This window comes from Pipistrellus hanaki (assembly GCF_964339955.1).
Source record: "Pipistrellus hanaki genome assembly, chromosome: 6".
Lineage (NCBI taxonomy): Eukaryota > Metazoa > Chordata > Mammalia > Chiroptera > Vespertilionidae > Pipistrellus > Pipistrellus hanaki.
In genome coordinates this window covers 454,079-526,167 of record NC_140508.1, presented here as the reverse complement: position 1 = coordinate 526,167, position 72,089 = coordinate 454,079, and positions in this window count along the sequence as shown.

The following is a 72,089-nucleotide window of genomic DNA, read 5'->3' as shown; positions in this document are numbered from 1 at the left end:
GTTATGAACTTAGGGAGCTAGAGAACATTGTCTCTGAACTGTGTTATAGAGTGTAGTAGTATATTTCTGTGTAGTGTAAGGCTTTCCAAAGCTGCCGAACGTGTTTCTTTCTCTATTTCAATGGTATTCTGCCTTATATAATACACATTTATCACTCTAGTCTCCTTTAAGTAAGCAATATAGGATTCATACAGTGTTTCATGTGATCTTAACTCGAATTAAGGATTTCCCTTATCTTAGCTACCTTTTCTACACTAAGAACTGACTTGGAGATTCTCTTTCATCTGTTCTAAACAAGTTCTCATCTGTTTACAGTCATTTTCACTGAATTATTCATGTTTTCATGTAGTTTGCTATATTCTGCCTTCTGGCCCAAGTATAAGCTTTGCCCACTTTATCAAACAACTTCCTACACACTGTTATGAACTGAGGCAGCTCGTGAACATTGTCTCTCAACTGTGTTATAGAGTGTAGTACTACATTTCAGTGAAGTGTAAGGCTTTCCAAAGCTGCCGAACGTGTTTGTTTCTCTATTTCAATGGTATTCTCCCTTGTATAACACACATTTACCACTCTAGTCTCCTTTAAGTAATGAATATAGGATTCATACAGTGTTTGATGTTATCTTAACTCGAAGTAAGGATTTTCCTTATCTTAGCTACCTTTTCTACACTAAGAACTGACTTGGAGATTCTCTTTCAGCTGTTCTAAACAAGTTCTCATCTGTTTACAGTCATTTTCACTGAATTATTCATGTTTTCATGTAGTTTCCTATATTCTGCCTTCTGGCCCAAGTATAAGCTTTGCCTACTTTATCAAACAACTTCCTACACACTGTTATGAACTGAGGCAGCTAGGGAACATTGTCTCTCAACTGTGTTATAGACTGTAGTACTACATTTCAGTGAAGTGTAAGCCTTTCCAAAGCTGCTGAACGTGTTTCTTTCTCTATTTCAATGGTATTCTGCCTTGTATAACACACATTTACCACTCTAGTTTCCTTTAAGTAAAGAATATAGGATTCATACAGTGTTTCATGTGATCTTAACTCGAATTAAGGATTTCCCGGATCTTAGCTACATTTTCTTCTCTAAGAACTGACTTGGAGATTCTCTTTCAGCTGTTCTAAACAAGTTCTCATGTGTTTATAGTCATTTTCAATGAATTATTCATGTTTTCATGTACTTTCCTATATTCTGCCTTCTGGCCCAAGTATAAGCTTTGGCCACTTTATCAAACAACTTCCTACACACTGTTATGAACTGAGGGAGCTAGGGAACATTGTCTCTCAACTGTGTTATAGAGTGTAGTACTACATTTCAGTGAAGTGTAAGGCTTTCCAAAGCTGCCGTACTTGTTTCTTTCTCTATTTCAATGGTATTCTGCCTTGTATAACACACATTTACCTCTCTAGTCTCCTTTAAGTAATGAATATAGGACTCATACAGTGTTTGATGTTATCTTAACTAGAATTAAGGATTTCCCTTATCTTAGCTACCTTTTCTACACTAAGAACTGACTTGGAGATTCTCTTTCAGCTGTTCTAAACAAGTTCTCATCTGTTTACAGTCATTTTCAATGAATTATTCATGTTTTCATGTAGTTTCCTTTATTCTGCCTTCTGGCCCAAGTATAAGCTTTGCCCACCTTATCAAACAACTTCCTACACACTGTTATGAACTTAGGGAGCTAGAGAACATTGTCTCTGAACTGTGTTATAGAGTGTAGTAGTATATTTCTGTGTAGTGTAAGGCTTTCCAAAGCTGCCGAACGTGTTTCTTTCTCTATTTCAATGGTATTCTGCCTTATATAATACACATTTATCACTCTAGTCTCCTTTAAGTAATGAATATAGGACTCATACAGTGTTTGATGTTATCTTAACTAGAATTAAGGATTTCCCTTATCTTAGCTACCTTTTCTACACTAAGAACTGACTTGGAGATTCTCTTTCAGCTGTTCTAAACAAGTTCTCATCTGTTTACAGTCATTTTCAATGAATTATTCATGTTTTCATGTAGTTTCCTATATTCTGCCTTCTGGCCCAAGTGTAAGCTTTGCCCACCTTATCAAACAACTTCCTACACACTGTTATGAACTTAGGGAGCTAGAGAACATTGTCTCCGAACTGTGTTATAGAGTGTAGTAGTATATTTCTGTGTAGTGTAAGGCTTTCCAAAGCTGCCGAACGTGTTTCTTTCTCTATTTCAATGGTATTCTGCCTTATATAATACATATTTATCACTCTAGTCTCCTTTAAGTAAGCAATATAGGATTCATACAGTGTTTCATGTGATCTTAACTCGAATTAAGGATTTCCCTTATCTTAGCTACCTTTTCTACACTAAGAACTGACTTGGAGATTCTCTTTCATCTGTTCTAAAAAAGTTCTCATCTGTTTACAGTCATTTTCACTGAATTATTCATGTTTTCATGTAGTTTGCTATATTCTGCCTTCTGGCCCAAGTATAAGCTTTGCCCACTTTATCAAACAACTTCCTACACACTGTTATGAACTGAGGCAGCTCGTGAACATTGTCTCTCAACTGTGTTATAGAGTGTAGTACTACATTTCAGTGAAGTGTAAGGCTTTCCAAAGCTGCCGAACGTGTTTGTTTCTCTATTTCAATGGTATTCTCCCTTGTATAACACACATTTACCACTCTAGTCTCCTTTAAGTAATGAATATAGGATTCATACAGTGTTTGATGTTATCTTAACTCGAATTAAGGATTTCCCTTATCTTAGCTACCTTTTCTACACTAAGAACTGACTTGGAGATTCTCTTTCAGTTGTTCTAAACAAGTTCTCATCTGTTTACAGTCATTTTCAATGAATTATTCATGTTTTCATGTAGTTTCCTATATTCTGCCTTCTGGCCCAAGTGTAAGCTTTGCCCACCTTATCAAACAACTTCCTACACACTGTTATGAACTTAGGGAGCTAGAGAACATTGTCTCCGAACTGTGTTATAGAGTGTAGTAGTATATTTCTGTGTAGTGTAAGGCTTTCCAAAGCTGCCGAACGTGTTTCTTTCTCTATTTCAATGGTATTCTGCCTTATATAATACACATTTATCACTCTAGTCTCCTTTAAGTAAGCAATATAGGATTCATACAGTGTTTCATGTGATCTTAACTCGAATTAAGGATTTCCCTTATCTTAGCTACCTTTTCTACACTAAGAACTGACTTGGAGATTCTCTTTCAGCTGTTCTAAACAGGTTCTCATCTGTTTACAGTCATTTTCACTGAATTATTCATGTTTTCATGTAGTTTCCTATATTCTGCCTTCTGGCCCAAGTATAAGCTTTGGCCACTTTATCAAACAACTTCCTACACACTGTTATGAACTGAGGCAGCTCGTGAAGATTGTCTCTCAACTGTGTTATAGAGTGTAGTACTACATTTCAGTGAAGTGTAAGGCTTTCCAAAGCTGCCGAACTTGTTTCTTTCTCTATTTCAATGGTATTCTGCCTTGTATAACACACATTTACCTCTCTAGTCTCCTTTAAGTAATGAATATAGGACTCATACAGTGTTTGATGTTATCTTAACTAGAATTAAGGATTTCCCTTATCTTAGCTACCTTTTCTACACTAAGAACTGACTTGGAGATTCTCTTTCAGCTGTTCTAAACAAGTTCTCATCTGTTTACAGTCATTTTCAATGAATTATTCATGTTTTCATGTAGTTTCCTTTATTCTGCCTTCTGGCCCAAGTATAAGCTTTGCCCACCTTATCAAACAACTTCCTACACACTGTTATGAACTTAGGGAACTAGAGAACATTGTCTCTGAACTGTGTTATAGAGTGTAGTAGTATATTTCTGTGTAGTGTAAGGCTTTCCAAAGCTGCCGAACGTGTTTCTTTCTCTATTTCAATGGTATTCTGCCTTATATAATACACATTTATCACTCTAGTCTCCTTTAAGTAATGAATATAGGACTCATACAGTGTTTGATGTTATCTTAACTAGAATTAAGGATTTTCCTTATCTTAGCTACCTTTTCTACACAAAGAACTGACTTGGAGATTCTCTTTCAGCTGTTCTAAACAAGTTCTCATCTGTTTACAGTCATTTTCACTGAATTATTCATGTTTTCATGTAGTTTCCTATATTCTGCCTTCTGGCCCAAGTATAAGCTTTGCCTACTTTATCAAACAACTTCCTACACACTGTTATGAACTGAGGCAGCTAGGGAACATTGTCTCTCAACTGTGTTATAGACTGTAGTACTACATTTCAGTGAAGTGTAAGCCTTTCCAAAGCTGCCGAACGTGTTTCTTTCTCTATTTCAATGTTATTCTGCCTTGTATAACACACATTTACCACTCTAGTTTCCTTTAAGTAAAGAATATAGGATTCATACAGTGTTTCATGTGATCTTAACTCGAATTAAGATTTCCCGGATCTTAGCTACATTTTCTTCTCTAAGAACTGACTTGGAGATTCTCTTTCAGCTGTTCTAAACAAGTTCTCATGTGTTTATAGTCATTTTCAATGAATTATTCATGTTTTCATGTAGTTTCCTATATTCTGCCTTCTGGCCCAAGTATAAGCTTTGGCCACTTTATCAAACAACTTCCTACACACTGTTATGAACTGAGGGAGCTAGGGAACATTGTCTCTCAACTGTGTTATAGAGTGTAGTACTACATTTCAGTGAAGTGTAAGGCTTTCCAAAGCTGCCGAACTTGTTTCTTTCTCTATTTCAATGGTATTCTGCCTTGTATAACACACATTTACCACTCTAGTCTCCTTTAAGTAATGAATATAGGACTCATACAGTGTTTGATGTTATCTTAATTAGAATTAAGGATATCCCTTATCTTAGCTACCTTTTCTACACTAAGAACTGACTTGGAGATTCTCTTTCAGCTGTTCTAAACAAGTTCTCATCTGTTTACAGTCATTTTCAATGAATTATTCATGTTTTCATGTAGTTTCCTATATTCTGCCTTCTGGCCCAAGTATAAGCTTTGCCCACCTTATCAAACAACTTCCTACACACTGTTATGAACTTAGGGAGCTAGAGAACATTGTCTCTGAACTGTGTTATAGAGTGTAGTAGTATATTTCTGTGTAGTGTAAGGCTTTCCTAAGCTGCCGAACGTGTTTCTTTCTCTATTTCAATGGTATTCTGCCTTATATAATACACATTTATCACTCTAGTCTCCTTTAAGTAAGCAATATAGGATTCATACAGTGTTTCATGTGATCTTAACTCGAATTAAGGATTTCCCTTATCTTAGCTACCTTTTCTACACTAAGAACTGACTTGGAGATTCTCTTTCATCTGTTCTAAACAGGTTCTCATCTGTTTACAGTCATTTTCACTGAATTATTCATGTTTTCATGTAGTTTCCTATATTCTGCCTTCTGGCCCAAGTATAAGCTTTGGCCACTTTATCAAACAACTTCCTACACACTGTTATGAACTGAGGCAGCTCGTGAACATTGTCTCTCAACTGTGTTATAGAGTGTAGTACTACATTTCAGTGAAGTGTAAGGCTTTCCAAAGCTGCCGAACTTGTTTCTTTCTCTATTTCAATGGTATTCTGCCTTGTATAACACACATTTACCTCTCTAGTCTCCTTTAAGTAATGAATATAGGACTCATACAGTGTTTGATGTTATCTTAACTAGAATTAAGGATTTCCCTTATCTTAGCTACCTTTTCTACACTAAGAACTGACTTGCAGATTCTCTTTCATCTGTTCTAAACAAGTTCTCATCTGTTTACAGTCATTTTCAATGAATTATTCATGTTTTCATGTAGTTTCCTTTATTCTGCCTTCTGGCCCAAGTATAAGCTTTGCCCACCTTATCAAACAACTTCCTACACACTGTTATGAACTTAGGGAGCTAGAGAACATTGTCTCTGAACTGTGTTATAGAGTGTAGTAGTATATTTCTGTGTAGTGTAAGGCTTTCCAAAGCTGCCGAACGTGTTTCTTTCTCTATTTCAATGGTATTCTGCCTTATATAATACACATTTATCACTCTAGTCTCCTTTAAGTAATGAATATAGGACTCATACAGTGTTTGATGTTATCTTAACTAGAATTAAGGATTTCCCTTATGTTAGCTACCTTTTCTACACTAAGAACTGACTTGGAGATTCTCTTTCAGCTGTTCTAAACAAGTTCTCATCTGTTTACAGTCATTTTCAATGAATTATTCATGTTTTCATGTAGTTTCCTATATTCTGCCTTCTGGCCCAAGTATAAGCTTTGCCCACCTTATCAAACAACTTCCTACACACTGTTATGAACTTAGGGAGCTAGAGAACATTGTCTCTGAACTGTGTTATAGAGTGTAGTAGTATATTTCTGTGTAGTGTAAGGCTTTCCAAAGCTGCCGAACGTGTTTCTTTCTCTATTTCAATGGTATTCTGCCTTATATAACACACATTTACCACTCTAGTCTCCTTTAAGTAATGAATATAGGACTCATACAGTGTTTGATGTTATCTTAACTAGAATTAAGGATTTCCCTTATCTTAGCTACCTTTTCTACACTAAGAACTGACTTGGACATTCTCTTTCAGCTGTTCTAAACAAGTTCTCATGTGTTTACAGTCATTTTCAATGAATTATTCATGTTTTCATGTAGTTTCCTATATTCTGCCTTCTGGCCCAAGTATAAGCTTTGCCCAACTTATCAAACAACTTCCTACACACTGTTATGAACTTAGGGAGCTAGAGATCATTGTCTCTGAACTGTGTTATAGAGTGTAGTAGTATATTTCTGTGTAGTGTAAGGCTTTCCAAAGCTGCCGAACGTGTTTCTTTCTCTATTTCAATGGTATTCTGCCTTATATAATACACATTTATCACTCTAGTCTCCTTTAAGTAAGCAATATAGGATTCATACAGTGTTTAATGTGATCTTAACTCGAATTAAGGATATCCCTTATCTTAGCTACCTTTTCTACACTAAGAACTGACTTGGAGATTCTCTTTCATCTGTTCTAAACAAGTTCTCATCTGTTTACAGTCATTTTCACTGAATTATTCATGTTTTCATGTAGTTTCCTATATTCTGCCTTCTTGCCCAAGTATAAGCTTTGCCCACTTTATCAAACAACTTCCTACACACTGTTATGAACTGAGGGAGCTAGGGAACATTGTCTCTCAACTGTGTTATAGAGTGTAGTACTACATTTCAGTGTAGTGTAAGGCTTTCCAAAGCTGCCGAACGTGTTTCTTTCTCTATTTCAATGGTATTCTGCCTTGTATAACACACATTTACCACTCTAGTCTCCTTTAAGTAAATAATATAGGATTCATACAGTGTTTCATGTGATCTTAACTGGAATTAAGGATTTCCCTTATCTTAGCTACCTTTTCTACACTAAGAACTGACTTGGAGATTCTCTTTCAGCTGTTCTAAACAAGTTCTCATCTGTTTACAGTCATTTTCACTGAATTATTCATGTTTTCATGTAGTTTCCTATATTCTACATTCTGGCCCAAGTATAAGCTTTGGCCACTTTATCAAACAACTTCCTACACACTGTAATGAACTGAGGGAGCTAGGGAACATTGTCTCTCAACTGTGTTATAGAGTGTAGTACTACATTTCAGTGAAGTGTAAGGCTTTCCAAAGCTGCCGAACGTGTTTGTTTCTCTATTTCAATGGTATTCTCCCTTGTATAACACACATTTACCACTCTAGTCTCCTTTAAGTAATGAATATAGGACTCATACAGTGTTTGATGTTATCTTAACTAGAATTAAGGATTTCCCTTATCTTAGCTACCTTTTCTACACTAAGAACTGACTTGGAGATTCTCTTTCAGCTGTTCTAAACAAGTTCTCATCTGTTTACAGTCATTTTCACTGAATTATTCATGTTTTCATGTAGTTTCCTATATTCTGCCTTCTGGCCCAAGTATAAGCTTTGCCTACTTTATCAAACAACTTCCTACACACTGTTATGAACTGAGGGAGCTAGGGAACATTGTCTCTCAACTGTGTTATAGAGTGTAGTACTACATTTCAGTGAAGTGTAAGGCTTTCCAAAGCTGCCGAACTTGTTTCTTTCTCTATTTCAATGGTATTCTGCCTTGTATAACACACATTTACCACTCTAGTCTCCTTTAAGTAAAGAATATAGGATTCATACAGTGTTTCATGTGATCTTAACTGGAATTAAGGATTTCCCTTATCTTAGCTACCTTTTCTACACTAAGAACTGACTTGGAGATTCTCTTTCAGCTGTTCTAAACAAGTTCTCATGTGTTTACAGTCATTTTCACTGAATTATTCATGTTTTCATGTAGTTTCCTATATTCTGCCTTCTGGCCCAAGTATAAGCTTTGGCCACTTTATCAAACAACTTCCTACACACTGTTATGAACTAAGGGAGCTAGGGAACATTGTCTCTCAACTGTGTTATAGAGTGTAGTACTACATTTCAGTGAAGTGTAAGGCTTTCCAAAGCTGCCAAACTTGTTTCTTTCTCTATTTCAATGGTATTCTGCCTTGTATAACACACATTTACCACTCTAGTCTCCTTTAAGTAATGAATATAGGATTCATACAGTGTTTGATGTTATCTTAACTCAAATTAAGGATTTTCCTTATCTTAGCTACCTTTTCTACACTAAGAACTGACTTGGAGATTCTCTTTCAGCTGTTCTAAACAAGTTCTCATCTGTTTACAGTCATTTTCACTGAATTATTCATGTTTTCATGTAGTTTCCTATATTCTGCCTTCTGGCCCAAGTATAAGCTTTGCCTACTTTATCAAACAACTTCCTACACACTGTTATGAACTGAGGCAGCTAGGGAACATTGTCTCTCAACTGTGTTATAGACTGTAGTACTACATTTCAGTGAAGTGTAAGCCTTTCCAAAGCTGCCGAACGTGTTTCTTTCTCTATTTCAATGGTATTCTGCCTTGTATAACACACATTTACCACTCTAGTTTCCTTTAAGTAAAGAATATAGGATTCATACAGTGTTTCATGTGATCTTAACTCGAATTAAGGATTTCCCGGATCTTAGCTATCTTTTCTACTCTAAGAACTGACTTGGAGATTCTCTTTCAGCTGTTCTAAACAAGTTCTCATGTGTTTACAGTCATTTTCAATGAATTATTCATGTTTTCATGTAGTTTCCTATATTCTGCCTTCTGGCCCAAGTATTAGCCTTGCCCACTTTATCAAACAACTTCCTACACACTGTTATGAACTGAGGCAGCTCGGGAACATTGTCTCTCAACTGTGTTATTGAGTGTAGTACTAAATTTCAGTGAAGTGTAAGGCTTTCCAAAGCTGCCGAACGTGTTTTTTTCTCTATTTCAATGGTATTCTGCCTTGTATAAAACACATTTACCACTCTAGTCTCCTTTAAGTAAAGAATATAGGATTCATACAGTGTTTCATGTGATCTTAACTGGAATTAAGGATTTCCCTTATCTTAGCTACCTTTTGTACACTAAGAACTGACTTGGAGATTCTCTTTCAGCTGTTCTAAACAAGTTCTCATCTGTTTACAGTCATTTTCACTGAATTATTCATGTTTTCATGTAGTTTCCTATATTCTGCCTTCTGGCCCAAGTATAAGCTTTGGCCACTTTATCAAACAACTTCCTACACACTGTTATGAACTGAGGAGCTAGGGAACATTGTCTCTCAACTGTGTTATAGAGTGTAGTACTACATTTCAGTGAAGTGTAAGGCTTTCCAAAGCTGCCGAACTTGTTTCTTTCTCTATTTCAATGGTATTCTGCCTTGTATAACACACATTTACCTCTCTAGTCTCCTTTAAGTAATGAATATAGGACTCATACAGTGTTTGATGTTATCTTAACTAGAATTAAGGATTTCCCTTATCTTAGCTACCTTTTCTACACTAAGAACTGACTTGGAGATTCTCTTTCAGCTGTTCTAAACAAGTTCTCATCTGTTTACAGTCATTTTCAATGAATTATTCATGTTTTCATGTAGTTTCCTATATTCTGCCTTCTGGCCCAAGTATAAGCTTTGCCCACCTTATCAAACAACTTCCTACACACTGTTATGAACTTAGGGAGCTAGAGAACATTGTCTCTGAACTGTGTTATAGAGTGTAGTAGTATATTTCTGTGTAGTGTAAGGCTTTCCAAAGCTGCCGAACGTGTTTCTTTCTCTATTTCAATGGTATTCTGCCTTATATAATACACATTTATCACTCTAGTCTCCTTTAAGTAAGCAATGTAGGATTCATACAGTGTTTCATGTGATCTTAACTCGAATTAAGGATTTCCCTTATCTTAGCTACCTTTTCTACACTAAGAACTGACTTGGAGATTCTCTTTCATCTGTTCTAAACAAGTTCTCATCGGTTTACAGTCATTTTCACTGAATTATTCATGTTTTCATGTAGTTTCCTATATTCTGCCTTCTGGCCCAAGTATAAGCTTTGCCCACTTTATCAAACAACTTCCTACACACTGTTATGAACTGACGCAGCTCGTGAACATTGTCTCTCAACTGTGTTATAGAGTGTAGTACTACATTTCAGTGAAGTGTAAGGCTTTCCAAAGCTGCCGAACGTGTTTGTTTCTCTATTTCAATGGGATTCTCCCTTGTATAACACACATTTACCACTCTAGTCTCCTTTAAGTAATGAATATAGGATTCATACAGTGTTTGATGTTATCTTAACTCGAATTAAGGATTTTCCTTATCTTAGCTACCTTTTCTACACTAAGAACTGACTTGGAGATTCTCTTTCAGCTGTTCTAAACAAGTTCTCATCTGTTTACAGTCATTTTCACTGAATTATTCATGTTTTCATGTAGTTTCCTATATTCTGCCTTCTGGCCCAAGTATAAGCTTTGCCTACTTTATCAAACAACTTCCTACACACTGTTATGAACTGAGGCAGCTAGGGAACATTGTCTCTCAACTGTGTTATAGACTGTAGTACTACATTTCAGTGAAGTATAAGCCTTTCCAAAGCTGCCGAACTTGTTTCTTTCTCTATTTCAATGGTATTCTGCCTTGTATAACACACATTTACCACTCTAGTCTCCTTTAAGTAATGAATATAGGACTCATACAGTGTTTGATGTTATCTTAACTAGAATTAAGGATATCCCTTATCTTAGCTACCTTTTCTACACTAAGAACTGACTTGGAGATTCTCTTTCAGCTGTTCTAAACAAGTTCTCATGTGTTTACAGTCATTTTCAATGAATTATTCATGTTTTCATGTAGTTTCCTATATTCTGCCTTCTGGCCCAAGTATAAGCTTTGGCCACTTTATCAAACAACTTCCTACACACTGTTATGAACTGAGGGAGCTAGGGAACATTGTCTCTCAACTGTGTTATAGAGTGTAGTACTACATTTCAGTGAAGTGTAACGCTTTCCAAAGCTGCCGAACTTGTTTCTTTCTCTATTTCAATGGTATTCTGCCTTGTATAACACACATTTACCACTCTAGTCTCCTTTAAGTAATGAATATAGGACTCATACAGTGTTTGATGTTATCTTAACTAGAATTAAGGATATCCCTTATCTAAGCTACCTTTTCTACACTAAGAACTGACTTGGAGATTCTCTTTCAGCTGTTCTAAACAAGTTCTCATCTGTTTACAGTCATTTTCAATGAATTATTCATGTTTTCATGTAGTTTCCTATATTCTGCCTTCTGGCCCAAGTATAAGCTTTGGCCACTTTATCAAACAACTTCCTACACACTGTTATGAACTGAGGCAGCTCGTGAACATTGTCTCTCAACTGTGTTATAGAGTGTAGTACTACATTTCAGTGAAGTGTAAGGCTTTCCAAAGCTGCCGAACGTGTTTGTTTCTCTATTTCAATGGTATTCTCCCTTGTATAACACACATTTACCACTCTAGTCTCCTTTAAGTAATGAATATAGGATTCATACAGTGTTTGATGTTATCTTAACTCTAATTAAGGATTTCCCTTATCTTAGCTACCTTTTCTACACTAAGAACTGACTTGGAGATTCTCTTTCAGCTGTTCTAAACAAGTTCTCATCTGTTTACAGTCATTTTCAATGAATTATTCATGTTTTCATGTAGTTTCCTATATTCTGCCTTCTGGCCCAAGTATAAGCTTTGCCCACCTTATCAAACAACTTCCTACACACTGTTATGAACTTAGGGAGCTAGAGAACATTGTCTCTGAACTGTGTTATAGAGTGTAGTAGTATATTTCTGTGTAGTGTAAGGCTTTCCAAAGCTGCCGAACGTGTTTCTTTCTCTATTTCAATGGTATTCTGCCTTGTATAACACACATTTACCACTCTAGTCTCCTTTAAGTAAAGAATATAGGATTCATACAGTGTTTCATGTGATCTTAACTGGAATTAAGGATTTCCCTTATCTTAGCTACCTTTTCTACACTAAGAACTGACTTGGAGATTCTCTTTCAGCTGTTCTAAACAAGTTCTCATCTGTTTACAGTCATTTTCACTGAATTATTCATGTTCTCATGTAGTTTCCTATATTCTGCCTTCTGGCCCAAGTATAAGCTTTGGCCACTTTATCAAACAACTTCCTACACACTGTTATGAACTGAGGCAGCTAGGGAACATTGTCTCTCAACTGTGTTATAGAGTGTAGTACTACATTTCAGTGAAGTGTAAGGCTTTCCAAAGCTGCCGAACGTGTTTCTTTCTCTATTTCAATGGTATTCTGCCTTGTATAACACACATTTACCTCTCTAGTCTCCTTTAAGTAATGAATATAGGACTCATACAGTGTTTGATGTTATCTTAACTAGAATTAAGGATTTCCCTTATCTTAGCTACCTTTTCTACACTAAGAACTGACTTGGAGATTCTCTTTCAGCTGTTCTAAACAAGTTCTCATCTGTTTACAGTCATTTTCAATGAATTATTCATGTTTTCATGTAGTTTCCTATATTCTGCCTTCTGGCCCAAGTATAAGCTTTGCCCACCTTATCAAACAACTTCCTACACACTGTTATGAACTTAGGGAGCTAGAGAACATTGTCTCTGAACTGTGTTATAGAGTGTAGTAGTATATTTCTGTGTAGTGTAAGGCTTTCCAAAGCTGCCGAACGTGTTTCTTTCTCTATTTCAATGGTATTCTGCCTTATATAATACACATTTATCACTCTAGTCTCCTTTAAGTAATGAATATAGGACTCATACAGTGTTTGATGTTATCTTAACTAGAATTAAGGATTTCCCTTATGTTAGCTACCTTTTCTACACTAAGAACTGACTTGGAGATTCTCTTTCAGCTGTTCTAAACAAGTTCTCATCTGTTTACAGTCATTTTCAATGAATTATTCATGTTTTCATGTAGTTTCCTATATTCTGCCTTCTGGCCCAAGTATAAGCTTTGCCCACCTTATCAAACAACTTCCTACACACTGTTATGAACTTAGGGAGCTAGAGAACATTGTCTCTGAACTGTGTTATAGAGTGTAGTAGTATATTTCTGTGTAGTGTAAGGCTTTCCAAAGCTGCCGAACGTGTTTCTTTCTCTATTTCAATGGTATTCTGCCTTATATAATACACATTTATCACTCTAGTCTCCTTTAAGTAAGCAATATAGGATTCATACAGTGTTTCATGTGATCTTAACTCGAATTAAGGATTTCCCTTATCTTAGCTACCTTTTCTACACTAAGAACTGACTTGGAGATTCTCTTTCATCTGTTCTAAACAAGTTCTCATCTGTTTACAGTCATTTTCACTGAATTATTCATGTTTTCATGTAGTTTCCTATATTCTGCCTTCTGGCCAAAGTATAAGCTTTGCCCACTTTATCAAACAACTTCCTACACACTGTTATGAACTGAGGCAGCTCGTGAACATTGTCTCTCAACTGTGTTATAGAGTGTAGTACTACATTTCAGTGAAGTGTAAGGCTTTCCAAAGCTGCCGAACGTGTTTGTTTCTCTATTTCAATGGTATTCTCCCTTGTATAACACACATTTACCACTCTAGTCTCCTTTAAGTAATGAATATAGGATTCATACAGTGTTTGATGTTATCTTAACTCTAATTAAGGATTTCCCTTATCTTAGCTACCTTTTCTACACTAAGAACTGACTTGGAGATTCTCTTTCAGCTGTTCTAAACAAGTTCTCATCTGTTTACAGTCATTTTCAATGAATTATTCATGTTTTCATGTAGTTTCCTATATTCTGCCTTCTGGCCCAAGTATAAGCTTTGCCCACCTTATCAAACAACTTCCTACACACTGTTATGAACTTAGGGAGCTAGAGAACATTGTCTCTGAACTGTGTTATAGAGTGTCGTAGTATATTTCTGTGTAGTGTAAGGCTTTCCAAAGCTGCCGAACGTGTTTCTTTCTCTATTTCAATGGTATTCTGCCTTGTATAACACACATTTACCACTCTAGTCTCCTTTAAGTAAAGAATATAGGATTCATACAGTGTTTCATGTGATCTTAACTGGAATTAAGGATTTCCCTTATCTTAGCTACCTTTTCTACACTAAGAACTGACTTGGAGATTCTCTTTCAGCTGTTCTAAACAAGTTCTCATCTGTTTACAGTCATTTTCACTGAATTATTCATGTTCTCATGTAGTTTCCTATATTCTGCCTTCTGGCCCAAGTATAAGCTTTGGCCACTTTATCAAACAACTTCCTACACACTGTTATGAACTGAGGCAGCTAGGGAACATTGTCTCTCAACTGTGTTATAGAGTGTAGTACTACATTTCAGTGAAGTGTAAGGCTTTCCAAAGCTGCCGAACGTGTTTCTTTCTCTATTTCAATGGTATTCTGCCTTGTATAACACACATTTACCTCTCTAGTCTCCTTTAAGTAATGAATATAGGACTCATACAGTGTTTGATGTTATCTTAACTAGAATTAAGGATTTCCCTTATCTTAGCTACCTTTTCTACACTAAGAACTGACTTGGAGATTCTCTTTCAGCTGTTCTAAACAAGTTCTCATCTGTTTACAGTCATTTTCAATGAATTATTCATGTTTTCATGTAGTTTCCTATATTCTGCCTTCTGGCCCAAGTATAAGCTTTGCCCACCTTATCAAACAACTTCCTACACACTGTTATGAACTTAGGGAGCTAGAGAACATTGTCTCTGAACTGTGTTATAGAGTGTAGTAGTATATTTCTGTGTAGTGTAAGGCTTTCCAAAGCTGCCGAACGTGTTTCTTTCTCTATTTCAATGGTATTCTGCCTTATATAATACACATTTATCACTCTAGTCTCCTTTAAGTAATGAATATAGGACTCATACAGTGTTTGATGTTATCTTAACTAGAATTAAGGATTTCCCTTATGTTAGCTACCTTTTCTACACTAAGAACTGACTTGGAGATTCTCTTTCAGCTGTTCTAAACAAGTTCTCATCTGTTTACAGTCATTTTCAATGAATTATTCATGTTTTCATGTAGTTTCCTATATTCTGCCTTCTGGCCCAAGTATAAGCTTTGCCCACCTTATCAAACAACTTCCTACACACTGTTATGAAGTTAGGGAGCTAGAGAACATTGTCTCTGAACTGTGTTATAGAGTGTAGTAGTATATTTCTGTGTAGTGTAAGGCTTTCCAAAGCTGCCGAACGTGTTTCTTTCTCTATTTCAATGGTATTCTGCCTTATATAATACACATTTATCACTCTAGTCTCCTTTAAGTAAGCAATATAGGATTCATACAGTGTTTCATGTGATCTTAACTCGAATTAAGGATTTCCCTTATCTTAGCTACCTTTTCTACACTAAGAACTGACTTGGAGATTCTCTTTCATCTGTTCTAAACAAGTTCTCATCTTTTTACAGTCATTTTCACTGAATTATTCATGTTTTCATGTAGTTTCCTATATTCTGCCTTCTGGCCAAAGTATAAGCTTTGCCCACTTTATCAAACAACTTCCTACACACTGTTATGAACTGAGGCAGCTCGTGAACATTGTCTCTCAACTGTGTTATAGAGTGTAGTACTACATTTCAGTGAAGTGTAAGGCTTTCCAAAGCTGCCGAACGTGTTTGTTTCTCTATTTCAATGGTATTCTCCCTTGTATAACACACATTTACCACTCTAGTCTCCTTTAAGTAATGAATATAGGATTCATACAGTGTTTGATGTTATCTTAACTCTAATTAAGGATTTCCCTTATCTTAGCTACCTTTTCTACACTAAGAACTGACTTGGAGATTCTTTTTCAGCTGTTCTAAACAAGTTCTCATCTGTTTACAGTCATTTTCAATGAATTATTCATGTTTTCATGTAGTTTCCTATATTCTGCCTTCTGGCCCAAGTATAAGCTTTGCCCACTTCATCAAACAACTTCCTACACACTGTTATGAACTGAGGGAGCTAGGGAACATTGTCTCTCAACTGTGTTATAGAGTGTAGTACTACATTTCTTTGAAGTGTAAGGCTTTCCAAAGCTGCCGAACGTGTTTCTTTCTCTATTTCAATGGTATTCTGCCTTGTATAACACACATTTACCACTCTAGTCTCATTTAAGTAATGAATATAGGATTCATACAGTGTTTGATGTTATCTTAACTCGAATTAAGGATTTCCCTTATCTTAGCTACCTTTTCTACACTAAGAACTGACTTGGAGATTCTCTTTCAGCTGTTCTAAACAAGTTCTCATCTGTTTACAGTCATTTTCAATGAATTATTCATGTTTTCATGTAGTTTCCTATATTCTGCCTTCTGGCCCAAGTATAAGCTTTGCCCACCTTATCAAACAACTTCCTACACACTGTTATGAACTTAGGGAGCTAGAGAACATTGTCTCTGAACTGTGTTATAGAGTGTAGTAGTATATTTCTGTGTAGTGTAAGGCTTTCCAAAGCTGCCGAACGTGTTTCTTCCTCTATTTCAATGGTATTCTGCCTTATATAATACACATTTATCACTCTAGTCTCCTTTAAGTAATGAATATAGGACTCATACAGTGTTTGATGTTATCTTAACTAGAATTAAGGATTTCCCTTATCTTAGCTACCTTTTCTACACTAAGAACTGACTTGGAGATTCTCTTTCAGCTGTTCTAAACAAGTTCTCATCTGTTTACAGTCATTTTCAATGAATTATTCATGTTTTCATGTAGTTTCCTATATTCTGCCTTCTGGCCCAAGTATAAGCTTTGCCCACCTTATCAAACAACTTCCTACACACTGTTATGAACTTAGGGAGCTAGAGAACATTGTCTCTGAACTGTGTTATAGAGTGTAGTAGTATATTTCTGTGTAGTGTAAGGCTTTCCAAAGCTGCCGAACGTGTTTCTTTCTCTATTTCAATGGTATTCTCCCTTGTATAACACACATTTACCACTCTAGTCTCCTTTCAGTAAAGAATATAGGATTCATACAGTGTTTCATGTGATCTTAACTGGAATTAAGGATTTCCCTTATCTTAGCTACCTTTTCTACACTAAGAACTGACTTGGAGATTCTCTTTCAGCTGTTCTAAACAAGTTCTCATCTGTTTACAGTCATTTTCAATGAATTATTCGTGTTTTCATGTAGTTTCCTATATTCTGCCTTCTGGCCCAAGAATAAGCTTTGGCCACTTTATCAAACAACTTCCTACACACTGTTATGAACTGAGGGAGCTAGGGAACATTGTCTCTCAACTGTGTTATAGAGTGTAGTACTACATTTCAGTGAAGTGTAAGGCTTTCCAAAGCTGCCGAACTTGTTTCTTTCTCTATTTCAATGGTATTCTGCCTTGTATAACACACATTTACCACTCTAGTCTCCTTTAAGTAATGAATATAGGACTCATACAGTGTTTGATGTTATCTTAACTAGAATTAAGGATATCCCTTATCTTAGCTACCTTTTCTACACTAAGAACTGACTTGGAGATTCTCTTTCAGCTGTTCTAAACAAGTTCTCATCTGTTTACAGTCATTTTCAAGGAATTATTCATGTTTTCATGTAGTTTCCTATATTCTGCCTTCTGGCCCAAGTATAAGCTTTGCCCACCTTATCAAACAACTTCCTACACACTGTTATGAACTGAGGGAGCTAGGGAACATTGTCTCTCAACTGTGTTATAGAGTGTAGAACTACATTTCAGTGAAGTGTAAGGCTTTCCAAAGCTGCCGAACTTGTTTCTTTCTCTCTTTCAATGGTATTCTGCCTTGTATAACACACATTTACCACTCTAGTCTCCTTTAAGTAAAGAATATAGGATTCATACAGTGTTTCATGTGATCTTAACTGGAATTAAGGATTTCCCTTATCTTAGCTACCTTTTCTACACTAAGAACTGACTTGGAGATTCTCTTTCAGCTGTTCTAAACAAGTTCTCATCTGTTTACAGTCATTTTCAATGAATTATTCATGTTTTCATGTAGTTTCCTATATTCTGCCTTCTGGCCCAAGTATAAGCTTTGGCCACTTTATCAAACAACTTCCTACACACTGTTATGAACTGAGGGAGCTAGGGAACATTGTCTCTCAACTGTGTTATAGAGTGTAGTACTACATTTCAGTGAAGTGTAAGGCTTTCCAAAGCTGCCGAACTTGTTTCTTTCTCTATTTCAATGGTATTCTGCCTTGTATAACACACATTTACCACTCTAGTCTCCTTTAAGTAATGAATATAGGACTCATACAGTGTTTGATGTTATCTTAACTAGAATTAAGGATTTCCCTTATCTTAGCTACCTTTTCTACACTAAGAACTGACTTGGAGATTCTCTTTCAGCTGTTCTAAACAAGTTCTCATCTGTTTACAGTCATTTTCACTGAATTATTCATGTTTTCATGTAGTTTCCTATATTCTGCCTTCTGGCCCAAGTATAAGCTTTGCCTACTTTATCGAACAACTTCCTACACACTGTTATGAACTGAGGGAGCTAGGGAACATTGTCTCTCAACTGTGTTATAGAGTGTAGTACTACATTTCAGTGAAGTGTAAGGCTTTCCAAAGCTGCCGAACTTGTTTCTTTCTCTATTTCAATGGTATTCTGCCTTGTATAACACACATTTACCACTCTAGTCTCCTTTAAGTAAAGAATATAGGATTCATACAGTGTTTCATGTGATCTTAACTGGAATTAAGGATTTCCCTTATCTTAGCTACCTTTTCTACACTAAGAACTGACTTGGAGATTCTCTTTCATCTGTTCTAAACAAGTTCTCATCTGTTTACAGTCATTTTCACTGAATTATTCATGTTTTCATGTAGTTTCCTATATTCTGCCTTCTGGCCCAAGTATAAGCTTTGGCCACTTTATCAAACAACTTCCTACACACTGTTATGAACTGAGGGAGCTAGGGAACATTGTCTCTCAACTGTGTTATAGAGTGTAGTACTACATTTCAGTGAAGTGTAAGGCTTTCCAAAGCTGCCGAACTTGTTTCTTTCTCTATTTCAATGGTACTCTGCCTTGTATAACACACATTTACCACTCTAGTCTCCTTTAAGTAATGAATATAGGACTCATACAGTGTTTGATGTTATCTTAACTAGAATTAAGGATTTCCCTTATCTTAGCTACCTTTTCTACACTAAGAACTGACTTGGAGATTCTCTTTCAGCTGTTCTAAACAAGTTCTCATCTGTTTACAGTCATTTTCACTGAATTATTCATGTTTTCATGTAGTTTCCTATATTCTGCCTTCTGGCCCAAGTATAAGCTTTGCCTACTTTATCAAACAACTTCCTACACACTGTTATGAACTGAGGGAGCTAGGGAACATTGTCTCTCAACTGTGTTATAGAGTGTAGTACTACATTTCAGTGAAGTGTAAGGCTTTCCAAAGCTGCCGAACTTGTTTCTTTCTCTATTTCAATGGTATTCTGCCTTGTATAACACACATTTACCACTCTAGTCTCCTTTAAGTAAAGAATATAGGATTCATACAGTGTTTCATGTGATCTTAACTGGAATTAAGGATTTCCCTTATCTTAGCTACCTTTTCTACACTAAGAACTGACGTGGAGATTCTCTTTCAGCTGTTCTAAACAAGTTCTCATCTGTTTACAGTCATTTTCAATGAATTATTCATGTTTTCATGTAGTTTCTTATATTCTGCCTTCTGGCCCAAGTATAAGCTTTGGCCACTTTATCAAACAACTTCCTACACACTGTTATGAACTGAGGGAGCTAGGGAACATTGTCTCTCAACTGTGTTATAGAGTGTAGTACTACATTTCAGTGAAGTGTAAGGCTTTCCAAAGCTGCCGAACTTGTTTCTTTCTCTATTTCAATGGTATTCTGCCTTGTATAACACACATTTACCACTCTAGTCTCCTTTAAGTAATGAATATAGGACTCATACAGTGTTTGATGTTATCTTAACTAGAATTAAGGATTTCCCTTATCTTAGCTACCTTTTCTACACTAAGAACTGACTTGGAGATTCTCTTTCAGCTGTTCTAAACAAGTTCTCATCTGTTTACAGTCATTTTCACTGAATTATTCATGTTTTCATGTAGTTTCCTATATTCTGCCTTCTGGCCCAAGTATAAGCTTTGCCCACCTTATCAAACAACTTCCTACACACTGTTATGAACTTAGGGAGCTAGAGAACATTGTCTCTGAACTGTGTTATAGAGTGTAGTAGTATATTTCTGTGCAGTGTAAGGCTTTCCAAAGCTGCCGAACGTGTTTCTTTCTCTATTTCAATGGTATTCTGCCTTATATAATACACATTTATCACTCTAGTCTCCTTTAAGTAAGCAATATAGGATTCATACAGTGTTTAATGTGATCTTAACTCGAATTAAGGATTTCCCTTATCTTAGCTACCTTTTCTACACTAAGAACTGACTTGGAGATTCTCTTTCATCTGTTCTAAACAAGTTCTCATCTGTTTACAGACATTTTCACTGAATTATTCATGTTTTCATGTAGTTTCGTATATTCTGCCTTCTGGCAAAAGTATAAGCTTTGCCCACTTTATCAAACAACTTCCTACACACTGTTATGAACTGAGGCAGCTCGTGAACATTGTCTCTCAACTGTGTTATAGAGTGTAGTACTACATTTCAGTGAAGTGTAAGGCTTTCCAAAGCTGCCGAACGTGTTTGTTTCTCTATTTCAATGGTATTCTCCCTTGTATAACACACATTTACCACTCTAGTCTCCTTTAAGTAAAGAATATAGGATTCATACAGTGTTTCATGTGATCTTAACTGGAATTAAGGATTTCCCTTATCTTAGCTACCTTTTCTACACTAAGAACTGACTTGGAGATTCTCTTTCAGCTGTTCTAAACAAGTTCTCATCTGTTTACAGTCATTTTCAATGAATTATTCATGTTTTCATGTAGTTTCCTATATTCTGCCTTCTGGCCCAAGTATAAGCTTTGCCCACTTTATCAAACAACTTCCTACACACTGTTATGAACTGAGGGAGCTAGGGAACATTGTCTCTCAACTGTGTTATAGAGTGTAGTACTACATTTCAGTGAAGTGTAAGGCTTTCCAAAGCTGCCGAACTTGTTTCTTTCTCTATTTCAATGGTATTCTGCCTTGTATAACACACATTTACCACTCTAGTCTCCTTTCAGTAATGAATATAGGACTCATACAGTGTTTGATGTTATCTTAACTAGAATTAAGGATTTCCCTTATCTTAGCTACCTTTTCTACACTAAGAACTGACTTGGAGATTCTCTTTCAGCTGTTCTAAACAAGTTCTCATCTGTTTACAGTCATTTTCACTGAATTATTCATGTTTTCATGTAGTTTCCTATATTCTGCCTTCTGGCCCAAGTATAAGCTTTGGCCACTTTATCAAACAACTTCCTACACACTGTTATGAACTGAGGGAGCTAGGGAACATTGTCTCTCAACTGTGTTATAGAGTGTAGTACTACATTTCAGTGAAGTGTAAGGCTTTCCAAAGCTGTCGAACTTGTTTCTTTCTCTATTTCAATGGTATTCTGCCTTGTATAACACACATTTACCACTCTAGTCTCCTTTAAGTAATGAATATAGGACTCATACAGTGTTTGATGTTATCTTAACTGGAATTAAGGATTTCCCTTATCTTAGCTACCTTTTCTACACTACGAACTGACTTGGAGATTCTCTTTCAGCTGTTCTAAACAAGTTCTCATCTGTTTACAGTCACTTTCACTGAATTATTCATGTTTTCATGTAGTTTCCTATATTCTGCCTTCTGGCCCAAGTATAAGCTTTGTCCACTTTATCAAACAACTTCCTACACACTGTTATGAACTGAGGGAGCTAGGAACATTGTCTCTCATCTGTGTTATAGAGTGTAGTACTACATTTCAGTGAAGTGTAAGGCTTTCCAAAGCTGCCAAACGTGTTTCTTTCTCCATTTCAATGGTATTCTGCCTTATATAACACACATTTACCACTCTAGTCTCCTTTAAGTAATGACTATAGGATTCATACAGTGTTTGATGTTATCTTAACTCGAATTAAGGATTTTCCTTATCTTAGCTACCTTTTCTACACTAAGAACTGACTTGGAGAATCTCTTTCATCTCTTCTAAACAAGTTCTCATCTGTTTACAGTCATTTTCACTGAATTATTCATGTTTTCATGTAGTTTCCTATACTCTGCCTTCTGGCCCAAGTATAAGCTTTGCCCACTTTATCAAACACCTTCCTACACTCTGTTATGAACTGAGGCAGCTAGGGAACATTGTCTCTCAACTGTGTTATAGAGTGTAGTACTACATTTCAGTGAAGTGTAAGCCTTTCCAAAGCTGCCGAAAGTGTTTCTTTCTCTATTTTAATGGTATTCTGCCTTGTATAACACACATTTACCACTCTAGTTTCCTTTAAGTAAAGAATATAGGATTCATACAATTTTTCATGGGATCTTAACTGGTATTAAGGATTTCCCTTATCTTAGCTACCTTTTCTACACTAAGAACTGACTTGGAGTTTCTCTTTCAGCTGTTCTAAACAAGTTCTCATCTGTTTACAGTCATTTTCACTGAATTATTCATATTTTCATGTAGTTTCCTATATTCTGCCTTCTGGCCCAAGTATAAGCTTTGCCCACTTTATCAAACAACTTCCTACACACTGTTATGAACTTAGGGAGCTAGAGAACATTGTCTCTGAACTGTGTTATAGAGTGTAGTAGTATATTTCTGTGTAGTGTAAGGCTTTCCAAAGCTGCCGAACGTGTTTCTTTCTCTATTTCAATGGTATTCTGCCTTATATAATACACATTTATCACTCTAGTCTCCTTTAAGTAAGCAATATAGGATTCATACAGTGTTTCATGTGATCTTAACTCGAATTAAGGATTTCCCTTATCTTAGCTACCTTTTCTACACTAAGAACTGACTTGGAGATTCTCTTTCATCTGTTCTAAACAGGTTCTCATCTGTTTACAGTCATTTTCACTGAATTATTCATGTTTTCATGTAGTTTCCTATATTCTGCCTTCTGGCCCAAGTATAAGCTTTGCCCACTTTATCAAACAACTTCCTACACTCTGTTATGAACTGAGGCAGCTAGGGAACATTGTCTCTCAACTGTGTTATAGAGTGTAGTACTACATTTCAGTGAAGTGTAAGGCTTTCCAAAGCTGCCGAACGTGTTTGTTTCTCTATTTCAATGGTATTCTCCCTTGTATAACACACATTTACCACTCTAGTCTCCTTTCAGTAAAGAATATAGGATTCATACAGTGTTTCATGTGATCTTAACTGGAATTAAGGATTTCCCTTATCTTAGCTACCTTTTCTACACTAAGAACTGACTTGGAGATTCTCTTTCAGCTGTTCTAAACAAGTTCTCATCTGTTTACAGTCATTTTCAATGAATTATTCATGTTTTCATGCAGTTTCCTATATTCTGCCTTCTGGCCCAAGTATAAGCTTTGGCCACTTTATCAAACAACTTCCTACACACTGTTATGAACTGAGGGAGCTAGGGAACATTGTCTCTCAACTGTGTTATAGAGTGTAGTACTACATTTCAGTGAAGTGTAAGGCTTTCCAAAGCTGCCGAACTTGTTTCTTTCTCTATTTCAATGGTATTCTGCCTTGTATAACACACATTTACCACTCTAGTCTCCTTTAAGTAATGAATATAGGACTCATACAGTGTTTGATGTTATCTTAACTAGAATTAAGGATTTCCCTTATCTTAGCTACCTTTTCTACACTAAGAACTGACTTGGAGATTCTCTTTCAGCTGTTCTAAACAAGTTCTCATCTGTTTACAGTCATTTTCACTGAATTATTCATGTTTTCATGTAGTTTCCTATATTCTGCCTTCTGGCCCAAGTATAAGCTTTGCCTACTTTATCAAACAACTTCCTACACACTGTTATGAACTGAGGGAGCTAGGGAACATTGTCTCTCAACTGTGTTATAGAGTGTAGTACTACATTTCAGTGAAGTGTAAGGCTTTCCAAAGCTGCCGAACTTGTTTCTTTCTCTATTTCAATGGTATTCTGCCTTGTATAACACACATTTACCACTCTAGTCTCCTTTAAGTAAAGAATATAGGATTCATACAGTGTTTCATGTGATCTTAACTGGAATTAAGGATTTCCCTTATCTTAGCTACCTTTTCTACACTAAGAACTGACTTGGAGATTCTTTTTCAGCTGTTCTAAACAAGTTCTCATCTGTTTACAGTCACTTTCACTGAATTATTCATGTTTTCATGTAGTTTCCTATATTCTGCCTTCTGGCCCAAGTATAAGCTTTGTCCACTTTATCAAACAACTTCCTACACACTGTTATGAACTGAGGGAGCTAGGAACATTGTCTCTCATCTGTGTTATAGAGTGTAGTACTACATTTCAGTGAAGTGTAAGGCTTTCCAAAGCTGCCAAACGTGTTTCTTTCTCCATTTCAATGGTATTCTGCCTTATATAACACACATTTACCACTCTAGTCTCCTTTAAGTAATGAATATAGGATTCATACAGTGTTTGATGTTATCTTAACTCGAATTAAGGATTTTCCTTATCTTAGCTACCTTTTCTACACTAAGAACTGACTTGGAGAATCTCTTTCATCTCTTCTAAACAAGTTCTCATCTGTTTACAGTCATTTTCACTGAATTATTCATGTTTTCATGTAGTTTCCTATATTCTGCCTTCTGGCCCAAGTATAAGCTTTGCCCACTTTATCAAACACCTTCCTACACTCTGTTATGAACTGAGGCAGCTAGGGAACATTGTCTCTCAACTGTGTTATAGAGTGTAGTACTACATTTCAGTGAAGTGTAAGCCTTTCCAAAGCTGCCGAAAGTGTTTCTTTCTCTATTTTAATGGTATTCTGCCTTGTATAACACACATTTACCACTCTAGTTTCCTTTAAGTAAAGAATATAGGATTCATACAATTTTTCATGGGATCTTAACTGGTATTAAGGATTTCCCTTATCTTAGCTACCTTTTCTACACTAAGAACTGACTTGGAGTTTCTCTTTCAGCTGTTCTAAACAAGTTCTCATCTGTTTACAGTCACTTTCACTGAATTATTCATGTTTTCATGTAGTTTCCTATATTCTGCCTTCTGGCCCAAGTATAAGCTTTGTCCACTTTATCAAACAACTTCCTACACACTGTTATGAACTGAGGGAGCTAGGAACATTGTCTCTCATCTGTGTTATAGAGTGTAGTACTACATTTCAGTGAAGTGTAAGGCTTTCCAAAGCTGCCAAACGTGTTTCTTTCTCCATTTCAATGGTATTCTGCCTTATATAACACACATTTACCACTCTAGTCTCCTTTAAGTAATGAATATAGGATTCATACAGTGTTTGATGTTATCTTAACTCGAATTAAGGATTTTCCTTATCTTAGCTACCTTTTCTACACTAAGAACTGACTTGGAGAATCTCTTTCATCTCTTCTAAACAAGTTCTCATCTGTTTACAGTCATTTTCACTGAATTATTCATGTTTTCATGTAGTTTCCTATATTCTGCCTTCTGGCCCAAGTATAAGCTTTGCCCACTTTATCAAACACCTTCCTACACTCTGTTATGAACTGAGGCAGCTAGGGAACATTGTCTCTCAACTGTGTTATAGAGTGTAGTACTACATTTCAGTGAAGTGTAAGCCTTTCCAAAGCTGCCGAAAGTGTTTCTTTCTCTATTTTAATGGTATTCTGCCTTGTATAACACACATTTACCACTCTAGTTTCCTTTAAGTAAAGAATATAGGATTCATACAATTTTTCATGGGATCTTAACTGGTATTAAGGATTTCCCTTATCTTAGCTACCTTTTCTACACTAAGAACTGACTTGGAGTTTCTCTTTCAGCTGTTCTAAACAAGTTCTCATCTGTTTACAGTCATTTTCACTGAATTATTCATGTTTTCATGTAGTTTCCTATATTCTGCCTTCTGGCCCAAGTATAAGCTTTGCCCACTTTATCAAACAACTTCCTACACACTGTTATGAACTTAGGGAGCTAGAGAACATTGTCTCTGAACTGTGTTATAGAGTGTAGTAGTATATTTCTGTGTAGTGTAAGGCTTTCCAAAGCTGCCGAACGTGTTTCTTTCTCTATTTCAATGGTATTCTGCCTTATATAATACACATTTATCACTCTAGTCTCCTTTAAGTAAGCAATATAGGATTCATACAGTGTTTCATGTGATCTTAACTCGAATTAAGGATTTCCCTTATCTTAGCTACCTTTTCTACACTAAGAACTGACTTGGAGATTCTCTTTCATCTGTTCTAAACAGGTTCTCATCTGTTTACAGTCATTTTCACTGAATTATTCATGTTTTCATGTAGTTTCCTATATTCTGCCTTCTGGCCCAAGTATAAGCTTTGCCCACTTTATCAAACAACTTCCTACACTCTGTTATGAACTGAGGCAGCTAGGGAACATTGTCTCTCAACTGTGTTATAGAGTGTAGTACTACATTTCAGTGAAGTGTAAGGCTTTCCAAAGCTGCCGAACGTGTTTGTTTCTCTATTTCAATGGTATTCTCCCTTGTATAACACACATTTACCACTCTAGTCTCCTTTCAGTAAAGAATATAGGATTCATACAGTGTTTCATGTGATCTTAACTGGAATTAAGGATTTCCCTTATCTTAGCTACCTTTTCTACACTAAGAACTGACTTGGAGATTCTCTTTCAGCTGTTCTAAACAAGTTCTCATCTGTTTACAGTCATTTTCAATGAATTATTCATGTTTTCATGTAGTTTCCTATATTCTGCCTTCTGGCCCAAGTATAAGCTTTGCCCACTTTATCAAACAACTTCCTACACACTGTTATGAACTGAGGGAGCTAGGGAACATTGTCTCTCAACTGTGTTATAGAGTGTAGTACTACATTTCAGTGTAGTGTAAGGCTTTCCAAAGCTGCCGAACGTGTTTCTTTCTCTATTTCAATGGTATTCTGCCTTGTATAACACACATTTACCACTCTAGTCTCCTTTAAGTAAAGAATATAGGATTCATACAGTGTTTCATGTGATCTTAACTGGAATTAAGGTTTTCCCTTATCTTAGCTACCTTTTCTACACTAAGAACTGACTTGGAGATTCTCTTTCAGCTGTTCTAAACAAGTTCTCATCTGTTTACAGTCATTTTCACTGAATTATTCATGTTTTCATGTAGTTTCCTACATTCTGCCTTCTGGCCCAAGTATAAGCTTTGCCTACTTTATCAAACAACTTCCTACACACTGTTATGAACTGAGGGAGCTAGGGAACATTGTCTCTCAACTGTGTTATAGAGTGTAGTACTACATTTCAGTGAAGTGTAAGGCTTTCCAAAGCTGCCGAACTTGTTTCTTTCTCTATTTCAATGGTATTCTGCCTTGTATAACACACATTTACCACTCTAGTTTCCTTTAAGTAAAGAATATAGGATTCATACAGTGTTTCATGTGATCTTAACTCGAATTAAGGATTTCCTGGATCTTAGCTACCTTTTCTACACTAAGAACTGACTTGGAGATTCTCTTTCAGCTGTTCTAAACAAGTTCTCATGTGTTTACAGTCATTTTCAATGAATTATTCATGTTTTCATGTAGTTTCCTATATTCTGCCTTCTGGCCCAAGTATAAGCTTTCCCACTTTATCAATCAACTTCCTACACACTGTTATGAACTGAGGGAGCTAGGAACATTGTCTCTCAACTGTGTTATAGAGTGTAGTACTACATTTCAGTGAAGTGTAAGGCTTTCCAAAGCTGCTGAACGTGTTTGTTTCTCTATTTCAATGGTATTCTACCTTGTATAACACACATTTACCACTCTAGTCTCCTTTAAGTAAAGAATATAGGATTCATAGAGTGTTTCATGTGATCTTAACTGGAATTAAGGATTTCCCTTATCTTAGCTACCTTTTCTACGCTAAGAACTGACTGGAGAATCTCTTTGAGCTGTTCTAAACAAGTTCTCATCTGTTTCCAGTCATTTTCTCTGAATTATCCATGTTTTCATGTAGTTTCCTATATTCTACCTTCTGGACCAAGTATAAGCTTTGCCCACTTTATCAAACAACTTCCTACACACTGTTATGAACTGAGGCAGCTCGGGAACATTGTCTCTCAACTGTGTTACAGAGTGTAGTACTATATTTCAGTGAAGTGTAAGGCTTTCCAAAGCTGCCAAAAGTGTTTTTTTCTCTATTTCAATGGTATTCTGCCCTGTAAAACACACATTTACCGCTCCAGTCTCCTTTAAGTAAAGAATATAGGATTCATACAGTGTTTCATGTGATTTTAACTCGAATTAATGATTTCCCGGATCTTAGCTACATTTACTATGCTAAGAACTGACTGGAGAATCTCTTTGAGCTGTTCTAAACAAGTTCTCATCTGTTTACAGTCATTTTCACTGAATTATTCATGTTTTCATGTAGTTTCCTACATTCTGCCTTCTGGCCCAAGTATAAGCTTTGCCTACTTTATCAAACAACTTCCTACACACTGTTATGAACTGAGGGAGCTAGGGAACATTGTCTCTCAACTGTGTTATAGAGTGTAGTACTACATTTCAGTGAAGTGTAAGGCTTTCCAAAGCTGCCGAACTTGTTTCTTTCTCTATTTCAATGGTATTCTGCCTTGTATAACACACATTTACCACTCTAGTTTCCTTTAAGTAAAGAATATAGGATTCATACAGTGTTTCATGTGATCTTAACTCGAATTAAGGATTTCCTGGATCTTAGCTACCTTTTCTACACTAAGAACTGACTTGGAGATTCTCTTTCAGCTGTTCTAAACAAGTTCTCATGTGTTTACAGTCATTTTCAATGAATTATTCATGTTTTCATGTAGTTTCCTATATTCTGCCTTCTGGCCCAAGTATAAGCTTTCCCACTTTATCAATCAACTTCCTACACACTGTTATGAACTGAGGGAGCTAGGAACATTGTCTCTCAACTGTGTTATAGAGTGTAGTACTACATTTCAGTGAAGTGTAAGGCTTTCCAAAGCTGCCAAACGTGTTTCTTTCTCTATTTCAATGGTATTCTGCCTTATATAACACACATTTACCACTCTAGTCTCCTTTAAGTAAACAATATAGGATTCATACAGTGTTTGATGTTATCTTAACTCAAATTAAGGATTTCCCGGATTTAGCTACCTTTTCTACACTAAGAACTGACTTGGAGAATCTCTTTCATCTGTTCTAAACAAGTTCTCATCTGTTTACAGTCATTTTCACTGAATTATTCATGTTTTCATGTAGTTTCCGATATTCTGCCTTCTGGCCCAAGTATAAGCTTTGCCCACTTTATCAAACAACTTCCTACACACTGTTATGAACTGAGGCAGCTCGGGAACATTGTCTCTCAACTGTGTTATAGAGTGTAGTACTACATTTCAGTGAAGTGTAAGGCTTTCCAAAGCTGCTGAACGTGTTTGTTTCTCTATTTCAATGGTATTCTACCTTGTATAACACACATTTACCACTCTAGTCTCCTTTAAGTAAAGAATATAGGATTCATAGAGTGTTTCATGTGATCTTAACTGGAATTAAGGATTTCCCTTATCTTAGCTACCTTTTCTACGCTAAGAACTGACTGGAGAATCTCTTTGAGCTGTTCTAAACAAGTTCTCATCTGTTTCCAGTCATTTTCTCTGAATTATCCATGTTTTCATGTAGTTTCCTATATTCTACCTTCTGGACCAAGTATAAGCTTTGCCCACTTTATCAAACAACTTCCTACACACTGTTATGAACTGAGGCAGCTCGGGAACATTGTCTCTCAACTGTGTTACAGAGTGTAGTACTATATTTCAGTGAAGTGTAAGGCTTTCCAAAGCTGCCAAAAGTGTTTTTTTCTCTATTTCAATGGTATTCTGCCCTGTAAAACACACATTTACCGCTCCAGTCTCCTTTAAGTAAAGAATATAGGATTCATACAGTGTTTCATGTGATTTTAACTCGAATTAATGATTTCCCGGATCTTAGCTACATTTACTATGCTAAGAACTGACTGGAGAATCTCTTTGAGCTGTTCTAAACAAGTTATCATATGTTTCCAGTCATTTTCTCTGAATTATCCATGTTTTCATGTAGTTTCCTATATTCTGCCTTCTGGTCCAAGTATAAGCTTTGCCCACTTTATCAAACAACTTCCTACACACTGTTATGAACTGAGGCAGCTCGGGAACATTGTCTCTCAACTGTGTTATAGAGTGTAGTACTACATTTCAGTGAAGTGTAAGGCTTTCCAAAGCTGCCGAACGTGTTTCTTTCTCTATTTCAATGGTATTCTGCCTTGTATAACACACATTTACCACTCTAGTCTCCTTTAAGTAAAGAATATAGGATTCATACAGTGTTTCATGTCATCTTAACTCGAATTAAGGATTTCCCGGATCTTAGCTACGTTTACTACACTAAGAAGTGACTGGAATATCTCTTTTAGCTGTTCTAAACAAGTTCTCATCAGTTTACAGACATTTTCTCCGAATTATCCATGTTTTCATGTAGTTTCCTATATTCTGCCTTCTGGTCCAAGTATAAGCTTTGCCCACTTTATCAAACAATTTCCTACACACTGTTATCAACTGAGGCAGCTCGGGAACATTGTCTCTCAACTGTGTTATAGAGTGTAGTACTACATTTCAGTGAAGTCTAAGGATTTCCAAAGCTTCCAAACGTGTTTCTTTCTCTATTTCAACGGTATTCTGCCTTATATAACACACATTTACCACTCTAGTCTCCTTTAAGTAAAGAATATGGGATTCATACAGTGTTTCATGTGATCTTAACTGGAATTAAGGATTTCCCTTATCTTAGCTACCTTTTCTACACTAAGAACTGACTTGGAGTTTCTCTTTCAGCTGTTCTAAACAAGTTCTCATCTGTTTACAGTCATTTTCACTGAATTATTCATGTTTTCATGTAGTTTCCTATATTCTGCCTTCTGGCCCAAGTATAAGCTTTGCCTACTTTATCAAACACCTTCCTACACTCTGTTATGAACTTAGGCAGCTAGGGAACATTGTCTCTCAACTGAGTTATAGAGTGTAGTACTACATTTCAGTGAAGTGTAAGCCTTTCCAAAGCTGCCGAACGTGTTTCTTTCTCTATTTCAATGGTATTCTGCCTTGGATAACACACATTTACCACTCTAGTCTCCTTTAAGTAATGAATATAGGACTCATACAGTGTTTGATGTTATCTTAACTAGAATTAAGGATTTCCCTTATCTTAGCTACCTTTTCTACACTAAGAACTGACTTGGAGATTCTCTTTCAGCTGTTCTAAACAAGTTCTCATCTGTTTACAGTCATTTTCACTGAATTATTCATGTTTTCATGTAGTTTCCTATATTCTGCCTTCTGGCCCAAGTATAAGCTTTGCCCACCTTATCAAACAACTTCCTACACACTGTTATGAACTTAGGGAGCTAGAGAACATTGTCTCTGAACTGTGTTATAGAGTGTAGTAGTATATTTCTGTGTAGTGTAAGGCTTTCCAAAGCTGCCGAACGTGTTTCTTTCTCTATTTCAATGGTATTCTGCCTTATATAATACACATTTATCACTCTAGTCTCCTTTAAGTAAGCAATATAGGATTCATACAGTGTTTAATGTGATCTTAACTCGAATTAAGGATTTCCCTTATCTTAGCTACATTTTCTACACTAAGAACTGACTTGGAGATTCTCTTTCATCTGTTCTAAACAAGTTCTCATCTGTTTACAGTCATTTTCACTGAATTATTCATGTTTTCATGTAGTTTCCTATATTCTGCCTTCTGGCAAAAGTATAAGCTTTGCCCACTTTATCAAACAACTTCCTACACACTGTTATGAACTGAGGCAGCTCGTGAACATTGTCTCTCAACTGTGTTATAGAGTGTAGTACTACATTTCAGTGAAGTGTAAGGCTTTCCAAAGCTGCCGAACGTGTTTGTTTCTCTATTTCAATGGTATTCTCCCTTGTATAACACACATTTACCACTCTAGTCTCCTTTAAGTAAAGAATATAGGATTCATACAGTGTTTCATGTGATCTTAACTGGAATTAAGGATTTCCCTTATCTTAGCTACCTTTTCTACACTAAGAACTGACTTGGAGATTCTCTTTCAGCTGTTCTAAACAAGTTCTCATCTGTTTACAGTCATTTTCAATGAATTATTCATGTTTTCATGTAGTTTCCTATATTCTGCCTTCTGGCCCAAGTATAAGCTTTGCCCACTTTATCAAACAACTTCCTACACACTGTTATGAACTGAGGGAGCTAGGGAACATTGTCTCTCAACTGTGTTATAGAGTGTAGTACTACATTTCAGTGTAGTGTAAGGCTTTCCAAAGCTGCCGAACGTGTTTCTTTCTCTATTTCAATGGTATTCTGCCTTGTATAACACACATTTACCACTCTAGTCTCCTTTAAGTAAAGAATATAGGATTCATACAGTGTTTCATGTGATCTTAACTGGAATTAAGGATTTCCCTTATCTTAGCTACCTTTTCTACACTAAGAACTGACTTGGAGATTCTCTTTCAGCTGTTCTAAACAAGTTCTCATCTGTTTACAGTCATTTTCACTGAATTATTCATGTTTTCATGTAGTTTCCTACATTCTGCCTTCTGGCCCAAGTATAAGCTTTGCCTACTTTATCAAACAACTTCCTACACACTGTTATGAACTGAGGGAGCTAGGGAACATTGTCTCTCAACTGTGTTATAGAGTGTAGTACTACATTTCAGTGAAGTGTAAGGCTTTCCAAAGCTGCCGAACTTGTTTCTTTCTCTATTTCAATGGTATTCTGCCTTGTATAACACACATTTCCCACTCTAGTCTCCTTTAAGTAATGAATATAGGACTCATACAGTGTTTGATGTTATCTTAACTAGAATTAAGGATTTCCCTTATCTTAGCTACCTTTTCTACACTAAGAACTGACTTGGAGATTCTCTTTCATCTGTTCTAAACAAGTTCTCATCTGTTTACAGTCATTTTCACTGAATTATTCATGTTTTCATGTAGTTTCCTATATTCTGCCTTCTGGCCCAAGTATAAGCTTTGCCTACTTTATCAAACAACTTCCTACACACTGTTATGAACTGAGGGAGCTAGGGAACATTGTCTCTCAACGGTGTTATAGAGTGTAGTACTACATTTAAGTGAAGTGTAAGGCTTTCCAAAGCTGCCGAACGTGTTTGTTTCTCTATTTCAATGGTATTCTCCCTTGTATAACACACATTTACCACTCTAGTCTCCTTTAAGTAAAGAATATAGGATTCATACAGTGTTTCATGTGATCTTAACTGGAATTAAGGATTTCCCTTATCTTAGCTACCTTTTCTACACTAAGAACTGACTTGGAGATTCTCTTTCAGCTGTTCTAAACAAGTTCTCATCTGTTTACAGTCATTTTCAATGAATTATTCATGTTTTCATGTAGTTTCCTATATTCTGCCTTCTGGCCCAAGTATAAGCTTTGCCCACTTTATCAAACAACTTCCTACACACTGTTATGAACTGAGGGAGCTAGGGAACATTGTCTCTCAACTGTGTTATAGAGTGTAGTACTACATTTCAGTGTAGTGTAAGGCTTTCCAAAGCTGCCGAACGTGTTTCTTTCTCTATTTCAATGGTATTCTGCCTTGTATAACACACATTTACCACTCTAGTCTCCTTTAAGTAAAGAATATAGGATTCATACAGTGTTTCATGTGATCTTAACTGGAATTAAGGATTTCCCTTATCTTTGCTACCTTTTCTACACTAAGAACTGACTTGGAGATTCTCTTTCAGCTGTTCTAAACAAGTTCTCATCTGTTTACAGTCATTTTCACTGAATTATTCATGTTTTCATGTAGTTTCCTACATTCTGCCTTCTGGCCCAAGTATAAGCTTTGCCTACTTTATCAAACAACTTCCTACACACTGTTATGAACTGAGGGAGCTAGGGAACATTGTCTCTCAACTGTGTTATAGAGTGTAGTACTACATTTCAGTGAAGTGTAAGGCTTTCCAAAGCTGCCGAACTTGTTTCTTTCTCTATTTCAATGGTATTCTGCCTTGTATAACACACATTTACCACTCTAGTTTCCTTTAAGTAAAGAATATAGGATTCATACAGTGTTTCATGTGATCTTAACTCGAATTAAGGATTTCCTGGATCTTAGCTACCTTTTCTACACTAAGAACTGACTTGGAGATTCTCTTTCAGCTGTTCTAAACAAGTTCTCATGTGTTTACAGTCATTTTCAATGAATTATTCATGTTTTCATGTAGTTTCCTATATTCTGCCTTCTGGCCCAAGTATAAGCTTTGCCTACTTTATCAAACACCTTCCTACACTCTGTTATGAACTGCGGCAGCTAGGGAACATTGTCTCTCAACTGTGTTATAGAGTGTAGTACTACATTTCAGTGAAGTGTAAGCCTTTCCAAAGCTGCCGAACGTGTTTCTTTCTCTATTTCAATGGTATTCTGCCTTGTATAACACACATTTACCACACTAGTTTCCTTTAAGTAAAGAATATAGGATTCCTACAGTGTTTCATGTGATCTTAACTCGAATTAAGGATTTCCCGGATCTTAGCTACCTTTTCTACACTAAGAACTGACTTGGAGATTCTCTTTCAGCTGTTCTAAACAAGTTCTCATGTGTTTACAGTCATTTTCAATGAATTATTCATGTTTTCATGTAGTTTCCTATATTCTGCCTTCTGGCCCAAGTATAAGCTTTGCCCACTTTATCAAACAACTTCCTACACACTGTTATGAACTGAGGGAGCTAGGAACATTGTCTCTCAACTGTGTTATAGAGTGTAGTACTACATTTCAGTGAAGTCTAAGGATTTCCAAAGCTTCCAAACGTGTTTCTTTCTCTATTTCAATGGTATTCTGCCTTATATAACACACATTTACCACTCTAGTCTCCTTTAAGTAAACAATATAGGATTCATACAGTGTTTGATGTTATCTTAACTCGAATTAAGGATTTCCCGGATTTAGCTACCTTTTCTACACTAAGAACTGACTTGGAGATTCTCTTTCAGCTGTTCTAAACAAGTTCTCATCTGTTTACAGTCATTTTAAATGAATTATTCATGTTTTCATGTAGTTTCCTATATTCTGCCTTCTGGCCCAAGTATAAGCTTTGCCCACCTTAACAAACAACTTCCTACACACTGTTATGAACTGAGGAAGCTAGGGAACATTGTCTCTCAACTGTGTTATAGAGTGTAGTACTACATTTCAGTGAAGTGTAAGGCTTTCCAAAGCTGCCGAACGTGTTTGTTTCTCTATTTCAATGGTATTCTGCCTTGTATAACACACATTTACCACTCTAGTCTCCTTTAAGTAAAGAATATAGGATTTATAGAGTGTTTCATGTGATCTTAACTGGAATTAAGGATTTTCCTTATCTTAGCTACCTTTTCTACACTAAGAACTGACTTGGAGATTCTCTTTCAGCTGTTCTAAAGAAGTTCTCATCTGTTTACAGTCATTTTCACTGAATTATTCATGTTTTCATGTAGTTTCCTATATTCTGCCTTCTGGCCCAAGTATAAGCTTTGGCCACTTTATCAAACAACTTCCTACACACTGTAATGAACTGAGGGAGCTAGGGAACATTGTCTCTCAACTGTGTTATAGAGTGTAGTACTACATTTCAGTGAAGTGTAAGGCTTTCCAAAGCTGCCGAACTTGTTTCTTTCTCTATTTCAATGGTATTCTGCCTTGTATAACACACATTTACCACTCTAGTCTCCTTTAAGTAATGAATATAGGACTCATACAGTGTTTGATGTTATCTTAACTAGAATTAAGGATTTCCCTTATCTTAGCTACCTTTTCTACACTAAGAACTGACTTGGAGATTCTCTTTCAGCTGTTCTAAACAAGTTCTCATCTGTTTACAGTCATTTTCACTGAATTATTCATGTTTTCATGTAGTTTCCTATATTCTGCCTTCTGGCCCAAGTATAAGCTTTGGCCACTTTATCAAACAACTTCCTACACACTGTTATGAACTGAGGGAGCTAGGGAACATTGTCTCTCAACTGTGTTATAGAGTGTAGTACTACATTTCAGTGAAGTGTAAGGCTTTCCAAAGCTGTCGAACTTGTTTCTTTCTCTATTTCAATGGTATTCTGCCTTGTATAACACATTTACCACTCTAGTCTCCTTTAAGTAATGAATATAGGACTCATACAGTGTTTGATGTTATCTTAACTAGAATTAAGGATTTCCCTTATCTTAGCTACCTTTTCTACACTACGAACTGACTTGGAGATTCTCTTTCAGCTGTTCTAAACAAGTTCTCATCTGTTTACAGTCACTTTCACTGAATTATTCATGTTTTCATGTAGTTTCCTATATTCTGCCTTCTGGCCCAAGTATAAGCTTTGTCCACTTTATCAAACAACTTCCTACACACTGTTATGAACTGAGGGAGCTAGGAACATTGTCTCTCATCTGTGTTATCGAGTGTAGTACTACATTTCAGTGAAGTGTAAGTCTTTCCAAAGCTGCCAAACGTGTTTTTTTCTCCATTTCAATGGTATTCTGCCTTATATAACACACATTTACCACTCTAGTCTCCTTTAAGTAATGAATATAGGATTCATACAGTGTTTGATGTTATCTTAACTCGAATTAAGGATTTTCCTTATCTTAGCTACCTTTTCTACACTAAGAACTGACTTGGAGAATCTCTTTCATCTGTTCTAAACAAGTTCTCATCTGTTTACAGTCATTTTCACTGAATTATTCATGTTTTCATGTAGTTTCCTATATTCTGCCTTCTGGCCCAAGTATAAGCTTTGCCCACTTTATCAAACACCTTCCTACACTCTGTTATGAACTGAGGCAGCTAGGGAACATTGTCTCTCAACTGTGTTATAGAGTGTAGTACTACATTTCAGTGAAGTGTAAGCCTTTCCAAAGCTGCCGAAAGTGTTTCTTTCTCTATTTTAATGGTATTCTGCCTTGTATAACACACATTTACCACTCTAGTTTCCTTTAAGTAAAGAATATAGGATTCATACAATTTTTCATGGGATCTTAACTGGTATTAAGGATTTCCCTTATCTTAGCTACCTTTTCTACACTAAGAACTGACTTGGAGTTTCTCTTTCAGCTGTTCTAAACAAGTTCTCATCTGTTTACAGTCATTTTCACTGAATTATTCATGTTTTCATGTAGTTTCCTATATTCTGCCTTCTGGCCCAAGTATAAGCTTTGCCTACTTTATCAAACACCTTCCTACACTCTGTTATGAACTTAGGCAATTAGGGAACATTGTCTCTCAACTGAGTTATAGAGTGTAGTACTACATTTCAGTGAAGTGTAAGGCTTTCCAAAGCTGCCGAACGTGTTTCTTTCTCTATTTCAATGGTATTCTGCCTTGTATAACACACATTTACCACTCTAGTTTCCTTTAAGTAAAGAATATAGGATTCATACAGTGTTTCATGTGATCTTAACTCGAATTAAGGATTTCCTGGATCTTAGCTACCTTTTCTACACTAAGAACTGAGTTGGAGATTCTCTTTCAGCTGTTCTAAACAAGTTCTCATGTGTTTACAGTCATTTTCAATGAATTATTCATGTTTTCATGTAGTTTCCTATATTCTGCCTTCTGGCCCAAGTATAAGCTTTGCCCACTTTATCAAACAACTTCCTACACACTGTTATGAACTGAGGCAGCTCGGGAACATTGTCTCTCAACTGTGTTATAGAGTGTAGTACTACATTTCAGTGAAGTGTAAGGCTTTCCAAAGCTGCCGAACGTGTTTGTTTCTCTATTTCAATGGTATTCTGCCTTGTATAACACACATTTACCACTCTAGTCTCCTTTAAGTAAAGAATATAGGATTCATAGAGTGTTTCATGTGATCTTAACTGGAATTAAGGATTTCCCTTATCTTAGCTACCTTTTCTACACTAAGAACTGACTTGGAGATTCTCTTTCAGCTGTTCTCAACAAGTTCTCATCTGTTTACAGTCATTTTCAATGAATTATTCATGTTTTCATGTAGTTTCCTATATTCTGCCTTCTGGCCCAAGTATAAGCTTTGCCCACTTTATCAAACACCTTCCTACACTCTGTTATGAACTGAGGCAGCTAGGGAACATTGTCTCTCAACTGTGTTATAGAGTGTAGTACTACATTTCAGTGAAGTGTAAGCCTTTCCAAAGCTGCCGAAAGTGTTTCTTTCTCTATTTCAATGGTATTCTGCCTTGTATAACACACATTTACCACTCTAGTTTCCTTTAAGTAAAGATTATAGGATTCATACAATGTTTCATGGGATCTTAACTGGTATTAAGGATTTCCCTTATCTTAGCTACCTTTTCTACACTAAGAACTGACTTGGAGTTTCTCTTTCAGCTGTTCTAAAGAAGTTCTCATGTGTTTACAGTCATTTTCAATGAATTATTCATGTTTTCATGTAGTTTCCTATATTCTGCCTTCTGGCCCAAGTATAAGCTTTGCCCACTTTATCAAACAACTTCCTACACACTGTTATGAACTGAGGGAGCTAGGAACATTGTCTCTCAACTGTGTTATAGAGTGTAGTACTACATTTCAGTGAAGTGTAAGGCTTTCCAAAGCTGCCAAACATGTTTCTTTCTCTATTTCAATGGTATTCTGCCTTATATAACACACATTTACGACTCTAGTCTCCTTTAAGTAAACAATATAGGATTCATACAGTGTTCGATGTTATCTTAACTCGAATTAAGGATTTTCCGGATTTAGCTACCTTTTCTACACTAAGAACTGACTTGGAGAATCTCTTTCATCTGTTCTAAACAAGTTCTCATCTGTTTACAGTCATTTTCACTGAATTATTCATGTTTTCATGTAGTTTCATATATTCTGCCTTCTGGCCCAAGTATAAGCTTTGCCCACTTTATCAAACAACTTGCTACACACTGTTATGAACTGAGGCAGCTCAGGAACATTGTCTCTCAACTATGTTATAGAGTGTAGTACTACATTTCAGTGAAGTGTAAGGCTTTCCAAAGCTGCCGAACGTGTTTGTTTCTCTATTTCAATAGTATTCTGCCTTGTATAACACACATTTACCACTCTAGTCTCCTTTAAGTAAAGAATATAGGATTCATAGAGTGTTTCATGTGATCTTAACTGGAATTAAGGATTTACCTTATCTTAGCTACCTTTTCTACACTAAGAACTGACTTGCAGATTCTCTTTCAGCTGTTCTAAAGAAGTTCTCATCTGTTTACAGTCATTTTCAATGAATTATTCGTGTTTTCATGTAGTTTCCTATATTCTGCCTTCTGGCCCAAGTATAAGGTTTGCCCACCTTATCAAACAACTTCCTACACACTGTTATGAACTGAGGGAGCTAGGGAACATTGTCTCTGAACTGTGTTATAGAGTGTAGTACTACATTTCAGTGTAGTGTAAGGCTTTCCAAAGCTGCCGAACGTGTTTCTTTCTCTATTTCAATGGTATTCTGCCTTGTATAACACACATTTACCACTCTAGTCTCCTTTAAGTAATGAATATAGGATTCATACAGTTTTTGATGTTATCTTAACTCGAATTAAGGATTTTCCTTATCTTAGCTACCTTTTCTACACTAAGAACTGACTTGGAGATTTTCTTTCAGCTGTTCTAAACAAGTTCTCATCTGTTTACAGTCATTTTCACTGAATTATTCATGTTTTCATGTAGTTTCCTATATTCTGCCTTATGGCCCAAGTATAAGCTTTGCCTACTTTATCAAACACCTTCCTACACTCTTTCATGAACTGAGGCAGCTAGGGAACATTGTCTCTCAACTGTGTTATAGAGTGTAGTACTACATTTCAGTGAAGTGTAAGCCTTTCCAAAGCTGCCGAACGTGTTTCTTTCTCTATTTCAATGGTATTCTGCCTTGTATAACACACATTTACCACTCTAGTTTCCTTTAAGTAAAGAATATAGGATTCATACAGTGTTTCATGTGATCTTAACTCGAATTAAGGATTTCCAGGATCTTAGCTACCTTTTCTACACTAAGAAATGACTTGGAGATTCTCTTTCAGCTGTTCTAAACAAGTTCTCATGTGTTTACAGTCATTTTCAATGAATTATTCATGTTTTCATGTAGTTTCCTATATTCTGCCTTCTGGCCCAAGTATAAGCTTTGCCCACTTTATCAAACAACTTCCTACACACTGTTATGAACTGAGGGAGCTAGGAACATTGTCTCTCAACTGTGTTATAGAGTGTAGTACTACATTTCAGTGAAGTGTAAGGCTTTCCAAAGCTGCCAAACGTGTTTCTTTCTCTATTTCAATGGTATTCTGCCTTATATAACACATATTTACGACTCTAGTCTCCTTTAAGTAAACAATATAGGATTCATACAGTGTTTGATGTTATCTTAACTCGAATTAAGGATTTTCCGGATTTAGCTACCTTTTCTACACTAAGAACTGACTTGGAGAATCTCTTTCATCTGTTCTAAACAAGTTCTCATCTGTTTACAGTCATTTTCACTGAATTATTCATGTTTTCATGTAGTTTCATATATTCTGCCTTCTGGCCCAAGTATAAGCTTTGCCCACTTTATCAAACAACTTCCTACACACTGTTATGAACTGAGGCAGCTCGGGAACATTGTCTCTCAACTGTGTTATAGAGTGTAGTACTACATTTCAGTGAAGTGTAAGGCTTTCCAAAGCTGCCGAACGTGTTTGTTTCTCTATTTCAATGGTATTCTGCCTTGTATAACACACATTTACCACTCTAGTCTCCTTTAAGTAAAGAATATAGGATTCATAGAGTGTTTCATGTGATCTTAACTGGAATTAAGGATTTCCCTTATCTTAGCTACCTTTTCTACACTAAGAACTGACTTGGAGATTCTCTTTCAGCTGTTCTAAAGAAGTTCTCATCTGTTTACAGTCATTTTCAATGAATTATTCATGTTTTCATGTAGTTTCCTATATTCTGCCTTCTGGCCCAAGTATAAGGTTTGCCCACCTTATCAAACAACTTCCTACACACTGTTATGAACTGAGGGAGCTAGGGAACATTGTCTCTGAACTGTGTTATAGAGTGTAGTACTACATTTCAGTGTAGTGTAAGGCTTTCCAAAGCTGCCGAACGTGTTTCTTTCTCTATTTCAATGGTATTCTGCCTTGTATAACACACATTTACCACTCTAGTCTCCTTTAAGTAATGAATATAGGATTCATACAGTGTTTGATGTTATCTTAACTCGAATTAAGGATTTTCCTTATCTTAGCTACCTTTTCTACACTAAGAACTGACTTGGAGATTCTCTTTCAGCTGTTCTAAACAAGTTCTCATCTGTTTACAGTCATTTTCACTGAATTATTCATGTTTTCATGTAGTTTCCTATATTCTGCCTTCTGGCCCAAGTATAACCTTTGCCCACTTTATCAAACACCTTCCTACACTCTTTCATGAACTGAGGCAGCTAGGGAACATTGTCTCTCAACTGTGTTATAGAGTGTAGTACTACATTTCAGTGAAGTGTAATCCTTTCCAAAGCTGCCGAAAGTGTTTCTTTCTCTATTTCAATGGTATTCTGCCTTGTATAACACACATTTACCACTCTAGTTTCCTTTAAGTAAAGAATATAGGATTCCTACAGTGTTTCATGTGATCTTAACTCGAATTAAGGATTTCCCGGATCTTAGCTACCTTTTCTACACTAAGAACTGACTTGGAGATTCTCTTTCAGCTGTTCTAAACAAGTTCTCATGTGTTTACAGTCATTTTCAATGAATTATTCATGTTTTCATGTAGTTTCCTATATTCTGCCTTCTGGCCCAAGTATAAGCTTTGCCCACTTTATCAAACAACTTCCTACACACTGTTATGAACTGAGGGAGCTAGGAACATTGTCTCTCAACTGTGTTATAGAGTGTAGTACTACATTTCAGTGAAGTCTAAGGATTTCCAAAGCTTCCAAACGTGTTTCTTTCTCTATTTCAATGGTATTCTGCCTTATATAACACACATTTACCACTCTAGTCTCCTTTAAGTAAACAATATAGGATTCATACAGTGTTTGATGTTATCTTAACTCGAATTAAGGATTTCCCGGATTTAGCTACCTTTTCTACACTAAGAACTGACTTGGAGATTCTCTTTCAGCTGTTCTAAACAAGTTCTCATCTGTTTACAGTCATTTTAAATGAATTATTCATGTTTTCATGTAGTTTCCTATATTCTGCCTTCTGGCCCAAGTATAAGCTTTGCCCACCTTAACAAACAACTTCCTACACACTGTTATGAACTGAGGAAGCTAGGGAACATTGTCTCTCAACTGTGTTATAGAGTGTAGTACTACATTTCAGTGAAGTGTAAGGCTTTCCAAAGCTGCCGAACGTGTTTGTTTCTCTATTTCAATGGTATTCTGCCTTGTATAACACACATTTACCACTCTAGTCTCCTTTAAGTAAAGAATATAGGATTTATAGAGTGTTTCATGTGATCTTAACTGGAATTAAGGATTTTCCTTATCTTAGCTACCTTTTCTACACTAAGAACTGACTTGGAGATTCTCTTTCAGCTGTTCTAAAGAAGTTCTCATCTGTTTACAGTCATTTTCACTGAATTATTCATGTTTTCATGTAGTTTCCTATATTCTGCCTTCTGGCCCAAGTATAAGCTTTGGCCACTTTATCAAACAACTTCCTACACACTGTAATGAACTGAGGGAGCTAGGGAACATTGTCTCTCAACTGTGTTATAGAGTGTAGTACTACATTTCAGTGAAGTGTAAGGCTTTCCAAAGCTGCCGAACTTGTTTCTTTCTCTATTTCAATGGTATTCTGCCTTGTATAACACACATTTACCACTCTAGTCTCCTTTAAGTAATGAATATAGGACTCATACAGTGTTTGATGTTATCTTAACTAGAATTAAGGATTTCCCTTATCTTAGCTACCTTTTCTACACTAAGAACTGACTTGGAGATTCTCTTTCAGCTGTTCTAAACAAGTTCTCATCTGTTTACAGTCATTTTCACTGAATTATTCATGTTTTCATGTAGTTTCCTATATTCTGCCTTCTGGCCCAAGTATAAGCTTTGGCCACTTTATCAAACAACTTCCTACACACTGTTATGAACTGAGGGAGCTAGGGAACATTGTCTCTCAACTGTGTTATAGAGTGTAGTACTACATTTCAGTGAAGTGTAAGGCTTTCCAAAGCTGTCGAACTTGTTTCTTTCTCTATTTCAATGGTATTCTGCCTTGTATAACACATTTACCACTCTAGTCTCCTTTAAGTAATGAATATAGGACTCATACAGTGTTTGATGTTATCTTAACTAGAATTAAGGATTTCCCTTATCTTAGCTACCTTTTCTACACTACGAACTGACTTGGAGATTCTCTTTCAGCTGTTCTAAACAAGTTCTCATCTGTTTACAGTCACTTTCACTGAATTATTCATGTTTTCATGTAGTTTCCTATATTCTGCCTTCTGGCCCAAGTATAAGCTTTGTCCACTTTATCAAACAACTTCCTACACACTGTTATGAACTGAGGGAGCTAGGAACATTGTCTCTCATCTGTGTTATCGAGTGTAGTACTACATTTCAGTGAAGTGTAAGTCTTTCCAAAGCTGCCAAACGTGTTTTTTTCTCCATTTCAATGGTATTCTGCCTTATATAACACACATTTACCACTCTAGTCTCCTTTAAGTAATGAATATAGGATTCATACAGTGTTTGATGTTATCTTAACTCGAATTAAGGATTTTCCTTATCTTAGCTACCTTTTCTACACTAAGAACTGACTTGGAGAATCTCTTTCATCTGTTCTAAACAAGTTCTCATCTGTTTACAGTCATTTTCACTGAATTATTCATGTTTTCATGTAGTTTCCTATATTCTGCCTTCTGGCCCAAGTATAAGCTTTGCCCACTTTATCAAACACCTTCCTACACTCTGTTATGAACTGAGGCAGCTAGGGAACATTGTCTCTCAACTGTGTTATAGAGTGTAGTACTACATTTCAGTGAAGTGTAAGCCTTTCCAAAGCTGCCGAAAGTGTTTCTTTCTCTATTTTAATGGTATTCTGCCTTGTATAACACACATTTACCACTCTAGTTTCCTTTAAGTAAAGAATATAGGATTCATACAATTTTTCATGGGATCTTAACTGGTATTAAGGATTTCCCTTATCTTAGCTACCTTTTCTACACTAAGAACTGACTTGGAGTTTCTCTTTCAGCTGTTCTAAACAAGTTCTCATCTGTTTACAGTCATTTTCACTGAATTATTCATGTTTTCATGTAGTTTCCTATATTCTGCCTTCTGGCCCAAGTATAAGCTTTGCCTACTTTATCAAACACCTTCCTACACTCTGTTATGAACTTAGGCAATTAGGGAACATTGTCTCTCAACTGAGTTATAGAGTGTAGTACTACATTTCAGTGAAGTGTAAGGCTTTCCAAAGCTGCCGAACGTGTTTCTTTCTCTATTTCAATGGTATTCTGCCTTGTATAACACACATTTACCACTCTAGTTTCCTTTAAGTAAAGAATATAGGATTCATACAGTGTTTCATGTGATCTTAACTCGAATTAAGGATTTCCTGGATCTTAGCTACCTTTTCTACACTAAGAACTGAGTTGGAGATTCTCTTTCAGCTGTTCTAAACAAGTTCTCATGTGTTTACAGTCATTTTCAATGAATTATTCATGTTTTCATGTAGTTTCCTATATTCTGCCTTCTGGCCCAAGTATAAGCTTTGCCCACTTTATCAAACAACTTCCTACACACTGTTATGAACTGAGGCAGCTCGGGAACATTGTCTCTCAACTGTGTTATAGAGTGTAGTACTACATTTCAGTGAAGTGTAAGGCTTTCCAAAGCTGCCGAACGTGTTTGTTTCTCTATTTCAATGGTATTCTGCCTTGTATAACACACATTTACCACTCTAGTCTCCTTTAAGTAAAGAATATAGGATTCATAGAGTGTTTCATGTGATCTTAACTGGAATTAAGGATTTCCCTTATCTTAGCTACCTTTTCTACACTAAGAACTGACTTGGAGATTCTCTTTCAGCTGTTCTCAACAAGTTCTCATCTGTTTACAGTCATTTTCAATGAATTATTCATGTTTTCATGTAGTTTCCTATATTCTGCCTTCTGGCCCAAGTATAAGCTTTGCCCACTTTATCAAACACCTTCCTACACTCTGTTATGAACTGAGGCAGCTAGGGAACATTGTCTCTCAACTGTGTTATAGAGTGTAGTACTACATTTCAGTGAAGTGTAAGCCTTTCCAAAGCTGCCGAAAGTGTTTCTTTCTCTATTTCAATGGTATTCTGCCTTGTATAACACACATTTACCACTCTAGTTTCCTTTAAGTAAAGATTATAGGATTCATACAATGTTTCATGGGATCTTAACTGGTATTAAGGATTTCCCTTATCTTAGCTACCTTTTCTACACTAAGAACTGACTTGGAGTTTCTCTTTCAGCTGTTCTAAAGAAGTTCTCATGTGTTTACAGTCATTTTCAATGAATTATTCATGTTTTCATGTAGTTTCCTATATTCTGCCTTCTGGCCCAAGTATAAGCTTTGCCCACTTTATCAAACAACTTCCTACACACTGTTATGAACTGAGGGAGCTAGGAACATTGTCTCTCAACTGTGTTATAGAGTGTAGTACTACATTTCAGTGAAGTGTAAGGCTTTCCAAAGCTGCCAAACGTGTTTCTTTCTCTATTTCAATGGTATTCTGCCTTATATAACACACATTTACGACTCTAGTCTCCTTTAAGTAAACAATATAGGATTCATACAGTGTTCGATGTTATCTTAACTCGAATTAAGGATTTTCCGGATTTAGCTACCTTTTCTACACTAAGAACTGACTTGGAGAATCTCTTTCATCTGTTCTAAACAAGTTCTCATCTGTTTACAGTCATTTTCACTGAATTATTCATGTTTTCATGTAGTTTCATATATTCTGCCTTCTGGCCCAAGTATAAGCTTTGCCCACTTTATCAAACAACTTGCTACACACTGTTATGAACTGAGGCAGCTCAGGAACATTGTCTCTCAACTATGTTATAGAGTGTAGTACTACATTTCAGTGAAGTGTAAGGCTTTCCAAAGCTGCCGAACGTGTTTGTTTCTCTATTTCAATAGTATTCTGCCTTGTATAACACACATTTACCACTCTAGTCTCCTTTAAGTAAAGAATATAGGATTCATAGAGTGTTTCATGTGATCTTAACTGGAATTAAGGATTTACCTTATCTTAGCTACCTTTTCTACACTAAGAACTGACTTGCAGATTCTCTTTCAGCTGTTCTAAAGAAGTTCTCATCTGTTTACAGTCATTTTCAATGAATTATTCGTGTTTTCATGTAGTTTCCTATATTCTGCCTTCTGGCCCAAGTATAAGGTTTGCCCACCTTATCAAACAACTTCCTACACACTGTTATGAACTGAGGGAGCTAGGGAACATTGTCTCTGAACTGTGTTATAGAGTGTAGTACTACATTTCAGTGTAGTGTAAGGCTTTCCAAAGCTGCCGAACGTGTTTCTTTCTCTATTTCAATGGTATTCTGCCTTGTATAACACACATTTACCACTCTAGTCTCCTTTAAGTAATGAATATAGGATTCATACAGTTTTTGATGTTATCTTAACTCGAATTAAGGATTTTCCTTATCTTAGCTACCTTTTCTACACTAAGAACTGACTTGGAGATTTTCTTTCAGCTGTTCTAAACAAGTTCTCATCTGTTTACAGTCATTTTCACTGAATTATTCATGTTTTCATGTAGTTTCCTATATTCTGCCTTATGGCCCAAGTATAAGCTTTGCCTACTTTATCAAACACCTTCCTACACTCTTTCATGAACTGAGGCAGCTAGGGAACATTGTCTCTCAACTGTGTTATAGAGTGTAGTACTACATTTCAGTGAAGTGTAAGCCTTTCCAAAGCTGCCGAACGTGTTTCTTTCTCTATTTCAATGGTATTCTGCCTTGTATAACACACATTTACCACTCTAGTTTCCTTTAAGTAAAGAATATAGGATTCATACAGTGTTTCATGTGATCTTAACTCGAATTAAGGATTTCCAGGATCTTAGCTACCTTTTCTACACTAAGAAATGACTTGGAGATTCTCTTTCAGCTGTTCTAAACAAGTTCTCATGTGTTTACAGTCATTTTCAATGAATTATTCATGTTTTCATGTAGTTTCCTATATTCTGCCTTCTGGCCCAAGTATAAGCTTTGCCCACTTTATCAAACAACTTCCTACACACTGTTATGAACTGAGGGAGCTAGGAACATTGTCTCTCAACTGTGTTATAGAGTGTAGTACTACATTTCAGTGAAGTGTAAGGCTTTCCAAAGCTGCCAAACGTGTTTCTTTCTCTATTTCAATGGTATTCTGCCTTATATAACACACATTTACGACTCTAGTCTCCTTTAAGTAAACAATATAGGATTCATACAGTGTTTGATGTTATCTTAACTCGAATTAAGGATTTTCCGGATTTAGCTACCTTTTCTACACTACGAACTGACTTGGAGAATCTCTTTCATCTGTTCTAAACAAGTTCTCATCTGTTTACAGTCATTTTCACTGAATTATTCATGTTTTCATGTAGTTTCATATATTCTGCCTTCTGGCCCAAGTATAAGCTTTGCCCACTTTATCAAACAACTTCCTACACACTGTTATGAACTGAGGCAGCTCGGGAACATTGTCTCTCAACTGTGTTATAGAGTGTAGTACTACATTTCAGTGAAGTGTAAGGCTTTCCAAAGCTGCCGAACGTGTTTGTTTCTCTATTTCAATGGTATTCTGCCTTGTATAACACACATTTACCACTCTAGTCTCCTTTAAGTAAAGAATATAGGATTCATAGAGTGTTTCATGTGATCTTAACTGGAATTAAGGATTTCCCTTATCTTAGCTACCTTTTCTACACTAAGAACTGACTTGGAGATTCTCTTTCAGCTGTTCTAAAGAAGTTCTCATCTGTTTACAGTCATTTTCAATGAATTATTCATGTTTTCATGTAGTTTCCTATATTCTGCCTTCTGGCCCAAGTATAAGGTTTGCCCACCTTATCAAACAACTTCCTACACACTGTTATGAACTGAGGGAGCTAGGGAACATTGTCTCTGAACTGTGTTATAGAGTGTAGTACTACATTTCAGTGTAGTGTAAGGCTTTCCAAAGCTGCCGAACGTGTTTCTTTCTCTATTTCAATGGTATTCTGCCTTGTATAACACACATTTACCACTCTAGTCTCCTTTAAGTAATGAATATAGGATTCATACAGTGTTTGATGTTATCTTAACTCGAATTAAGGATTTTCCTTATCTTAGCTACCTTTTCTACACTAAGAACTGACTTGGAGATTCTCTTTCAGCTGTTCTAAACAAGTTCTCATCTGTTTACAGTCATTTTCACTGAATTATTCATGTTTTCATGTAGTTTCCTATATTCTGCCTTCTGGCCCAAGTATAACCTTTGCCCACTTTATCAAACACCTTCCTACACTCTTTCATGAACTGAGGAAGCTAGGGAACATTGTCTCTCAACTGTGTTATAGAGTGTAGTACTACATTTCAGTGAAGTGTAATCCTTTCCAAAGCTGCCGAAAGTGTTTCTTTCTCTATTTCAATGGTATTCTGCCTTGTATAACACACATTTACCACTCTAGTTTCCTTTAAGTAAAGAATATAGGATTCATACAGTGTTTCATGTGATCGTAACTCGAATTAAGGATTTCCTGGATCTTAGCTACCTTTTCTACACTAAGAACTGACTTGGAGATTCTCTTTCAGCTGTTCTAAACAAGTTCTCATGTGTTTACAGTCATTTTCAATGAATTATTCATGTTTTCATGTAGTTTCCTATATTCTGCCTTCTGGCCCAAGTATAAGCTTTCCCACTTTATCAAACAACTTCCTACACACTGTTATGAACTGAGGGAGCTAGGAACATTGTCTCTCAACTGTGTTATAGAGTGTAGTACTACATTTCAGTGAAGTGTAAGGCTTTCCAAAGCTGCCAAACGTGTTTCTTTCTCTATTTCAATGGTATTCTGCCTTATATAACACACATTTACCACTCTAGTCTCCTTTAAGTAAACAATATAGGATTCATACAGTGTTTGATGTTATCTTAACTCGAATTAAGGATTTCCCGGATTTAGCTACCTTTTCTACACTAAGAACTGACTTGGAGAATCTCTTTCATCTGTTCTAAACAAGTTCTCATCTGTTTACAGTCATTTTCACTGAATTATTCATGTTTTCATGTAGTTTCCGATATTCTGCCTTCTGGCCCAAGTATAAGCTTTGCCCACTTTATCAAACAACTTCCTACACACTGTTATGAACTGAGGGAGCTAGGGAACATTGCCTCTGAACTGTGTTATAGAGTGTAGTACTACATTTCAGTGTAGTGTAAGGCTTTCCAAAGCTGCCGAACGTGTTTCTTTCTCTATTTCAATGGTATTCTGCCTTGTATAACACACATTTACCACTCTAGTCTCCTTTAAGTAATGAATATAGGATTCATACACTGTTTGATGTTATCTTAACTCGAATTAAGGATTTTCCTTATCTTAGCTACCTTTTATACACTAAGAACTGACTTGCAGATTCTCTTTCAGCTGTTCTAAACAATTTCTCATCTGTTTACAGTCATTTTCACTGAATTATTCATGTTTTCATGTAGTTTCCTATATTCTGCCTTCTGGCCCAAGTATAAGCTTTGCCCACTTTATCAAACACCTTCCTACACTCTGTTATGAACTGAGGCAGCTAGGGAACATTGTCTCTCAACTGTGTTATAGAGTGTAGTACTACATTTCAGTGAAGTGTAAGCCTTTCCAAAGCTGCCGAAAGTGTTTCTTTCTCTATTTCAAGGTATTCTGCATTGTATAACACACATTTACCACTCTAGTTTCCTTTAAGTAAAGAATATAGGATTCATACAATGTTTCATGGGATCTTAACTGGTATTAAGGATTTCCCTTATCTTAGCTACCTTTTCTACACTAAGAAATGACTTGGAGTTTCTCTTTCAGCTGTTCTAAACAAGTTCTCATCTGTTTACAGTCATTTTCACTGAATTATTCATGTTTTCATGTAGTTTCCTATATTCTGCCTTCTGGCCCAAGTATAAGCTTTGCCTACTTTATCAAACACCTTCCTACACTCTGTTATGAACTGAGTCAGCTAGGGAACATTGTCTCTCAACTGTGTTATAGAGTGTAGTACTACATTTCAGTGAAGTGTAAGCCTTTCCAAAGCTGCCGAACTTGTTTCTTTCTCTATTTCAATGGTATTCTGCCTTGTATAACACACATTTACCACACTAGTTTCCTTTAAGTAAAGAATATAGGATTCCTACAGTGTTTCATGTGATCTTAACTCGAATTAAGGATTTCCCGGATCTTAGCTACCTTTTCTACACTAAGAACTGACTTGGAGATTCTCTTTCAGCTGTTCTAAACAAGTTCTCATGTGTTTACAGTCATTTTCAATGAATTATTCATGTTTTCATGTAGTTTCCTATATTCTGCCTTCTGGCCCAAGTATAAGCTTTGCCCACTTTATCAAACAACTTCCTACACACTGTTATGAACTGAGGGAGCTAGGAACATTGTCTCTCAACTGTGTTATAGAGTGTAGTACTACATTTCAGTGTAGTGTAAGGCTTTCCAAAGCTGCCGAACGTGTTTCTTTCTCTATTTCAATGGTATTCTGCCTTGTATAACACACATTTACCACTCTAGTCTCCTTTAAGTAATGAATATAGGATTCATACAGTTTTTGATGTTATCTTAACTCGAATTAAGGATTTTCCTTATCTTAGCTACCTTTTCTACACTAAGAACTGACTTGGAGATTTTCTTTCAGCTGTTCTAAACAAGTTCTCATCTGTTTACAGTCATTTTCACTGAATTATTCATGTTTTCATGTAGTTTCCTATATTCTGCCTTATGGCCCAAGTATAAGCTTTGCCTACTTTATCAAACACCTTCCTACACTCTTTCATGAACTGAGGCAGCTAGGGAACATTGTCTCTCAACTGTGTTATAGAGTGCAGTACTACATTTCAGTGAAGTGTAAGCCTTTCCAAAGCTGCCGAACGTGTTTCTTTCTCTATTTCAATGGTATTCTGCCTTGTATAACACACATTTACCACTCTAGTTTCCTTTAAGTAAAGAATATAGGATTCATACAGTGTTTCATGTGATCTTAACTCGAATTAAGGATTTCCAGGATCTTAGCTACCTTTTCTAAACTAAGAAATGACTTGGAGATTCTCTTTCAGCTGTTCTAAACAAGTTCTCATGTGTTTACAGTCATTTTCAATGAATTATTCATGTTTTCATGTAGTTTCCTATATTCTGCCTTCTGGCCCAAGTATAAGCTTTGCCCACTTTATCAAACAACTTCCTACACACTGTTATGAACTGAGGGAGCTAGGAACATTGTCTCTCAACTGTGTTATAGAGTGTAGTACTACATTTCAGTGAAGTGTAAGGCTTTCCAAAGCTGCCAAACGTGTTTCTTTCTCTATTTCAATGGTATTCTGCCTTATATAACACACATTTACGACTCTAGTCTCCTTTAAGTAAACAATATAGGATTCATACAGTGTTTGATGTTATCTTAACTCGAATTAAGGATTTTCCGGATTTAGCTACCTTTTCTACACTAAGAACTGACTTGGAGAATCTCTTTCATCTGTTCTAAACAAGTTCTCATCTGTTTACAGTCATTTTCACTGAATTATTCATGTTTTCATGTAGTTTCATATATTCTGCCTTCTGGCCCAAGTATAAGCTTTGCCCACTTTATCAAACAACTTCCTACACACTGTTATGAACTGAGGCAGCTCGGGAACATTGTCTCTCAACTGTGTTATAGAGTGTAGTACTACATTTCAGTGAAGTGTAAGGCTTTCCAAAGCTGCCGAACGTGTTTGTTTCTCTATTTCAATGGTATTCTGCCTTGTATAACACACATTTACCACTCTAGTCTCCTTTAAGTAAAGAATATAGGATTCATAGAGTGTTTCATGTGATCTTAACTGGAATTAAGGATTTCCCTTATCTTAGCTACCTTTTCTACACTAAGAACTGACTTGGAGATTCTCTTTCAGCTGTTCTAAAGAAGTTCTCATCTGTTTACAGTCATTTTCAATGAATTATTCATGTTTTCATGTAGTTTCCTATATTCTGCCTTCTGGCCCAAGTATAAGGTTTGCCCACCTTATCAAACAACTTCCTACACACTGTTATGAACTGAGGGAGCTAGGGAACATTGTCTCTGAACTGTGTTATAGAGTGTAGTACTACATTTCAGTGTAGTGTAAGGCTTTCCAAAGCTGCCGAACGTGTTTCTTTCTCTATTTCAATGGTATTCTGCCTTGTATAACACACATTTACCACTCTAGTCTCCTTTAAGTAATGAATATAGGATTCATACAGTTTTTGATGTTATCTTAACTCGAATTAAGGATTTTCCTTATCTTAGCTACCTTTTCTACACTAAGAACTGACTTGGAGATTCTCTTTCAGCTGTTCTAAACAAGTTCTCATCTGTTTACAGTCATTTTCACTGAATTATTCATGTTTTCATGTAGTTTCCTATATTCTGCCTTCTGGCCCAAGTATAAGCTTTGCCCACTTTATCAAACACCTTCCTACACTCTTTCATGAACTGAGGCAGCTAGGGAACATTGTCTCTCAACTGTGTTATAGAGTGTAGTACTACATTTCAGTGAAGTGTAATCCTTTCCAAAGCTGCCGAAAGTGTTTCTTTCTCTATTTCAATGGTATTCTGCCTTGTATAACACACATTTACCACTCTAGTTTCCTTTAAGTAAAGAATATAGGATTCATACAGTGTTTCATGTGATCGTAACTCGAATTAAGGATTTCCTGGATCTTAGCTACCTTTTCTACACTAAGAACTGACTTGGAGATTCTCTTTCAGCTGTTCTAAACAAGTTCTCATGTGTTTACAGTCATTTTCAATGAATTATTCATGTTTTCATGTAGTTTCCTATATTCTGCCTTCTGGCCCAAGTATAAGCTTTCCCACTTTATCAAACAACTTCCTACACACTGTTATGAACTGAGGGAGCTAGGAACATTGTCTCTCAACTGTGTTATAGAGTGTAGTACTACATTTCAGTGAAGTGTAAGGCTTTCCAAAGCTGCCAAACGTGTTTCTTTCTCTATTTCAATGGTATTCTGCCTTATATAACACACATTTACCACTCTAGTCTCCTTTAAGTAAACAATATAGGATTCATACAGTGTTTGATGTTATCTTAACTCGAATTAAGGATTTCCCGGATTTAGCTACCTTTTCTACACTAAGAACTGACTTGGAGAATCTCTTTCATCTGTTCTAAACAAGTTCTCATCTGTTTACAGTCATTTTCACTGAATTATTCATGTTTTCATGTAGTTTCCGATATTCTGCCTTCTGGCCCAAGTATAAGCTTTGCCCACTTTATCAAACAACTTCCTACACACTGTTATGAACTGAGGGAGCTAGGGAACATTGCCTCTGAACTGTGTTATAGAGTGTAGTACTACATTTCAGTGTAGTGTAAGGCTTTCCAAAGCTGCCGAACGTGTTTCTTTCTCTATTTCAATGGTATTCTGCCTTGTATAACACACATTTACCACTCTAGTCTCCTTTAAGTAATGAATATAGGATTCATACACTGTTTGATGTTATCTTAACTCGAATTAAGGATTTTCCTTATCTTAGCTACCTTTTATACACTAAGAACTGACTTGCAGATTCTCTTTCAGCTGTTCTAAACAATTTCTCATCTGTTTACAGTCATTTTCACTGAATTATTCATGTTTTCATGTAGTTTCCTATATTCTGCCTTCTGGCCCAAGTATAAGCTTTGCCCACTTTATCAAACACCTTCCTACACTCTGTTATGAACTGAGGCAGCTAGGGAACATTGTCTCTCAACTGTGTTATAGAGTGTAGTACTACATTTCAGTGAAGTGTAAGCCTTTCCAAAGCTGCCGAAAGTGTTTCTTTCTCTATTTCAAGGTATTCTGCATTGTATGACACACATTTACCACTCTAGTTTCCTTTAAGTAAAGAATATAGGATTCATACAATGTTTCATGGGATCTTAACTGGTATTAAGGATTTCCCTTATCTTAGCTACCTTTTCTACACTAAGAAATGACTTGGAGTTTCTCTTTCAGCTGTTCTAAACAAGTTCTCATCTGTTTACAGTCATTTTCACTGAATTATTCATGTTTTCATGTAGTTTCCTATATTCTGCCTTCTGGCCCAAGTATAAGCTTTGCCTACTTTATCAAACACCTTCCTACACTCTGTTATGAACTGAGTCAGCTAGGGAACATTGTCTCTCAACTGTGTTATAGAGTGTAGTACTACATTTCAGTGAAGTGTAAGCCTTTCCAAAGCTGCCGAACTTGTTTCTTTCTCTATTTCAATGGTATTCTGCCTTGTATAACACACATTTACCACACTAGTTTCCTTTAAGTAAAGAATATAGGATTCCTACAGTGTTTCATGTGATCTTAACTCGAATTAAGGATTTCCCGGATCTTAGCTACCTTTTCTACACTAAGAACTGACTTGGAGATTCTCTTTCAGCTGTTCTAAACAAGTTCTCATGTGTTTACAGTCATTTTCAATGAATTATTCATGTTTTCATGTAGTTTCCTATATTCTGCCTTCTGGCCCAAGTATAAGCTTTGCCCACTTTATCAAACAACTTCCTACACACTGTTATGAACTGAGGGAGCTAGGAACATTGTCTCTCAACTGTGTTATAGAGTGTAGTACTACATTTCAGTGAAGTGTAAGGCTTTCCAAAGCTGCCAAACGTGTTTCTTTCTCTATTTCAATGGTATTCTGCCTTATATAACACACATTTACGACTCTAGTCTCCTTTAAGTAAACAATATAGGATTCATACAGTGTTTGATGTTATCTTAACTCGAATTAAGGATTTTCCGGATTTAGCTACCTTTTCTACACTAAGAACTGACTTGGAGAATCTCTTTCATCTGTTCTAAACAAGTTCTCATCTGTTTACAGTCATTTTCACTCAATTATTCATGTTTTCATGTAGTTTCCTATATTCTGCCTTCTGGCCCAAGTATAAGCTTTGGCCACTTTATCAAACAACTTCCTACACACTGTAATGAACTGAGGGAGCTAGGGAATATTGTCTCTCAACTGTGTTATAGAGTGTAGTACTACATTTCAGTGAAGTGTAAGGCTTTCCAAAGCTGCCGAACTTGTTTCTTTCTCTATTTCAATGGTATTCTGCCTTGTATAACACACATTTACCACTCTAGTCTCCTTTAAGTAATGAATATAGGACTCATACAGTGTTTGATGTTATCTTAACTAGAATTAAGGATTTCCCTTATCTTAGGTACCTTTTCTACACTAAGAACTGACTTGGAGATTCTCTTTCAGCTGTTCTAAACAAGTTCTCATCTGTTTACAGTCATTTTCACTGAATTATTCATGTTTTCATGTAGTTTCCTATATTCTGCCTTCTGGCCCAAGTATAAGCTTTGGCCACTTTATCAAACAACTTCCTACACACTGTTATGAACTGAGGAAGCTAGGGAACATTGTCTCTCAACTGTGTTATAGAGTGTAGTACTACATTTCAGTGAAGTGTAAGGCTTTCCAAAGCTGTCGAACTTGTTTCTTTCTCTATTTCAATGGTATTCTGCCTTGTATAACACACATTTACCACTCTAGTCTCCTTTAAGTAATGAATATAGGACTCATACAGTGTTTGATGTTATCTTAACTAGAATTAAGGATTTCCCTTATCTTAGCTACCTTTTCTACACTAAGAACTGACTTGGAGAATCTCTTTCATCTGTTCTAAACAAGTTCTCATCTGTTTACAGTCATTTGCACTGAATTATTCATTTTTTCATGTAGTTTCCTATATTCTGCCTTCTGGCACAAGTATAAGCTTTGCCCACTTTATCAAACACCTTCCTACACTCTGTTATGAACTGAGGCAGCTAGGGAACATTGTCTCTCAACTGTGTTATAGAGTGTAGTACTACATTTCAGTGAAGTGTAAGGCTTTCCAAAGCTGCCGAACGTGTTTGTTTCTCTATTTCAATGGTATTCTGCCTTGTATAACACACATTTACCACTCTAGTCTCCTTTAAGTAAAGAATATAGGATTCATAGAGTGTTTCATGTGATCTTAACTGGAATTAAGGATTTTCCTTATCTTAGCTACCTTTTCTACACTAAGAACTGACTTGGAGATTCTCTTTCAGCTGTTCTAAAGAAGTTCTCATCTGTTTACAGTCATTTTCACTGAATTATTCATGTTTTCATGTAGTTTCCTATATTCTGCCTTCTGGCCCAAGTATAAGCTTTGGCCACTTTATCAAACAACTTCCTACACACTGTAATGAACTGAGGGAGCTAGGGAACATTGTCTCTCAACTGTGTTATAGAGTGTAGTACTACATTTCAGTGAAGTGTAAGGCTTTCCAAAGCTGCCGAACTTGTTTCTTTCTCTATTTCAATGGTATTCTGCCTTGTATAACACACATTTACCACTCTAGTCTCCTTTAAGTAATGAATATAGGACTCATACAGTGTTTGATGTTATCTTAACTAGAATTAAGGATTTCCCTTATCTTAGCTACCTTTTCTACACTAAGAACTGACTTGGAGATTCTCTTTCAGCTGTTCTAAACAAGTTCTCATCTGTTTACAGTCATTTTCACTGAATTATTCATGTTTTCATGTAGTTTCCTATATTCTGCCTTCTGGCCCAAGTATAAGCTTTGGCCACTTTATCAAACAACTTCCTACACACTGTTATGAACTGAGGGAGCTAGGGAACATTGTCTCTCAACTGTGTTATAGAGTGTAGTACTACATTTCAGTGAAGTGTAAGGCTTTCCAAAGCTGTCGAACTTGTTTCTTTCTCTATTTCAATGGTATTCTGCCTTGTATAACACACATTTACCACTCTAGTCTCCTTTAAGTAATGAATATAGGACTCATACAGTGTTTGATGTTATCTTAATTAGAATTAAGGATTTCCCTTATCTTAGCTACCTTTTCTACACTACGAACTGACTTGGAGATTCTCTTTCAGCTGTTCTAAAGAAGTTCTCATCTGTTTACAGTCACTTTCACTGAATTATTCATGTTTTCATGTAGTTTCCTATATTCTGCCTTCTGGCCCAAGTATAAGCTTTGTCCACTTTATCAAACAACTTCCTACACACTGTTATGAACTGAGGGAGCTAGGAAAATTGTCTCTCATCTGTGTTATAGAGTGTAGTACTACATTTCAGTGAAGTGTAAGTCTTTCCAAAGCTGCCAAACGTGTTTCTTTCTCCATTTCAATGGTATTCTGCCTTATATAACACACATTTACCACTCTAGTCTCCTTTAAGTAATGAATATAGGATTCATACAGTGTTTGATGTTATCTTAACTCGAATTAAGGATTTTCCTTATCTTAGCTACCTTTTCTACACTAAGAACTGACTTGGAGAATCTCTTTCATCTGTTCTAAACAAGTTCTCATCTGTTTACAGTCATTTGCACTGAATTATTCATGTTTTCATGTAGTTTCCTATATTCTGCCTTCTGGCACAAGTATAAGCTTTGCCCACTTTATCAAACACCTTCCTACACTCTGTTATGAACTGAGGCAGCTAGGGAACATTGTCTCTCAACTGTGTTATAGAGTGTAGTACGACATTTCAGTGAAGTGTAAGGCTTTCCAAAGCTGCCGAACGTGTTTGTTTCTCTATTTCAATGGTATTCTGCCTTGTATAACACACATTTACCACTCTAGTCTCCTTTAAGTAAAGAATATAGGATTCATAGAGTGTTTCATGTGATCTTAACTGGAATTAAGGATTTTCCTTATCTTAGCTACCTTTTCTACACTAAGAACTGACTTGGAGATTCTCTTTCAGCTGTTCTAAAGAAGTTCTCATCTGTTTACAGTCATTTTCACTGAATTATTCATGTTTTCATGTAGTTTCCTATATTCTGCCTTCTGGCCCAAGTATAAGCTTTGTCCACTTTATCAAACAACTTCCTACACACTGTTATGAACTGAGGGAGCTAGGAACATTGTCTCTCATCTGTGTTATAGAGTGTAGTACTACATTTCAGTGAAGTGTAAGTCTTTCCAAAGCTGCCAAACGTGTTTCTTTCTCCATTTCAATGGTATTCTGCCTTATATAACACACATTTACCACTCTAGTCTCCTTTAAGTAATGAATATAGGATTCATACAGTGTTTGATGTTATCTTAACTCGAATTAAGGATTTTCCGGATATAGCTAACTTTTCTACACTAAGAACTGACTTGCAGAATCTCTTTCATCTGTTCTAAACAAGTTCTCATCTGTTTACAGTCATTTTCACTGAATTATTCATGTTTTCATGTAGTTTCATATATTCTGCCTTCTGGCCCAAGTATAAGCTTTGCCCACTTTATCAAACAACTTCCTACACACTGTTATGAACTGAGGCAGCTCGGGAACATTGTCTCTCAACTGTGTTATAGAGTGTAGTACTACATTTCAGTGAAGTGTAAGGCTTTCCAAAGCTGCCGAACGTGTTTGTTTCTCTATTTCAATGGTATTCTGCCTTGTATAACACACATTTACCACTCTAGTCTCCTTTAAGTAAAGAATATAGGATTCATAGAGTGTTTCATGTGATCTTAACTGGAATTAAGGATTTCCCTTATCTTAGCTACCTTTTCTACACTAAGAACTGACTTGGAGATTCTCTTTCAGCTGTTCTAAAGAAGTTCTCATCTGTTTACAGTCATTTTCAATGAATTATTCATGTTTTCATGTAGTTTCCTATATTCTGCCTTCTGGCCCAAGTATAAGGTTTGCCCACCTTATCAAACAACTTCCTACACACTGTTATGAACTGAGGGAGCTAGGGAACATTGTCTCTGAACTGTGTTATAGAGTGTAGTACTACATTTCAGTGTAGTGTAAGGCTTTCCAAAGCTGCCGAACGTGTTTCTTTCTCTATTTCAATGGTATTCTGCCTTGTATAACACACATTTACCACTCTAGTCTCCTTTAAGTACTGAATATAGGATTCATACAGTTTTTGATGTTATCTTAACTCGAATTAAGGATTTTCCTTATCTTAGCTACCTTTTGTACACTAAGAACTGACTTAGAGATTCTCTTTCAGCTGTTCTAAACAAGTTCTCATCTGTTTACAGTCATTTTCACTGAATTATTCATGTTTTCATGTAGTTTCCTATATTCTGCCTTCTGGCCCAAGTATAAGCTTTGCCCACTTTATCAAACACCTTCCTACACTCTGTTATGAACTGAGGCAGCTAGGGAACATTGTCTCTCAACTGTGTTATAGAGTGTAGTACTACATTTCAGTGAAGTGTAAGCCTTTCCAAAGCTGCCGAAAGTGTTTCTTTCTCTATTTCAATGGTATTCTGCCTTGTATAACACACATTTACCACTCTAGTTTCCTTTAAGTAAAGATTATAGGATTCATACAATGTTTCATGGGATCTTAACTGGTATTAAGGATTTCCCTTATCTTAGCTACCTTTTCTACACTAAGAACTGACTTGGAGTTTCTCTTTCAGCTGTTCTAAACAAGTTCTCATCTGTTTACAGTCATTTTCACTGAATTATTCATGTTTTCATGTAGTTTCCTATATTCTGCCTTCTGGCCCAAGTATAAGCTTTGCCTACTTTATCAAACACCTTCCTACACTCTTTCATGAACTGAGGCAGCTAGGGAACATTGTCTCTCAACTGTGTTATAGAGTGTAGTACTACATTTCAGTGAAGTGTAAGCCTTTCCAAAGCTGCCGAACGTGTTTCTTTCTCTATTTCAATGGTATTCTGCCTTGTATAACACACATTTACCACTCTAGTTTCCTTTAAGTAAAGAATATAGGATTCATACAGTGTTTCATGTGATCTTAACTCGAATTAAGGATTTCCAGGATCTTAGCTACCTTTTCTACACTAAGAAATGACTTGGAGATTCTCTTTCAGCTGTTCTAAACAAGTTCTCATGTGTTTACAGTCATTTTCAATGAATTATTCATGTTTTCATGTAGTTTCCTATATTCTGCCTTCTGGCCCAAGTATAAGCTTTGCCCACTTTATCAAACAACTTCCTACACACTGTTATGAACTGAGGGAGCTAGGAACATTGTCTCTCAACTGTGTTATAGAGTGTAGTACTACATTTCAGTGAAGTGTAAAGCTTTCCAAAGCTGCCAAACGTGTTTCTTTCTCTATTTCAATGGTATTCTGCCTTATATAACACACATTTACGACTCTAGTCTCCTTTAAGTAAACAATATAGGATTCATACAGTGTTTGATGTTATCTTAACTCGAATTAAGGATTTTCCGGATATAGCTAACTTTTCTACACTAAGAACTGACTTGCAGAATCTCTTTCATCTGTTCTAAACAAGTTCTCATCTGTTTACAGTCATTTTCACTGAATTATTCATGTTTTCATGTAGTTTCATATATTCTGCCTTCTGGCCCAAGTATAAGCTTTGCCCACTTTATCAAACAACTTCCTACACACTGTTATGAACTGAGGCAGCTCGGGAACATTGTCTCTCAACTGTGTTATAGAGTGTAGTACTACATTTCAGTGAAGTGTAAGGCTTTCCAAAGCTGCCTAACGTGTTTGTTTCTCTATTTCAATGGTATTCTGCCTTGTATAACACACATTTACCACTCTAGTCTCCTTTAAGTAAAGAATATAGGATTCATAGAGTGTTTCATGTGATCTTAACTGGAATTAAGGATTTCCCTTATCTTAGCTACCTTTTCTACACTAAGAACTGACTTGGAGATTCTCTTTCAGCTGTTCTAAAGAAGTTCTCATCTGTTTACAGTCATTTTCAATGAATTATTCATGTTTTCATGTAGTTTCCTATATTCTGCCTTCTGGCCCAAGTATAAGCTTTGGCCACTTTATCAAACAACTTCCTACACACTGTTATGAACTGAGTGAGCTAGGGAACATTGTCTCTCAACTGTGTTATAGAGTGTAGTACTACATTTCAGTGTAGTGTAAGGCTTTCCAAAGCTGCCGAACGTGTTTCTTTCTCTATTTCAATGGTATTCTGCCTTGTATAACACACATTTACCACTCTAGTCTCCTTTAAGTAATGAATAAAGGATTCATACAGTTTTTGATGTTATCTTAACTCGAATTAAGGATTTTCCTTATCTTAGCTACCTTTTGTACACTAAGAACTGACTTAGAGATTCTCTTTCAGCTGTTCTAAACAAGTTCTCATCTGTTTACAGTCATTTTCACTGAATTATTCATGTTTTCATGTAGTTTCCTATATTCTGCCTTCTGGCCCAAGTATAAGCTTTGCCCACTTTATCAAACACCTTCCTACACTCTGTTATGAACTGAGGCAGCTAGGGAACATTGTCTCTCAACTGTGTTATAGAGTGTAGTACTACATTTCAGTGAAGTGTAAGCCTTTCCAAAGCTGCCGAAAGTGTTTCTTTCTCTATTTCAATGGTATTCTGCCTTGTATAACACACATTTACCACTCTAGTTTCCTTTAAGTAAAGATTATAGGATTCATACAATGTTTCAAGGGATCTTAACTGGTATTAAGGATTTCCCTTATCTTAGCTACCTTTTCTACACTAAGAACTGACTTGGAGTTTCTCTTTCAGCTGTTCTAAACAAGTTCTCATCTGTTTACAGTCATTTTCACTGAATTATTCATGTTTTCATGTAGTTTCCTATATTCTGCCTTCTGGCCCAAGTATAAGCTTTGCCTACTTTATCAAACACCTTCCTACACTCTTTCATGAACTGAGGCAGCTAGGGAACATTGTCTCTCAACTGTGTTATAGAGTGTAGTACTACATTTCAGTGAAGTGTAAGCCTTTCCAAAGCTGCCGAACGTGTTTCTTTCTCTATTTCAATGGTATTCTGCCTTCTATAACACACATTTAACACTCTAGTTTCCTTTAAGTAAAGAATATAGGATTCATACAGTGTTTCATGTGATCTTAACTCGAATTAAGGATTTCCCGGATCTTAGCTACCTTTTCTACACTAAGAAATGACTTGGAGATTCTCTTTCAGCTTTTCTAAACAAGTTCCCATGTGTTCACAGTCATTTTCAATTAATTATTCATGTTTTCATGTAGTTTCCTTTATTCTGCCTTCTGGCCCAAGTATAAGCTTTGCCCACTTTATCAAACAACTTCCTACACACTGTTATGAACTGAGGGAGCTAGGAACATTGTCTCTCAACTGTGTTATAGAGTGTAGTACTACATTTCAGTGAAGTGTAAGGCTTTCCAAAGCTGCCAAACGTGTTTCTTTCTCTATTTCAATGGTATTCTGCCTTATATAACACACATTTACGACTCTAGTCTCCTTTAAGTAAACAATATAGGATTCATACAGTGTTTGATGTTATCTTAACTCAAATTAAGGATTTTCCGGATTTAGCTACCTTTTCTACACTAAGAACTGACTTGGAGAATCTCTTTCATCTGTTCTAAACAAGTTCTCATCTGTTTACAGTCATTATCACTGAATTATTCATGTTTTCATGTAGTTTCCTATATTCTGCCTTCTGGCCCAAGTATAAGCTTTGCCCACTTTATCAAACAACTTCCTACACACTGTTATGAACTGAGGCAGCTCGGGAACATTGTCTCTCAACTGTGTTATAGAGTGTAGTACTACATTTCAGTGAAGTGTAAGGCTTTCCAAAGCTGCCGAACGTGTTTGTTTCTCTATTTCAATGGTATTCTGCCTTGTATAACACACATTTACCACTCTAGTCTCCTTTAAGTAAAGAATATAGGATTCATAGAGTGTTTCATGTGATCTTAACTGGAATTAAGGATTTTCCTTATCTTAGCTACCTTTTCTACACTAAGAACTGACTTGGAGATTCTCTTTCAGCTGTTCTAAAGAAGTTCTCATCTGTTTACAGTCATTTTCTCTGAATTATTCATGTTTTCATGTAGTTTCCTATATTCTGCCTTCTGGCCCAAGTATAATCTTTGGCCACTTTATCAAACAACTTCCTACACACTGTAATGAACTGAGGGAGCTAGGGAACATTGTCTCTCAACTGTGTTATAGAGTGTAGTACTACATTTCAGTGAAGTGTAAGGCTTTCGAAAGCTGCCGATCTTGTTTCTTTCTCTATTTCAATGGTATTCTGCCTTGTATAACACACATTTACCACTCTAGTCTCCTTTAAGTAATGAATATAGGACTCATACAGTGTTTGATGTTATCTTAACTAGAATTAAGGATTTCCCTTATCTTAGCTACCTTTTCTACACTAAGAACTGACTTGGAGATTCTCTTTCAGCTGTTCTAAACAAGTTCTCATCTGTTTACAGTCATTTTCACTGAATTATTCATATTTTCATGTAGTTTCCTATATTCTGCCTTCTGGCCCAAGTATAAGCTTTGCCCACTTTATCAAACAACTTCCTACACACTGTTATGAACTGAGGAAGCTAGGGAACATTGTCTCTCAACTGTGTTATAGAGTGTAGTACTACATTTCAGTGAAGTGTAAGGCTTTCCAAAGCTGTCGAACTTGTTTCTTTCTCTATTTCAATGGTATTCTGCCTTGTATAACACACATTTACCACTCTAGTCTCCTTTAAGTAATGAATATAGGACTCATACAGTGTTTGATGTTATCTTAACTAGAATTAAGGATTTCCCTTATCTTAGCTACCTTTTCTACACTACGAACTGACTTGGAGATTCTCTTTCAGCTGTTCTAAACAAGTTCTCATCTGTTTACAGTCATTTTCACTGAATTATTCATGTTTTCATGTAGTTTCCTATATTCTGCCTTCTGGCCCAAGTATAAGCTTTGCCCACTTTATCAAACACCTTCCTACACTCTGTTATGAACTGAGGCAGCTAGGGAACATTGTCTCTCAACTGAGTTATAGAGTGTAGTACTACATTTCAGTGAAGTGTAAGCCTTTCCAAAGCTGCCGAACGTGTTTCTTTCTCTATTTCAATGGTATTCTGCCTTGTATAACACACATTTACCACTCTAGTTTCCTTTAAGTAAAGAATATAGGATTCATACAGTGTTTCATGTGATCTTAACTCGAATTAAGGATTTCCTGGATCTTAGCTACCTTTTCTACACTAAGAACTGAGTTGGAGATTCTCTTTCAGCTGTTCTAAACAAGTTCTCATGTGTTTACAGTCATTTTCAATGAATTATTCATGTTTTCATGTAGTTTCCTATATTCTGCCTTCTGGCCCAAGTATAAGCTTTCCCACTTTATCAAACAACTTCCTACACACTGTTATGAACTGAGGGAGCTAGGAACATTGTCTCTCAACTGTGTTATAGAGTGTAGTACTACATTTCAGTGAAGTGTAAGGCTTTCCAAAGCTGCCAAACGTGTTTCTTTCTCTATTTCAATGGTATTCTGCCTTATATAACACACATTTACCACTCTAGTCTCCTTTAAGTAAACAATATAGGATTCATACAGTGTTTGATGTTATCTTAACTCGAATTAAGGATTTCCCGGATTTAGCTACCTTTTCTACACTAAGAACTGACTTGGAGAATCTCTTTCATCTGTTCTAAACAAGTTCTCATCTGTTTACAGTCATTTTCACTGAATTATTCATGTTTTCATGTAGTTTCCTATATTCTGCCTTCTGGCCCAAGTATAAGCTTTGCCCACTTTATCAAACAACTTCCTACACACTGTTATGAACTGAGGCAGCTCGGGAACATTGTCTCTCAACTGTGTTATAGAGTGTAGTACTACATTTCAGTGAAGTGTAAGGCTTTCCAAAGCTGCCGAACGAGTTTGTTTCTCTATTTCAATGGTATTCTGCCTTGTATAACACACATTTACCACTCTAGTCTCCTTTAAGTAAAGAATATAGGATTCATAGAGTGTTTCATGTGATCTTAACTGGAATTAAGGATTTCCCTTATCTTAGCTACCTTTTCTACACTAAGAACTGACTTGGAGATTCTCTTTCAGCTGTTCTCAACAAGTTCTCATCTGTTTACAGTCATTTTCAATGAATTATTCATGTTTTCATGTAGTTTCCTATATTCTTCCTTCTGGCCCAAGTATAAGCTTTGCCCACCTTATCAAACAACTTCCTACGCACTGTTATGAACTGAGGAGCTAGGGAACATTGTCTCTGAACTGTGTTATAGAGTGTAGTACTACATTTCAGTGTAGTGTAAGGCTTTCCAAAGCTGCCGAACGTGTTTCTTTCTCTATTTCAATGGTATTCTGCATTGTATAACACACATTTACCACTCTAGTCTCCTTTAAGTAATGAATATAGGATTCATACACTGTTTGATGTTATCTTAACTCGAATTAAGGATTTTCCTTATCTTAGCTACCTTTTCTACACTAAGAACTGACTTGCAGATTCTCTTTCAGCTGTTCTAAACAAGTTCTCATCTGTTTACAGTCATTTTCACTGAATTATTCATGTTTTCATGTAGTTTCCTATATTCTGCCTTCTGGCCCAAGTATAAGCTTTGCCCACTTTATCAAACACCTTCCTACACTCTGTTATGAACTGAGGCAGCTAGGGAACATTGTCTCTCAACTGTGTTATAGAGTGTAGTACTACATTTCAGTGAAGTGTAAGCCTTTCCAAAGCTGCCGAAAGTGTTTCTTTCTCTATTTCAAGGTATTCTGCATTGTATAACACACATTTACCACTCTAGTTTCCTTTAAGTAAAGAATATAGGATTCATACAATGTTTCATGGGATCTTAACTGGTATTAAGGATTTCCCTTATCTTAGCTACCTTTTCTACACTAAGAAATGACTTGGAGTTTCTCTTTCAGCTGTTCTAAACAAGTTCTCATCTGTTTACAGTCATTTTCACTGAATTATTCATGTTTTCATGTAGTTTCCTATATTCTGCCTTCTGGTTCAAGTATAAGCTTTGCCTACTTTATCAAACACCTTCCTACACTCTGTTATGAACTGAGGCAGCTAGGGAACATTGTCTCTCAACTGTGTTATAGAGTGTAGTACTACATTTCAGTGAAGTGTAAGCCTTTCCAAAGCTGCCGAAAGTGTTTCTTTCTCTATTTCAAGGTATTCTGCATTGTATAACACACATTTACCACTCTAGTTTCCTTTAAGTAAAGAATATAGGATTCATACAATGTTTCATGGGATCTTAACTGGTATTAAGGATTTCCCTTATCTTAGCTACCTTTTCTACACTAAGAAATGACTTGGAGTTTCTCTTTCAGCTGTTCTAAACAAGTTCTCATCTGTTTACAGTCATTTTCACTGAATTATTCATGTTTTCATGTAGTTTCCTATATTCTGCCTTCTGGCCCAAGTATAAGCTTTGCCTACTTTATCAAACACCTTCCTACACTCTGTTATGAACTGAGGCAGCTAGGGAACATTGTCTCTCAACTGTGTTATAGAGTGTAGTACTACATTTCAGTGAAGTGTAAGCCTTTCCAAAGCTGCCGAACGTGTTTCTTTCTCTATTTCAATGGTATTCTGCCTTGTATAACACACATTTACCACACTAGTTTCCTTTAAGTAAAGAATATAGGATTCCTACAGTGTTTCATGTGATCTTAACTCGAATTAAGGATTTCCCGGATCTTAGCTACCTTTTCTACACTAAGAACTGACTTGGAGATTCTCTTTCAGCTGTTCTAAACAAGTTCTCATGTGTTTACAGTCATTTTCAATGAATTATTCATGTTTTCATGTAGTTTCCTATATTCTGCCTTCTGGCCCAAGTATAAGCTTTGCCCACTTTATCAAACAACTTCCTACACACTGTTATGAACTGAGGGAGCTAGGAACATTGTCTCTCAACTGTGTTATAGAGTGTAGTACTACATTTCAGTGAAGTCTAAGGATTTCCAAAGCTTCCAAACGTGTTTCTTTCTCTATTTCAATGGTATTCTGCCTTATATAACACACATTTACCACTCTAGTCTCCTTTAAGTAAACAATATAGGATTCATACAGTGTTTGATGTTATCTTATATCGAATTAAGGATTTCCCGGATTTAGCTACCTTTTCTACACTAAGAACTGACTTGGAGATTCTCTTTCAGCTGTTCTAAACAAGTTCTCATCTGTTTACAGTCATTTTCAATGAATTATTCATGTTTTCATGTAGTTTCCTATATTATGCCTTCTGGCCCAAGTATAAGGTTTGCCCACCTTATCAAACAACTTCCTACACACTGTTATGAACTGAGGGAGCTAGAACATTGTCTCTGAACTGTGTTATAGAGTGTAGTACTACATTTCAGTGTAGTGTAAGGCTTTCCAAAGCTGCCGAACGTGTTTCTTTCTCTATTTCAATGGTATTCTGCCTTGTATAACACACATTTACCACTCTAGTCTCCTTTAAGTAATGAATATAGGATTCATACAGTTTTTGATGTTATCTTAACTCGAATTAAGGATTTTCCTTATCTTAGCTACCTTTTGTACACTAAGAACTGACTTGGAGATTCTCTTTCAGCTGTTCTAAACAAGTTCTCATCTGTTTACAGTCATTTTCACTGAATTATTCATGTTTTCATGTAGTTTCCTATATTCTGCCTTCTGGCCCAAGTATAAGCTTTGCCCACTTTATCAAACACCTTCCTACACTCTGTTATGTACTTAGGCAGCTAGGGAACATTGTCTCTCAACTGTGTTATAGAGTGTAGTACTACATTTCAGTGAAGTGTAAGCCTTTCCAAAGCTGCTGAAAGTGTTTCTTTCTCTATTTCAATGGTATTCTGCCTTGTATAACACACATTTACCACTCTAGTTTCCTTTAAGTAAAGATTATAGGATTCATACAATGTTTCCTGGGATCTTAACTGGTATTAAGGATTTCCCTTATCTTAGCTACCTTTTCTAAACTAAGAACTGACTTGGAGTTTCTCTTTCAGCTGTTCTAAACAAGTTCTCATCTGTTTACAGTCATTTTCACTGAATTATTCATGTTTTCATGTAGTTTCCTATATTCTGCCTTCTGGCCCAAGTATAAGCTTTGCCTACTTTATCAAACACCTTCCTATACTCTTTCATGAACTGAGGCAGCTAGGGAACATTGTCTCTCAACTGTGTTATAGAGTGTAGTACTACATTTCAGTGAAGTGTAAGCCTTTCCAAAGCTGCCGAACGTGTTTCTTTCTCTATTTCAATGGTATTCTGCCTTGTATAACACACATTTACCACTCTATTTTCCTTTAAGTAAAGAATATAGGATTCATACAGTGTTTCATGTGATCTTAACTCGAATTAAGGATTTCCAGGATCTTAGCTACCTTTTCTACACTAAGAAATGACTTGGAGATTCTCTTTCAGCTGTTCTAAACAAGTTCTCATGTGTTTACAGTCATTTTATATGAATTATTCATGTTTTCATGTAGTTTCCTATATTATGCCTTCTGGCCCAAGTATAAGCTTTGCCCACTTTATCAAACAACTTCCTACACACTGTTATGAACTGAGGGAGCTAGGAACATTGTCTCTCAACTGTGTTATAGAGTGTAGTACTACATTTCAGTGAAGTGTAAGGCTTTCCAAAGCTGCCAAACGTGTTTCTTTCTCTATTTCAATGGTATTCTGCCTTATATAACACACATTTACCACTCTAGTCTCCTTTAAGTAAACAATATAGGATTCATACAGTGTTTGATGTTATCTTAACTCGAATTAAGGATTTCCCGGATTTAGCTACCTTTTCTACACTAAGAACTGACTTGGAGAATCTCTTTCATCTGTTCTAAACAAGTTCTCATCTGTTTACAGTCATTTTCACTGAATTATTCATGTTTTCATGTAGTTTCCGATATTCTGCCTTCTGGCCCAAGTATAAGCTTTGCCCACTTTATCAAACAACTTCCTACACACTGTTATGAACTGAGGCAGCTCGGGAACATTGTCTCTCAACTGTGTTATAGAGTGTAGTACTACATTTCAGTGAAGTGTAAGGCTTTCCAAAGCTGCCGAACGTGTTTGTTTCTCTATTTCAATGGTATTCTGCCTTGTATAACACACATTTACCACTCTAGTCTCCTTTAAGTAAAGAATATAGGATTCATAGAGTGTTTCATGTGATCTTAACTGGAATTAAGGATTTCCCTTATCTTAGCTACCTTTTCTACACTAAGAACTGACTTGGAGATTCTCTTTCAGCTGTTCTCAACAAGTTCTCATCTGTTTACAGTCATTTTCAATGAATTATTCATGTTTTCATGTAGTTTCCTATATTCTGCCTTCTGGCCCAAGTATAAGCTTTGCCTACTTTATCAAACACCTTCCTACACACTGTTATGAACTGAGGCAGCTAGGGAACATTGTCTCTCAACTGTGTTATAGAGTGTAGTACTACATTTCAGTGAAGTGTAAGCCTTTCCAAAGCTGCCGAACGTGTTTCTTTCTCTATTTCAATGGTATTCTGCCTTGTATAACACACATTTACCACACTAGTTTCCTTTAAGTAAAGAATATAGGATTCCTACAGTGTTTCATGTGATCTTAACTCGAATTAAGGATTTCCCGGATCTTAGCTACCTTTTCTACACTAAGAACTGACTTGGAGATTCTCTTTCAGCTGTTCTAAACAAGTTCTCATGTGTTTACAGTCATTTTCAATGAATTATTCATGTTTTCATGTAGTTTCCTATATTCTGCCTTCTGGCCCAAGTATAAGCTTTGCCCACTTTATCAAACAACTTCCTACACACTGTTATGAACTGAGGGAGCTAGGAACATTGTCTCTCAAATGTGTTATAGAGTGTAGTACTACATTTCAGTGAAGTCTAAGGATTTCCAAAGCTTCCAAACGTGTTTCTTTCTCTATTTCAATGGTATTCTGCCTTATATAACACACATTTACCACTCTAGTCTCCTTTAAGTAAACAATATAGGATTCATACAGTGTTTGATGTTATCTTAACTCGAATTAAGGATTTCCCGGATTTAGCTACCTTTTCTACACTAAGAACTGACTTGGAGATTCTCTTTCAGCTGTTCTAAACAAGTTCTCATCTGTTTACAGTCATTTTCAATGAATTATTCATGTTTTCATGTAGTTTCCTATATTCTGCCTTCTGGCCCAAGTATAAGCTTTGCCCACTTTATCAAACAACTTCCTACACACTGTTATGAACTGAGGGAGCTAGGAACATTGTCTCTCAACTGTGTTATAGAGTGTAGTACTACATTTCAGTGAAGTGTAAGGCTTTCCAAAGCTGCCAAACGTGTTTCTTTCTCTATTTCAATGGTATTCTGCCTTATATAACACACATTTACCACTCTAGTCTCCTTTAAGTAAACAATATAGGATTCATACAGTGTTTGATGTTATCTTATCTCGAATTAAGGATTTCCCGGATTTAGCTACCTTTTCTACACTAAGAACTGACTTGGAGAATCTCTTTCATCTGTTCTAAACAAGTTCTCATCTGTTTACAGTCATTTTCACTGAATTATTCATGTTTTCATGTAGTTTCCGATATTCTGCCTTCTGGCCCAAGTATAAGCTTTGCCCACTTTATCAAACAACTTCCTACACACTGTTATGAACTGAGGCAGCTCGGGAACATTGTCTCTCAACTGTGTTATAGAGTGTAGTACTACATTTCAGTGAAGTGTAAGGCTTTCCAAAGCTGCCGAACGTGTTTGTTTCTCTATTTCAATGGTATTCTGCCTTGTATAACACACATTTACCACTCTAGTCTCCTTTAAGTAAAGAATATAGGATTCATAGAGTGTTTCATGTGATCTTAACTGGAATTAAGGATTTCCCTTATCTTAGCTACCTTTTCTACACTAAGAACTGACTTGGAGATTCTCTTTCAGCTGTTCTCAACAAGTTCTCATCTGTTTACAGTCATTTTCAATGAATTATTCATGTTTTCATGTAGTTTCCTATATTCTGCCTTCTGGCCCAAGTATAAGCTTTGCCTACTTTATCAAACACCTTCCTACACACTGTTATGAACTGAGGCAGCTAGGGAACATTGTCTCTCAACTGTGTTATAGAGTGTAGTACTACATTTCAGTGAAGTGTAAGCCTTTCCAAAGCTGCCGAACGTGTTTCTTTCTCTATTTCAATGGTATTCTGCCTTGTATAACACACATTTACCACACTAGTTTCCTTTAAGTAAAGAATATAGGATTCCTACAGTGTTTCATGTGATCTTAACTCGAATTAAGGATTTCCCGGATCTTAGCTACCTTTTCTACACTAAGAACTGACTTGGAGATTCTCTTTCAGCTGTTCTAAACAAGTTCTCATGTGTTTACAGTCATTTTCAATGAATTATTCATGTTTTCATGTAGTTTCCTATATTCTGCCTTCTGGCCCAAGTATAAGCTTTGCCCACTTTATCAAACAACTTCCTACACACTGTTATGAACTGAGGGAGCTAGGAACATTGTCTCTCAAATGTGTTATAGAGTGTAGTACTACATTTCAGTGAAGTGTAAGGCTTTCCAAAGCTGCCAAACGTGTTTCTTTCTCTATTTCAATGGTATTCTGCCTTATATAACACACATTTACCACTCTAGTCTCCTTTAAGTAAACAATATAGGATTCATACAGTGTTTGATGTTATCTTAACTCGAATTAAGGATTTCCCGGATTTAGCTACCTTTTCTACACTAAGAACTG